Raw genomic sequence first — 61953 nt, forward strand, 5'->3', positions numbered from 1 at the left:
AAGTCAAACATAGAATCTAGATCCAACTCGATGATTAATCCTACTTCATGATGATGTAGATCTAGGCCCAGTTTTCTACTTCTTTCTCAAATCTGGTAAATAAATCCAATGAATGTAATTCCACTGAATGTGCATGTCACTAGAACTCTAAATCTATTTAATTTCATTTTCATTACATAGAGAGTCTACTGGGTTATGTTATCACATGTGACCCAAAACGATTGTGGTGTGAAGGACATAAACTGAAAATGTGTTTCATTGAATAATTGCATCAGAATATAGATCTAGATCTCTACATGTATTATGTAATTACATAGGGTGCATGATGAAAAAGATCTAGGTTTAATAGTACACCTGCTTATTTGTTTAGTAAACCTTTGCAAACATGGATCAGGCTAATCATTGCAGGGTATACTATAGGCCTAATAGTCAGTAGCTTTTTAAAAAATAAAATTACTAAATATACAAAACAAAACGCTACTTTAAATGAAAATAACAACATTGAATCACATCTGACTTTAAATCCTTATTGCCGGAAGAATGCCGTATTGAAATTCTAATGGTAAAAATGCATTCGATGACTAATTATTATGCTTAATATTGTGATGTTCGAAGATGCTCTCGATAGTATGTTGTTCCTGATCGTTTATCAAACCTTTAGACAAGCTTTAATTTAAGAGAGAAATGAATGGTATTTTTTTACTCAGTCTAGAATCTGTATAGTTGTACTAAAAAAAGTAGACCTTAACCCTATCGGGATCGTGGTTGCCAAAAGGCGACCGATCGCGAACCTCCCAAAAAGACCTCGGACTTTCTTTAGGGCCTTATTGAAAGAGTTGTATACTCCCTCTACTGTTCAAAGTTGTACAGGTACGTTCTATACACAATAGGCTTTTGAATGGTGCGAACTTTGACCCACCTTCCCATAGAATATTTTCGCACAATCGGTCGTTGAACTTGTCTTTTGGAGCTAGAATTCTCACAAATTTCTTCAAATAGAGGCCGTATCATGGCTAAAGCTAACTAGCTAACGATAGCTATATTAGCTAGATGCATGATATATCAGAGTACGTACGTACGCGAGTAGATGATCGAGTGCATGGCCATATGGAATATGTGCATTTGATACGAATAGTGTATACGTCTCGCTCTCAAGTTGCCCGGCAATCTTTAATTTTAACCACGTTAGTTTTATTTTCACCGTGAAAGAAGTACAGCTAGCTGTGGTGTATAGGTATATAGTCTACTGTCAATTGAGAACACCATGGACCCTGCCATGGAGAGCTTGATCACGGTCGGTGTCAGTGACACTGACAGTGAAAGGGACTTCATTACAAGTACTACTACGTCTGTTACGTGTACAACTCCAAGTCCAACAATTTTGACGTCTCCAACTAGTAGTAGTACTAGTACTAACGCTGAATGCATGGCTGAATGTAAAGGTGTCACTATCCCTGAAAGAGTACTGGTATGTTAACTCTCTCTGTCTTGACTCTTGTTTTGTTATTGCAGTTTTGTAATATAGGTCTAACTAGATCTAACGTGAGTTTAATTTAAAATAGAATGAGATCGAAATATCAATTCAGATATAGGCTGGATCTATAATTTTATTGTTAACTTTTTTTAGATCTAAAATTTGTAAAAATAACTTCAAATTAAGACCAATCATTTTCAACTTCAAGGACAAGGTCCAATCCCATTTTACATGGGACTTCCAAGTTCCATGCAAAAAAAACTGGTTTCATACTGTGTGTGTGATACATGTGTGTCTCACTGTATATTCTCTAGATAACCTAAAGCCAAGGCAAAAGCCAATACAAGTTAAAGTGATGTTCAGTAGATCTAGTCTGGTAGGGTAGACTAGAGGGCGCCCAAAGAAGAAAATTATTTTAGCTAGCAGGTACAAAAAAGTAGGAAACCTGCTCTATGAATATTGAAGCCGAATATTAATTTACAAAGATACTTTGCCATTTGAGGAAAATCTGTCAAAAATGGGTGATATAACAAGAAAAAAATATTCAAATTATCGTTCGAGAATCCTCAGACGACAATTCTGATTTGAAAATAGCAGAACTTTATTTACATGCTAAACGTATGTGCTGATTGGGCTATTTTGGGGTAATTTTAAATCATGTATATGTGAGGATTATGGTCATTTTACATTAGCAAACATAACATGTATTTTCTAATACATCGTTGAAAATTTGAATTGACTATCAAAGTATCCATACATGTATTTGGAGGAAATCTATAAATATATGAATCGATCATAATTATAATCGATTGTTCATTGATTCAACCCATTTTGTTCTCTAATACGCAAAAGCATTCTACAATATCAAAATCATAATTTTCTAAAATTGCTAAATAAGAGTTCTTGTAATTGTTTAGCATATCCTATCCATTGATTTCAATGCATTTAAATTGAATCTACTAATACTAGATCTACCTTGCAATTTAACCAAACAATGAATGAAACACTGTTCCTGATGCTGATAATGTACTTGATAACTAAAGTGCAGCATGCTTTCAGAAAAAAGAAGAAAAGTCTGCACTTGCTTGAATATTAACATGCTTTCATGTAAAATTATGCCAAGACTCAAGAGGCAAGATATGAAAAATGTAGATTCTAAACTAAGAGGGACTCTGAACTTTTTCATACCTTGTTGTTTTCATGAAGATGCAATTTGGAGAAAACTTTGAATGAGGCATAAACTTCAAACAGAAACAAACATAATCTATAATTGTGATTTTTATTTTACATTTCAGGCTGTCCTCCCCATTGGCATTACTTACCATGCTTGTTATGTTGAAATGGAATCCTTCAATGAGAATGAAGTTCATTTTCGTACAACTCTGTGGCTGAATCTGAGCACCAAAGAAGAATTTGAAGAATGGTTGCAAAGTTTTCAAGAGACTTCTCACGTGACTTGGCGGGTCAGGCGGACAGTTCCAACAGAGGGAGTTACAGTATTGTTCAAGGTATTCACTCTAACTTTGTTGATGTTTAATGTCCCTGAGACCCTGACCCCCACTAGGGACTGAACCCATGGTCCCTATGAGGGCAGTCCATGTGATCCCCAGCTTTTGTATATTTTTTTCTTGTTGCCCACTATCATGCCTGTTAAAGATCTAGTGTTTTTCAATTGCAGCCCAAAACTTGACACTGAAAAAATATAGGCCTAATAGTGATTAGGCTAAATGTTATAGATATAAAATATCCTACCTGTGTACATACCTTTTTATAACTTAATACCATAATGAAAAAATTATAAAGAAAATATGTAACTGGAAATAAACTTTATGGAATATAATTTCATAGAATTATAAAGAATGTTTTGTTTTAATTTCTAAGTATGTTGAACTTTATAAGAATCCACTATCTTCATCATTTTTATCATTACTACTATTATTATTATTATTATTATCAAAGGGATAGTTCAGTAGTGGATCCGAACTCAAAATTTTCTCCAAACCTCATTTTAACAGCAAATTTTATTGATAAACTGCTTATAAACACCAATTGAAACTATTTGGTAATGTATTTTACATATCGGACATTACAGTATGCCCTTCCATTATTCTTCCTTGCCGTGAAGACAAATGTTGGATATAGTGTCGCTGGTCTCTTCATAGTTCACTCGGAAACCAAAGAGGCAATACAACGTGGACTGACAACGCTGAAGGGATGGATGGAAGAGACCAATCTAGAATGGATGCCATCAACATTCATGACTGACTTTTGTGAGAGAGAGATGTCTGCAATTCAGGAGATATTTCCAGGTAATATTTTATGTTGACATGAAATCCGTGTGTGGTCATATTGATGCAGACAAGTGTCAAATTTCATATTGTTGATCATGAATTCGATGTGAAGATTACATCATGAAAACTGCTAAGGATATAAGACCCAAATTTCATAATTATATAATTATCAATGCATATAATTATCACAATAGCAAGTAATTAGATTATAGGTAAATAGAAGAGTTTCACACATCTCTAGTCACAGAAGTCAATTTAAAAAAAATTATTGCAAACTTCGGGTGTAACCCTTAACATAGTGATAATAGGTATCAATGTACGAAGAAGCTATGATTTGATTTCAGATACACATGTAAGTAGGTCAAATAGTAATAATAGGCTATCTGCTTGTGTGAGCTAGCTCGTTGTGGCCACTTGCCATTTCCTTGCCCTTTTTTCTGTTTTCTCTTCTCTTTTTTTGAGAAGCAAGTGAGGAAACAGGCAGGAAACAGCCACATACATGTAAGTTGCTATAAAATGCTGACAAATAAACATAAGGTTGCGACTAGGCACTTCGTAGCTTTAACTCTCTGTTATCACCTTTTTTCTAGCTACTTGAAAAAAACGAATTTGGGGAGAAACCATTTATTCATAGGAAATACACAGGAAAGGGAGGCAAAATAGTGCATTTTGTGCACTCTGCACAGTTTGTGGTTCACTGTGAAATGATTTCATCCAATACCTGTAGTGCAGTTGCACCAGGTGTAGCCATAGGAGAGACATTAAAGGGGAAGTTCACCCTGACAAAAAGTTTAATGTAAAAATAGCAGAAAAAATAATAAAAAATATTACCGAAGATTTGAGAAAAATTCATCAAATAATTAAAAAGTTATTAGAATTTCAATTATTTGATTTGTGACGTCACATGCGAGCAGCATTCCTACATAGCGAATGGTAAAAAATCTATGAAATGTCATTATCTCAAAAAATTGAAAATGGTTTTCACTGTAACTTTTGTACATCAATAGACAAATCATTTCACACCCGATCATGAAAAGAAAACAAAATGAAGTCATGAGGAACCATACAAAATTTGAAATTCATGCATTTTATATTACATGACACATGGGGCAGCTGCTCGTTTATGACGTCAAAAATCAAAAATTTGAACTCTAATAACTTTCTCACTCTTTAACGGATTTTCCTCAAACCTTCACCAATATTTTTTACTATTTTTTCTGCTATTTTTTTCAACAAAGTTTTCTTCAGGGTGAACTTCCCCTTTAACATTTGTCATGTCAGGGTGACAGCATTAGCATAGGAAGATCCCATTTTAAGGCTGGTAGGTCAAGATCATAATTGTCAACTTACATTTCATTGCAGGCTAGTGAAAGGGAATGATTTTCTCATTACTTCTTTTCAATAGCATCAAAACTTTTCATCTGCGATTTCCATCGAGAGCAATCTTGGACAAGGTGGATGAAAAAAACTGAGAATGGTGTAGGTCCATCCAGGGAGGCTGTCCTGACTTTGATGAGGAACTGTGCAAGATCTACAGATGAAACGCAACTTGAAATTGCTATTTCAAAGTTGAAGACTTGCCACCAGTGGACCCACAACCAGAAATTTCAGCGATGGATGAGCAAGACATGGCTACCCCAAGTGAAGGTACCTATACATGTATTACCCTAACTGTAGTGAGTACCTTATTTTCACTAAAAGAGAAAGTAGAATGATGCATCATTTGGCAAAACATACTAGTCAGTTAAACCCACTGCGTAATTGAAAGTGGATGAGAAAACCTGAATCTACTGCTCCTGATGAAGGAGACAAATGAGGGTTATCTTAATTCCAATTACATCTTGCATATGTTTTTTGAATGTAGAGTTAAAGTTTTTCAGTTTGTGTTAACATCAGTGTTTCATTTGTAATTATTACTGGTTTAATTTCTGTAATGGTATATTTGTTTTTGCTTCATCATGGGCCAATCATGACGTGCAGGTGTTTGTTATGTACTTTTCGGAAAAACCGCAGAGAAAGAGAATGTCAACCTTCGCCACTCCAGGGAAGGCGGAGATATTTAAGCACAAAGTACAAGACACCTTTGTTCGAGTATATGAAGCATTTATGAGGAAAGGTGTAGGTGAGTAAAAGGGATTATGATTGGATATATCTACATGTATTCTTCTTACAGGAAAAAGGAAACCCAGATGGAAGCTTTTCTTTTTTATATGAAAAACATAGGAGAAAGTTATGTCAAACCAATATGCTGAGAGTGCATTTTTTTTTGTCTTGATTGCCTTGCATTTTGCTGCCTTTCTCACCATGCGATGTGCCTTTCCTCCAACTTTTGTGTTCTTGATATAGAATATGAAGGTTGAATTGATGCACCTGTCTTATTTAACAAACCTGTCTGGAAACAGTAGTAGTATAAACTCTTATGCACATACAAAGTAAATGAGATGTAGAAAAATACTTTTACTAGCCCTAATCTGTGAAGCGCTTAGACACGTCGTTCCAATGTATTAACCCTATCTAGGCCGGGGGGGGGGGGGGCCTCCGAGGCCCCCCCTCAACGAATCCCGCGATATTTTCGCCGCGCGAAATTTTTTTACCGCGCCGCTCGCTGACTTTTTACTTTCAAGTCTTGCGCAACTTTTGAGACCAACTTTGTGTCACTCGGGTATGTGGTTCCGAAATTACGCAACATTATGTAAGTGCATGTCAGACCGAAAATTGCTCAAAAATGTGATTTCGTGTACAAAGTCAATGCAAATTGTGTTTTCAACCAAAATTCATAAATGTATGATTATTTTTAGTTTTGCTTGTCTAAATGTATTTATTTTATGCTTTTTATGATCATAGAAGAGTCCCCAACAAATTTCATTGAAAAAACAATGAAAAACAAAAGGTCGAAAAAACAAAGAAATACATAAGAAATTGCAAAAAACAATATAATACATAAGATAATGAATCGATATCACAATTTTTTTCATTTACACTTGCTAAGAACACCACAAAGAGTTTCTATACCAAAAATCAGTACATATGGAGCCTTATTTAGGGAGTTACAGGAAAAAGTATGATTTCGCATACTAATTACGCATAAATTAGCATAATCACTTAATAGTGTTTCGCATGAAATAAATTACTATATAATCTTGTAGATTATGTCCCAGGCAACCCCTGTGCCAATTTTCGGCGTGATCGCGCGGTCGACGGCCGAGATCTTAGGGGGGGCCTGGGAGGCCCCCCCCGGCCATATGAACTCCCAAAATACCCCGGCCTAGATAGGGTTAAGCGCTATATAAAAGCGGATTATTATTATTATAATCCAGATGTGGGGCTGGGGGGAGACACCCCCACAACATTTTCTGCGATCATATCACTGCATGACTGTGCTGCTTGCTGAATTTTTATTTTCAAGTCTTCGCATCATTTGAAAAAAAAATTGCACTGCCTTGGAACGTAGTTCAAAAATTAAGCAACCTTACCATAAAAAAGTGCTTGTCAGACCTAAAATTGCTCCAAACCTTGTTTTTGTGTAAAAAGTGTAGATTGATTCAATCACTATCCCCATCTCCCCCCTCGTCATAACCCCCCCCCACACACACACAAAAGAAGTTCTGTGTGGTTAAGATTGAAGCAATGTTCTGTCTTTTGAGTGTATATTCATTTTTTGTTGTTGTTGCTGAGGGGGTGTGTTTTGTTTATTTTACCTGATCCTGCCTAAATGATTTTAAAGGTTTTGCTTATGGAAGGAAAGTAACCTGAAACCTCCCCCTTCCTCTCCAATCCCCCCATTGTATATGATTGCTCTTAAACTTCCTTTTTTTAAAAAAATATTACACAAAGATGAGATAGAAGGTACAGAGGAGGGACATAGACAGGGAGGAGGACTTACCCTGTGGATTTGGTGAATGGTTAAGTTCGGGTAAGATTATATTTTTATGAAGGGGAGTACTAAACTATTTTTTTGAGAATGCTATGTTAATGATTTCATAGAAAACAACACTTTGGTGATTTGTAATAAGATCAAAGTTATGCCCCAATTTAGCTGGAGTAAATCTTTCTGAGGGGGTGTGTTTTGTTTATTTTACCTAAATGATTTTAAAGGATTTGCTTATGGAAGGAAAGTAAGCTGAAACCTCCCCCTTCCTCTCCAATCCCCCCATTGTATATGATTGCTCTTAAATTTCCTTTTTTTTAAAATATTACATAAAGATGAAGATGAACCCGATGTAGAGGCAAGGGGTGAGATGGAGGAAGGTGCAGAGGAGGGACCTATACCAGAGGAGATAGAAGGTGGATTTGGTGAATGTTCACGTTCGGGTAAGATTATATTTTTAAGAAGGGGAGTACTTAACTATATTTTGAGAATGCTATGTTAATGATTTCATAGAAAAAAACACTTTGGGGATTTGTAATAAGATCAAAGTTATGCCCCAATTTAGCTTGAGTAAATCTACTTTCATGGAAATATTAACAGTAAAGTTCATTAATAAGGAATTTTAATCCTGTAGTGCATGATTTTTTAATTAAATATTTGAGTGAAACTATAAGTCACTGATATCATCATATACCACAAATTTTTTTTGCCTTAATAAAAGAAAGATTAAATAAATACACTTAAGACTTTGTGTAACATGAAAATACACTAATATATTTGATTTTTTTTAAGGCTCATATTGATGATAACTGATGACCCATTTCATCATATAGGGTAATGCATTCACTAAAGAAGACTTTAGTAAAAACCTTAAACCAGACCCAGGCTTTTTTTGTTGTCCTTTGATGGGGGGGGGGGGGCAGGAGTGAAACAATCCCAACCCCCACCCCTCTCTCGAGATCTCGGCCATTGATCATGCGAGCGCATTGGAAATTGGTGTGCTATTGGTGTACTATTGGATGTAACCTACAAGGCTGCATGGTTCATTTTTCTGAGATCATCAGATTCTTTTATATGACATAATTTTTTTAATTCATGCATATTTCATACATTTTGCTCTAATTCACTATAAGCCCATAGAATGCTGATTTTTGTGTTTATATACTTGAGGTGATTGGTTCATCATAGACATTTGATAGATTTTGAAAATTTTTAAGGCTTGTAACAAATTATGAATAAGATGAACAAGGTTCCTTTATGTTTTATAGGTAAGGGTAGGACAAAGTATGCTGAATGATGAAAAAAGTTTGTTGTCATGGTTACCTACAAACAACTTATTAACATAGAAACAAATTACGGTTTAAAAATGAATTTCTTATGTACTTCTTTTATGGAACCTTTTATATTATGCTAAAATCAATTAATTTTCAGTTGATGAAAGTGAAAATAATCATTATATAGGTGGGAAAAATCAATTTACATTGACTTTATTCACAAGGCTCTACCAAACTGATCTGTAGTTAAAAGAACTACAGATGTCCCTTGACATTGAGGTGGGATCCAAACAAAATATACTTGGGAAGAGAGGCAAGAAGACTTAGAAGGAAGTTGGGCAGATCCGACATCATGTCATTCATGGGTGAAAGGCTCTGCCAAACTGGCCACAAGATCACCTATCAGAAGTGTAACAAGAATATGACATCCTTCATCTGCAAGGATTGCAGGCTACAACAATCTATATAGAAAGAGACGCAAAAGATCTTCAAGGAAGTCGGGCAGATGCCAGATCCGACATCATGTCATTCATGGTAGAAAGGCTCTGCCAAACTCGCCACAAGATCAACTGTCAGAGGTAATAACAAGAATATAGCATCCCTCATCTGCAAAGACTGTGTACATTTGTGCAGACTGTGATAGGTGTCTACATGCAAATCTCTTCTTCCATGACAGTCCTTCTCACCATTGTGGAAATGTTCCAGCAGAAAAGGATGAGGTGGATCATGACTCCTAAACCAACAACCAGTTGAAAATAGATGTACATCTACTTAGTTCAGGATAATTGCTGCCAACATAGAAGCAATGCAGGAGGTTCCTCTACGACCGGTTGATGTGCGTGGCATACGTTACTGCAACGTCTGTCCTATGGAACCTGGTCCGACAATATCCTCCTTCGCATATCCGTGGCAGTACTGAATTGTGTCAGCACGATCTCCGTTTGTTCCGCAGAGTGGACAGGTGTATGCTTAAAGGATCGGACACATAGTGATGCCATCCTCGGACTTCAACTTGTGGCTGGCGTAAACCATCTCGCTTTCCCAATTATTCTTACAGAAAATGCACCAGCTAGGCCGCCGTACCCGAGGCTCCAACTCTACCGTTGGTACTAGAGCATCGACCTGATCCTCTCATTACTTTCGACAGTTCAGTAATATCAACGTTCAGAGGGAGAAATCCGGAGTAAGGTGTATTAGCAGTCGACACGGGGAGGCCAGATATGACGTTGTTGTTGAGATCGCTGATAGCTGGATTCGTAATGACAGGAACATCGATCAAGACACCACTCCAAAACTGCAGCGTTGTAGATTGAAGAGGGATCAACGACCACTTCTCAACCTCACACCAGGCCAAGACCAGTAACCACTCAAGTGAAGAAAAGCTTGTTCAATTGGCAGAAGAGGAGCATAAAATAAGATTAGAATATATGAGGGTCGACCACAAATACAGGATGAAATCCTCAAAGTCCAAAAGAAAACAGAGGATGTTAGCTCAAGTTTTATGTTGAAATTAGTATAAATGAAGAATAAGTTTAATCATCTTAGTGTAAATAGTATGTTTGAGAGAGAGTGAAAGTACAGTAGACAATCAAGATACACTAAAAGGGGATGTTATGTAAAAAGTATTTAACTTACTTGTTCTCCAGAAACTTTTAAGATTATCTACATTTGCATGTGGGTATGTATAGCAATGTTTCAAAAAAACATTCAATTGCCTTACTTCGATTATATGATGACCTTTTTTTAAAACAAAGGATACGTTTCTTAAAAAATATATTAATGTTCTCTCCGAGTAATAAAAACACCACCCCAAAACTGCAGCGTCGTGGAGTGAAGAGGGGATCAACAATCAATTCCCAACCCAAAACCAGGCCCAGACTAGCACATACCCACTCAAGTGAAGAAAATCTTGTTGAATTGGCAGAAGAGGAGCATGAAATTAACACAGATAGGTAGGCTTTGATTGGTCCATTGATGATTCTGAGTGGAGGTCACAAGAGAAGCTCTCAAAGCAACTCCTGGGGCTCTCCAAAGGAAGAGTCCTGGTCCTTTACCTCCGATGGGTCAGTGGCTCTTGAGAGGGCAATGAGATGATCAATTTACATCATTTCAATTAATTTGGGGCCTGGTACAATATATGACCAGAGAAGTGTGACCAACATCAGGGGTATTCTGGGTTTTTCCCCGATAAATAGTGCATGATTACCTGACAGGCCATCTCTGCTCAATCACTGGACGCACTTTCGAAATCAACAAGAGGAAGGCAATGGATAATCCATGGCCAGATAAGTGGGACCAATGTCAGGGGTATTCTAGGTATTTCTCCCACAATTACTATTTATGTTGGTGTTATCTGTGCTTCATACCCAGATAAAGATGGAAGAGTTGGACTGAGAAGCTCTTATCAAAACGGCTAGAGACAATACCAGACAACTGGCACAAGAGATCACCTCAAATTCAAGTATCAAATCGTTTCTTCAGGATGATCTTGTTCGACTCAAAATTCGAACAACAAATGCCACCAAACTAGAGCAAACAACACTAATGGAATATCAGTATGATATTGATGGTGTTAGAGAGAATAATTAGATTATTAACAAAGTGGGTCTTCACTAAAAATGTTAGTTATGTCTCCTTTCATTTTTATACAGTTCTCAAGTCAATCAAATTGTTCACAGCCATGGCAAGAGACGCAAATTTACAGATGCAGAAAACGATGCAATTTCTCGCTCGCTTGAAGAGGACATAAGCAACAGATTGCCATCGAGAATCCAGTCGATTAAAAACTCATTACTGTTCAACACAGAAGCTGCAAGGGTACTACAAAGTAGGACACCCCAGCAAATAAGAGATCGGGTTCGTAACATGATAACACAAGCAAAAAAATAAACAAGATTCCTCCAATTACTGCCATTTCAATTAACCTTTTATTTGAGACTAAGAATAAATTCTTTGTAACTTATGATGCTATTTAATGAGTCCCCAGCACTGTTTATCATGGATTTGTAAATTAATACAAGTCATTTGACACTGATCGTGTTAAACAAAGGTAATTCTAATTGCTCGGGGAAAAACATTTTCCCGAACAATGTTAGTGGGGTTTTTAAAACTTTTTTATATGTGCTTGTGTGCGTGAAATTATCTTGAGATGGAGGGCGCCCTAACCACCGAGTGAGACACCATGTCTTCATGCTGAACTCTTTTAATTTTCACCTTTCCTAAAACTGATTTTACTCAATGGTGGTAAAAAGGCATGTTGATTCGTTGATTTAAGTTTTCAAGTCAATATTGATTCATAATGAGCTCCAAAAGGATGCAGGACACCCCTGAAAAGATGAAATATTCATCCGTCGCCAAGAAGGTTGTATACGATAGCGATGGGGCATCTTCAAGTGCGCTACCGCAAGGCACCGTCGGGTCTGACGGGCAACCTCCCCGCAGTGGTTCACCTTATTCGCTCAGAGATATGAGGAGCGAAGACTTCTCAAAGCGGATCTTGCAAAAGAGAAAAAACTAGATTACCTCAAGAGACTGAAATCGGAGGGAAAGAAGCCTTTCTTTTTATTCTCTGCAAGGATTGGTGTTCGTAACTCAGAAGGAAAACTATTCATTGTTGGCTGATTTCTCTTAACCGCTGCATTGAGTGGTTAACATACATGTACAAGGTTTGAAATTTAGCTTACAAAAATTTTGTTCTATTTTCCTTTTACTGAGGTTTTACTGAGGTATGCAGCTGGCACAGGGCCTACATCACAAGTTATACTCGATACTTGTGGTAGTTGTTGTTTTTTGTTATCTTTAATGCTTTCTTCACAATGTTTCCATGTTTATGGTATTTTAAATTTGTAAAACAGTAGCTCACAGTATGTCATATTTTACTTTTCTCATCCTATGTAGGTACAGGTCAACATAGATAATCTAGATAGTAGGAAGAGTAATGTCCTCTTGATATTGGTAAAGATAAAATAAGAGGAACAATTTAAAACAAGTTTCATAACAATTGGCTGTGAAATAAGCAAGTCTTGTTGTACTTTCTATGGGGATTGGCTGTGAAATAAGCAAGTCTTGTTGTACTTTCTATGGGGATCCTCAAATAGGCAAACATACTTTCAAATGGCTCATTTTGTGGACAACTCTCCATTTGTTTTGTACACAATTTTTCAGATTCGCATAATTATCTTTAAAAAATAATTACTGCCATATGACTGAGCATAACATATGTAAAGCAAAATATAATTCACACCACATATGTCACGGTAGGGAATAGATGGTGTGAAGAATGTAAAACAATGGGAAAAGTCTGAAAATATGTGTACAAAACAAATGGAGGGTTGTCCATAAAATCTGCATGTTTGCCAACTTGAGGATCCCATAGGAAGAAAAACAAGACTTCTCAAACTTTCATATTAACTTGCTTATTCAGCAACCGATTTTTTATGAAACTTGCTTAAATTGTTCCGCTCATTTTCTCTTTTTAATAAGATTGCTTCTCTTCTTGGGTTTTGGTTTCCTTTAACCATTCTCATGAAAATTGGATGGCACACTCTTCTTGGGCTAAAGATGAGCAGGACAAATTGCGTTGCCACAGGAATGGAATACATGTATAGCCCTGTAGATAAAATCCCACACTATTATTATGCCAATTTTCAAAGGTGTTGGTGAAATTGGCAGTTAATATATAAACGTACATGGCATGTTCTTGAACAGGGAGGGGACAGCCAATAGTGCCAGCAAGGTTACATGTAAGTGGTGAAATGTACTAATAACCTTGAACACACGATACCAGCATATAATGTCAATTTGTTTGCTGCCATATATTTTTTATTTGATTAAAAAAACACAAAGAAAGACTTTTGGGAATAGGATTTTTAAATCACGAGTCATGAATCATGAGTTTTCACGCCCTGGTCCTTCAGCCTCTCCACATTCTTATTCGCATGGCACAGCACAGTCAGAAACATATTTGGGTGTTCCACAAGAACCAGCTAACTATGAAGCCCCTAGCTACTATACTTTCCCTGGCCAGTAAATATAAAGATTTGTACTGTATTGGTAATCTGATGAAGGACATAAATGTCCCATTTGATTATTTTCCTATTTTATCGAAATAATCATTTTGATCAGTAGGACTTTAAGGGGGGGGGGGCAAACAATTGTTTGAATGCTTTAATCCGAACAGCAGTTTCCAGCAACTGGCCCCTACAAACATGTACCATGTAAGAGTCAATACCCAATTATAATGAAAGTGAATTTGTATCAAACCATTTGGTACATCTCGTATAGAACAATTATAAGAATAGGTTCAATGTCACCCAGTTTTACATAATTCTTTTCCTACACACAATATGTTTTACAATTCTTAATTTTTTTCCTTGTAATTAAAGGTCAAAATCATTAAAAGGACAAGGTGCCCATCAGCAATGGATCCAGAGACCTACAAGCTGGTGTTTGATGCATAGAGTAGTGGACATCGCGGGGCGACAAAGACTGCTAAGGAAGAAAACACGAAAAGGCACAGAGTGAGTAGATTTCTGCGAAAGTGGTCAGGTGTACGGATACAGAAGATTTTAATACAACCCAGTTACTAGAGACTTGGAAGATCGACTGGTTTTTCCCACTCATGATGCATACAGAATCATTGTCACAACAGATGAAAATGATGAGCTATCGGAAAGCTTCTATCGCGAAACTATATACAAATAGCGAATAGGCAGGAGTGCGATGGTGCGAGATTTCGCATGAGGTGAAAGAAAGATGCTCTATTCAACAAGGCGTTAGCCAAGTTGAATAGAGCGTTTCTTTCTTTCACCGAATGCGAAATCTTGCACCATTGCACGAATAAGAATATTCGCCATTTGTGTTGTACAACACCTCGATATCTAGCGAAAATATGAAAAAAAACAAGAGTTTTTCCCTCCAGTAATCTATGAAATGGGAGCAAAAATATTGAAAGCGAAAAGTAAAATCCCACAAGCCGGGCCCACAAGCGCACATGATCTTGGACAGCATTGCGCATTAGCCAGCGGGCTGCACGCGTATTATCATCTTATTCAATGAAATCGCATTGTGACGTCACCTAAGGCCGTGCAATGGTACATTTTGGATGGTACGTCTTGTGTGCAGCGGTACGAATGTGTGACATTCAGCCTCCCATTTGATAGCGTATAACAAGCTAAGTAGGCGTTGTACAACAGGAGATGGCGCACTCAAACTGACAAAGAGAATTCAAGAGGTGTTTGTTGGTCTCAATAAGAGCATGATCCAAAAGTGGTTGAACAAAAAAACCATCGGTCCAGAAGACCAAGCCCCAATTCCAAAACTGTGCACCACTCATTCCTGTAGGGGCGTGCAGTGTAATGGAAAGGAATCAAGTGGACTTGGTGGACAGGAGGAACGTTGGTGGAGAGGGTTATTACAATTACATATTGAGTGTGATTGATGTCTTTAGCAGGTACTTGTTCCTGAAGGCACTTAAATCAAAGACTTCCGAAGAGGTAGCTGGTGTTCTCGCAAATGTATATGAGGTATTTGGACCCCCCAAAATCTTACAAGCAGACAGAGGAACGGAATTTAAGGGAACTGTTCGGCTGCTGATGAGTCGACTTGGTGTAAAAATAATCCTCAGTGCACCTTACAAGCCAGAATCACAAGGGAAAGTAAGAATATCCAATAATTAGGTGATCTGTCAATCGACAGATCAACTATTAATTTCGTAAGAATTTTCTTTTATATTTATTTCTTAATTTTTATTTTTCAACCCTTTTCTTGTTACCATAAAATCTCCATATCTACATCATCAATTATCTTCAAAATATCATCAGATATGGGGACTTATCATGTCATGTGTATAAAGCAAGTTCAAGGTCAAAAGGTCATCATGACGTCATCTAGACGCCATTTTGTAAAATCCCATTATCAATCATATCTTCATTATCAATTATCAAAAATTAACAATATTTACATCACATTTACTTCAGGTCAAGGGTCAACTGCCCATGTCCAACAACAACGAAATCAAAATGCAAATGATTATAAACGGGAAAAAAATTTTTTTTTTGCCGAAGTGAATCATCTGCTGCTAAACATAAACCCAATATAAGACCGACTGAAGGTGAACTTTCTCAATAGTGACGTATACTTTTTCAACCTAAGTCTTGTTTGTTATTGTCACTTTAAGTTATCGTAATTGCCTCCATTTTATTGCGTATCATTACAGGTTGTATGCTAAAATCTTCAAGAAACAATATGGAGCAGCAACTGGTGAAGAGATGTATGCTGACCTTGAAAGGAAGAGCAGCACCAGTTATGAGCCAAAATTGAAGTGACACCTGACAATCAAACAATCGTTGCCATTTGCATTCCTCTTACGAAGAGGGTACATGAAACATAGTGGCGAGATCATTTTCGTTGATTCAAGCGGGAACTGTGACCGTCACAACAGTCGCATCTTTGTGGTTCTAACACACTCATCTGCTGGAGGCCTTCCACTTGGGATGCTCATAACTACGTCAGAATCAACGCCCACAATTCAAGCAGGATTTAGTCTCCTCCAGTCTATCCTACCAGAGAGAGCATTTTTTGGAAGGGGTGCAACGGGGCCGCAAGTTATCATGACAGACGACTGCAAGTCCCTCCGTCAAGGACTGCATGCAGCGTATCCCCAGTCATCGTTGATCCTGTGTGTTTTTCACCTTCTACAGGCCCTCTGGAGATGGTTGTGGGACACAAATAACCATATTAGCAAGCAGGATTGTCCACACCTACCTAACACCTTAAAGGAGCTTATTTATGTCAACAACTCCTTAGATCTAGAAAGCTGATTTCTACAGATTCAGGAAGATGAGGTAGTTGCAAGGTATCAAAAATTCAAGGAGCACTTAGCAGATATCTTCGCGAGGCGCAGTGCTTGGGCTCTTTGTCTTCACCAATCTGCAAAACTGCCTCTTCGAGGAAACATCACGAACAACTTCGTTGAGGGTGCCATGCAGGTAATCATGGAGGTGTTCAACCGACTCAAAGCCTTCAATGTTACCCAGTTGTTTCACTTCTTTGTTACCCGTTTGACTGCATACTATTATTATTATCATTATCAAGTCCTGTTTATACAGGGAATAGCCTGCATACTGTTCTCACAGGGGGCCCTGTTACAAGTGTAGATAAGCAAAGGAAACAAAAACAGAACAATACAACAAAAAGAAAATAGTCCTATAGACAAATATTGTGAGTTTTCAAAAAGACAAAATAAAAATCACTTTGATCCTAGGTGGACAAATTAATCAACATCTTGTAAAAGCAAAGTGAATGAAGGGGTTCAAACCTGGAAGATAAAATGACTTAAACTGCATGTAAGTAGCGAATATCTAAATTGTTAAGGTTTAGATTAGGACAAGAACCTTTTTATTATGAAATAAACCTAACATGATTGTATAAATCGATATAGCAATGGAAAATAATTTTCAGAGTGACGAAATTTACATTTGAGACCCATGGTTTTCTTGACAGTTAATTGAGGTAAACTTGAGCTGTGCGAATACTGAGATTGACAAATTTGAGCGGGGAGCGAGGTTGGATGGAAGGAAAAGGCGAGTTGAGATAGAAGGGGAGAGATTGCGAGAGGGAGGTCGAGAGAAAAAAGAGGGGGGGAGTGTGACACTAGAGAGAAGGGAACAGAGATTGAGATGGAGGGGGGGGAGTGAGGGCAATATTTGAATCCATTCATTCATTCATGTTTCATAAAGAAACAGAGATGGTGCGAGAGGCTGGGTAGGGGGAGAAAGATAGTATCCAAAAGTGGGGGGAGGGCAAAGAGAAAGAGTACTTGGCCATCATAGAAAAAGAAACACTGATATTCGCCGATGGGGGTGACGAGGACATTACGACGAGTCAATTCATCCCGCAATTCATGATTCATAAAGAAACAGAGAGCGTGTGACAGAGCATAGAGTCGAGCTATTACAGGGGAAGGGAGATTGCAAGAGAGAGGGGAGAGAGAAATCGTTCATTACTTTAATGTACAAATTGATGAAGCTATAGAACTATCGCGAAGTCCATGCGCCTGCGCACTTCATTTTTTAGCTCAACTCATGAATAATTCATGCACCATAGTGCTCCCATGTACGGAAAAAATATTTGCGTACCCGCGGGCTGGCATTATGAGACTACATGATCCGAATGTTGCATGCTGAGTGATCATACAGGTACTATATGAGTAATGAGATGGCGCTTTTCAAAGTGGCTCTGGCTTATTGGTTTTAAAGATTACGAAAGCATAAAATATCAATTTCCCCTGCCTTGAATGTTTAACATCATTTACACTCAAGATAAAAAAATATTTTCTATCTTACACATGTGTCTGACTGTCGCTATGGGAACAGTCAGATAAAAACAGTCAGCATCATTTCATAAATAACCTCCCATTATTAAACGCTTACCACAATGTTCACAGATGATCAAGTGACATGAGCCGATGCTGTAACACCTAATCATCTAGACACAGATGCAGCAATTGCCCTTCTAAAGGGTCTACTACACTTAACCCTCTCACTCTCAGATTCACCAATACCATATATTGCACACCAGTCTCACGGTTGGAGGAGGGTTAACGGATCGGGGTTCCTCAGCTTCCAGATGGCATAAATCCAGATGGAGGTCCATGACCAGGCGCCCATTTGGGGGTGAGGATGACATTGTCGTAGTCAAAGTCGGGATCGATGCTGAATGGCTGGACATCATCCAGAGGCACAGACACCTAACATAGAAGACAAGAAGAAATCAAAATGTTTTCATTTTAAATAAGGGTTTGGTACTGCAAAATCGTAAAATAGCTTTAAAACAAACATACTGAAGCATTTCGACATGCACTCATCGGAGTTTTGGTCATTTGCGCATGCTTGAGGCAGCCTTAATCCAGCTAACATATCTGATTCTGTGCCGCCAGAAGAAGTTTCTAAGAACCCTTGCGTTATTTTAGTTGCTTCGCTTCAATATACGGCTGGTAACAAGCCTAACTTGTTTACTTTAGAGTCAATCATGGCTCGTCCATTGTCTAGTTTTGGTTCTGTTAAATATATTGCTTTGCCCTCGCGTTTCGGTCATTCATGCGATGGTGAGTACATGTCGAAAAGCTTCAGTATGTCTGTTTTTAAAGCTATTTTACGTTTTTATTTTAGTATCATTTCACAGGCTTTCAAACTCATTCTCCTAACTTACTATCTCATTCCAACTTACCGAATGAAGTTACAAGGGGGGGGGCTGTTGTAGGCTACTGTAATCCTTGCATCTGATTGGCTGTTGCAAGCTACTGTAATCCTTGCATGTGATTGGCTGTTGCAAGCTACTGTAATCCTTGCATGTGATTGGCTGTTGCAAGCTACTGTAATCCTTGCATGTGATTGGCTGTTGCAAGCTACTGTAATCCTTGCATCTGATTGGCTGTTGCAAGCTACTGTAATCCTTGCATGTGATTGGCTGTTGCAAGCTACTGTAATCCTTGCATGTGATTGGCTGTTGCAAGCTACTGTAATCCTTGCATCTGATTGGCTGTTGCAAGCTACTGTAATCCTTGCATGTGATTGGCTGTTGTAGGCTACTGTAATCCTTGCATGTGATTGGCTGTTGCAAGCTACTGTAATCCTTGCATGTGATTGGCTGTTGCAAGCTACTGTAATCTTTGCATCTGATTGGCTGTTGTAGGCTACTGTAATCCTTGCATGTGATTGGCTATGAGAAACTTGGTCAGTGAAAATTCCTGACAAACTCTCCATGAAATGGATTAACTGGCATTCCCAAGAAGAATTTCAGTAGACTATGCAACCCAAATATAAACATCAGCATCAACACCAAACATCAGCATCAACACCAAACACCGGCATCAACATCAGCATCAACACCAAACATCGGCATCAACACCAAACATCAGCATCAACACCAAACATCAGCATCAACACCAAACACCGGCATCAACACCAAACATCAGCATCAACACCAAACATCAGCATCAACACCAAACATCAGCATCAACACCAAACACCGGCATCAACATCAGCATCAACACCAAACACTGGCATCAACATCAGCATCAACACCAAACACCGGCATCAACACGGACATCAGAATTGTATGAGCCTACAATCTTTTCAAAATATGTAGGGTGTGATAGGTCATGGTTTACAAAACATACAAATACATCCAATCACTTCATATACCATGGGTGGTGTTAGGTTTGGTGCTAAATATTGGTTTTCAACCAAATTTTACTTCAGCAAAGTACTAAAATTAAAGATAGGACTTGGAGGAAATCTTACTCGGTGTTGAGAACCCTATAAATGCCACTGTGACCATGTTCTGTAAACTCAGATTAGGTATTTGTCTTTTGAAGCTACAGGAAGGGAATTTAAAATTAACTACAAAAGTACCAACATCAGCCTCAACACAAACCCCAGCAACAAAATAAACACCAGCACTACCACCACCAATAATGTACACCAAAACCGATTCTAGCACTAACAGTATAACCAACACCAGCACCAACATCCACAAAAACACCAAATTCATAACTGCCTGGGTAGAATAAAACATTACCTTGGTACTCCCTTCAGCTACATCAGTTCCTATAGGTGGATCAGTGACTGTAGCACTTGGTAACTGAGTTATGTGTACAGTATGATAAGGACTGGATGATGTGTCTTCTGCAGCATCCACTTCACCAGGGTAGAGATCCAGTGCGGACAGTCTTCCCGTTGTTTCTGAAATCTCTGCAGTAGAAGAAAAAACAAGAAAAGTCCACATATTTAAGGGCTATATTGTGTCACTTGTTTGTCTATGGTTGCTATGCCAGGCAAACATTTATATATGATCAGAATACACTTACATGGATGCAAAGCTGCACCAAATAAGCAGACGGGGAAAAGAGGAAAAAAAGTTTTAGAAATGTAGGTTTAATTATTTAACCTAAGCAGGAAATACTTTAAATGATTTAATTAGATTCTGAATTTTGTAAATTGGAAAACTAGAATTTAAACTTTAAAGCTAAATGAAAGTACTTGCAGTAAACACTGATTTCACGATCTCGAAAGTCTGTGAAACCAGGCTTAATTGTAACTTTATCATCGAGGTTCTAGATCTGGTACACTTACATAAACTGATCTCAGTGAAATCTAAGCCGAAAAATGTTCACACTGAAGATTACCCACACAGATAAGCGCACGTGGGACAGTGCATTGTTATTGCTTTGAATATTGGGCCGACATTTGACTCGAATCCTGTGCTTATTTGCTAATTTCTCAGCAATTACACAATTTCTTCCAGAATCCTTTGGCACATAATTTTTTATTCATACAAACAGACACTTCTGTTATCATTTTATTGGATTCTATAAAAAGTATTTTTGAGATCATTACCACAACTGGCATTTATCTTTAATCAGCCTATTCTATTGAAATCATTATGGTGTTGACACAAGACTTCATAGAATTCAGGGTGTTGAAAAAAAGCCCAATATGAGACTTACAAATTTGAGCATTTCTTGTAATAATTATACTCAGCTGGTAAGCTACGAAATTGGATGTGACTTGCATTATGCCTTTTATAGCATTCAAATTTGTTTTTCCAACTTCCTTGCACATATACACATTTTATCACACGACAGTGGGTGCTCATCCTAGTACGTAAGCGGGTGAATGAAGTGCACCTTTACCACCTTTGATCTGATAATATATATTGACTGTTGCGCCCTCTATATTTTGTGCATTCACTAAACCATAACATAAGTGCTAGATTATTTCTACATAAACATGCAACACCTTTCTCACAACTGGGTGTTGTGGCGTGCGCCTGTAATCCAAGCTGAGGGGAAGTTACAAATTGATGCAGAGGTTCGAACCCTGGTCACGTCTTTTGGATGGTGACGTTAAATGTCGGTCCCAGACGTAAATAATCATGTCTGATTGATACACGTCTGACAAAACAAATACACACACACATCTTTACCACATGTATGGACAAATCTAGTCATAGTTATTTTACTATAGATGGTTCCCCCGGTCAAAAAATGCAATGAGCCAAAAATAGTGTACCAGTACTAGTATCTCTCTAGCTCTGTGATTGGACATGATAAGAGAGGGGAGGAGAAAAGCGGAATATTCAGACTTTTTTCTGATTGAAAAAACAGATATAAGATTACAGAGGGAAATCCGGAATTCCGTATAAAAACAGAAAAGTGGCATCCCTGTTATTATGACCCTTTTCCTTCATTTCTCATGTGATGTGACGAGTAATGATACAAATGGAAGAGAAATAAAAATATATGGCTCATTCTTGGAACAAGCTTTAACTATTGTTACTTTGATGTAAATAGTTTTAGCCAGATCTTCAAAGAGTAATGGTATTTTTAATACTATTCAATCTTGACAGAAAAGAAAATGATCCCTTATAAACTAGTCAGCAGGGACAGACCCTGATTGGAACATTGATCAACGGATGTGCCTCCACGCAAAGACTAGCACACACAAAACTTGCTGTTCCAATCAAGAGAGCCTTCGGTACACAAGGCATGAATAGGCTGCACATTCAGACCATTAACTCGAGTGAAGGGTTTGCCCAGCAGACTACTTATAAACAGCCAATGTTAATTCATCATCAAATATAACAACAAACCAACCTTGAACACTTGTCTCAGAAACACTATCTCCCTCATTTACTTTCTCCACCATCTCTGGAGTGACAGTGGGAGGGACACTTTTTGCTGCTTCCCTCTCTGCTTCTGTCTGTGTGTCAAACGAGGCCACGTAGTTGGTGCTGGAGTCATCGAAATTGATTTCTTCATCATCGCTGAGAAGCTCACTTTCACTGTCCGGTTCGTCTAGATAATTATCAACCTGAGACGCAAGAGAATCATGTAACAGCCCGGGCCCCATCTTACAAAGAGTTATGATGGATCCGATCAATCGCAACTATGGAAAGCCAGCAACGTCAACATCTAAAATACATGTTTGATCAAAATATTTTCTAGCAATTATGTATATTCATATATTGACCGTTTTCTTGACAAAAACTTCTCTTAGATTTCAAAGGACATGGTGGAAATTTCCTGAAGAAAAAATTATAACATTGATGGGTTTCCATATTCTTGAGATTGATCGGATCAATCATAATTCTTTGTAAGACAGGGCCCTGGTGTACCTATTGAAATGATGTGAAATCTTAATCAGAAGCCGTCTTACAGATGAGTTACGATTTATCCAATCAATTGTAACTCTATGGAAATCCATCAGTGTCGTGATTTTTTTTCTACGAAAAACTTGCACAATGTCCTCTGTATGCAAAGAGAAGCGCAGTGAATTTTCACGAAAACAATGAATGCATGAATATACATACATCATAGCTAGAAAATATTTTGAACAGGCATAATAAATTTTGACATTACTGGCCGTCCATAGTTACGATTGATTGGATCTCTGTAACTCTTTGTAAGACGGGGCCCTGGGCTCTTGTCACTAACTAATTTGCTTTCAGCCAATCAGACGCAAGGATTTCAGTAGCTTTTTTAACGAAATCATTGACAGAAATCTTTACAACACCCTTCCAAGATGAATGAATATGTTCAGATAAACAAGAATTAGGATACCAGCAGACAAGTATGTCAAATAAAATTGGCAGGAAAGTTAATCAACAACTTTTCCCTTGAAGCCAGGAATAAGATCTTTGTTTTTACCTTGGTGTATTTTGTGGACTTTCTCTGGACATCAGATGAAATGGGTTCCTTCTCATTAATGAAATCCTCTCCCAACTCCTAGGAAAAAAAAGAGAAACCGATTAAAATGTTATCACTACTATATTTTTTGACAATCTTAATATTCATCTAAGAAATCGATAGTATCATTTAACGTCTTTATGTGCTTCCAAATTGAATTGGATATTAACGCCCTGGCTGTAGCCAGCAAAGACTCAAAGGCCATCGCATACCTTACGATCGTTCTGCGACCCGATTTTGGAATAAAACGCAGAATTTGATGCTAATATCGAGACGTGGAATATCTTACTATGTAATCATCGTACAAATACCTACATTCACATATTTGTGACTATGCTATCCTTATTTTAATAAAAGCGAATTTAATATCGTCACAGTAATCGTATGATTGGCTAAAATTTAAAAATAATTTAGCCTTTACTTCAAAATAAAGTCTTGCAATCATCCAAAATTGTTATTCAAGTATACTTATATAATATTGACTGGCCTCGAGGGGAACATCAAATATATTGCCAGCAAAAGAATCACATTGGCCCGAGTGTTTAGACAAGGGCAATATGGGTCATTTAAGGGCAATATATTTGATGTTCCCCGAAGCCAGTCAATATTTTTATCATCCCAAATCAGATATCTAGAGCAAAAATCATGATAATGGGGATATTTCTTTTAAAAATAGAGTTCTATTGTGTCATGTTAATATCGGTCTAGGCTCTGCACTTTACCATTATGACGTACTTGCAAGCGCTCGGATCCAGCGTTGTCTTTATTATGACGTATATTGTTGGTGTCGGTATGAAGCGCATCCACAAATGCCCGGATGTGAGACCAGGGAAAATACAGAGGTATATTTTGCGTCGTCTCTGCATGCAAAGTAAATACGCGCATTGAGACAGAGGAAAATACAAACAATATACCTACCCTTCCCGATATTCAGAAAATGTAGGGCAATACGGTTTTGTAAATGACCAGCTCAGATGTCTGATACGGGTGATAATATCAGTTAATTTCAGCCTCTACATGTATATAAAAAGATACTATTTCCAGAAAATTAACAAAATGCGATTAGTTCCAAAATCGGATCGTAGACCAGTTGTAAGGTGTGTGGTGGCCTTAACTGCATTTGAGCATTTCAAGGAATAATTTCATACTAGGTTCCCATCTACCTCACATTTTTGTTTTTATTGTATATTTCCAATGCTTACTGCACTCTTTCCTCTTGCTTTGCAAAATTTAGCACGAATACCAATGAACAAACAAAACCTGCACATTTATTTCAAAGAATAGTGGATTTCTTGGCTCAAAATCAATTGTTTTCTACAACCACGCATAAGTGATTACCGGACGCATAGTAAATTTAACGGATGCATGGCTGGGCATGCGTCGGTAAGTACTTACGCATGATACCCATTCTATAACGTCTTTTAAACACCTTTACCTCAATCTCCAGCTCTTCAACTTGTTGAACACCCCTTCCTTGCTGATTTGGTGGAGTGGGTGATGAAGAAGACATCTGAAATATTTGGGAAGTCACCTGTGACCCTTCAGGGGTCGCAACTTGACCTTCGACCCTTTGATTTGACCTCCGGGCAGAAAACTGGTTCACGTCATCTGACAAGGGGAAAACGAAACACAATTAAGGATTACACAACACAACTATAACTATACCATACTACCATATAACTCTTTTGATTTCACATTTTAGAGTTTATACTGTACAGCTGTTACCATAACTGACATTTATGCCCGAAGACTTATTTTATAATTCAACATATCTGATTTTAATACTCATCAAATTCTTCCACAATTTTTTTTTCTGTTTTTATTGGTTTTCATAAAATAACTAACAAATAATGTAGGCTGACAATAAGTTCAAGTGTGACAAGGCTATTTAAACACATTAAGTTAAATCTTCTCAAATTAACTTAATAATCAGCCACACACATCCATCCTCACCCCATAATTACACTTGACAAGCTGAGCAAGCCTCATGTAAACACTCATAAGTTTGGATTTGATTAGGTAGAACATCAAGTGTAAACCTACCTGATGTTAAGACGTTTGGACTTGATTAGCTAGGGCTACATGTAACTCTATCAAAACCAATCAATGAACATTACAAATAAATAATATAGGATTTGTAAAGCGCATGTATCGCCTTGCTGACCAATCAGTCAAAATGTTGGTGTGTACTGTAGCTATGCCTAACTTATTAAATCCAAACTTGTGAACAGTCCGATTCAATCAAGTCCAGTCTCTAGGGATAATTAATAATAATAATATAGGGTATTTATATTGCGCACATATCCCCCATGCTAGGTGCTCAAGGCGCTCCTATATTACCCTGGCTAAGCTAGTCTACCAATTCTGGTGTGCAGGGCTTTTTGAGGAATTACATGTACTTCCTGTTGGTACCCATTCACCTCACCTGGGTTCCAGTGCAGCACACTGTGGATCAGTTTCTTGCTGAAGGAAAACAAGCCATGGCTACGATTCAAACTCACCACCCTCTGTTTGAAAGGCAAGAGTCAGAACCACTAGACCACGACGTGCCCAATGTTAACACCATGAAAGCACCCATTCACTATTCCTACATATGTACTCAATTAGCTGGGAAAGACAAGTGTATATTAACTTGTATTAAAATGATTGGTTAACATTGGTTTTTCTTTTAAACAATCTGAGCTAGAAGGTCAAACTTGTCACCTGTGTCTATGATATGTTACAAAAATGAAGCCCAGAAAAAATTGCGTTTGAAAATAATTATTTAGTGCTTCAAAAATTGAAATATAAAGTGACCGGAAACACAATCTTAATTTCGTCCCATTCACTTATGTGTACTATTTAGGCATCTATAAGACGCCTATTTACAAAATCGGGGTTTACCTAGAAGTTTTAGCTTTTCATTCTCAATAATTTTTTTTTCAGGGTTTATTAGTTCTAATACATGCACTTGTACACATGTTTCATCTTGCTTTGGGAATTTTTTAAATCGGCTGCTCACAAAGTTAAACAATACCTTTAACACTAAGCCTGAGTCGAATCGATTTTAAAATCGGTGTTCGATCGATGTCATCGAACACCGGTGCAGATTTTGCAAAATCGGTGCATCGAAAAAAAAAAAACGTCGGCCGGCCGATTCGTTTGGTTTACACAATCAATCATCAAAATATCAGTAATGTCCAACTTTACTACTACTTACTTGATTTCTATTGCCCCCAAAATGAAACCGAATGAGTAATTATGATGCTATTCACCATTAATTTGAAGTTTATTTCGATCATAGTTCGAGTCTTACTCGTCTGCTCGTGCCGAGATAATTTATGCACGATGAAATCATGAATGGAAGTCCGTGGCCATCGATCGTGCATGCGCAGTACTGTTCTTTAATCAAACCAGAAAATGGCCGGAAATTGACGCGATCAACGTAAAATAAATCTTGCTTTCATGAACAATATTAAAATCATGACCATAGAACATTATTTAATCGTAATATTTAACAATAATTTGCCTATGATAATCATTAATATGAATTTAGAGCTTGATGTGAAACTTATTTTAAACTTATATGTTGTCATCTGCAAATATCATTGTTGAAGATATTTTGGGAAGAATTCTGCTTTGGTCCCCGGCCTTTTTTGTGTGTTTTGTGATCATGGAAAATACAAACGAACTTTGCTCTGTCCTCTGCTTGTGCAACGCTCACCCGGCTAACGCCAGCGCATACCGTCAGTGCGTAGTGCATATGAAAGCGCATCGCATCGACGCAAAATCAAGACTAAATTTTCCCCGCCTTCAATATTCGATGCATCGATGTTCGATCGAATTAGAGCTGTCGAACACCGGTTTTCAAAATAATCGATATGACTCAGGCTTATTTAACACTATATAAGCTAACACTAATTCACTCTTCCTACAATTTAGACTCATTTGTTTGGATCCTTCAGTGTAAACTCACCTAGTGTGAACATCATGAAGCACTCATTAACCCGTTGACTACTGGATTCTGAGATTCTTGTAGGCATTGCACAGGGATCACTTGCTTCCAGTAGGCAATGGGTTAATTATTCCTAGAAACTGGACTTGATTGAATAGGACCGTTCAGGAGTGTGGATTTAATAAGCTAGACAAGGCTACACGCAAACATTTTTTCTTGGTGGCCCAATGGGTCAACCAAAATCATTAATTTCATAATTTTGGTGGCCCACAACGCAAATCTAGTGGCCTGAAATAATTGAAAACACTAAAATCTATCAAAAATTTGGTAGCCCAACTGGGCCACCAAGTGTTGGCTTTCAAAGAAAGTTGGTGGCCCAATTCCCATCTTAAAGTGCCCCAGGCCACTGCTAATGACCAGCCTTGAACTAGGACTAAGCATAAATGTAAAGTGTAAACTCACCCGGTGTTAACACTGTGAAAGCACTCATAAACTCTTCATAGGTCTGGACTCTATTAGCTAGCACCGTCTCTATAGCACTCTGGACGTGTTCCTCAGATAAGGTGTTGGTTCTGTTCTCTCTCTGTTGTTGACTGCTTTCCATTCTCGCTTGATTGACTTCATCTGCTTTCCTTCAAAGAGCTTTAAGAATGAACATTAAGAAATAAAGGTTTAAGCTTCAACTAGATTTCTAATATTTGATCAAACACATCAAAATAACTGACAAAGCCTTTGGTCTAAATTCACAAAGGTGATTTGGAAAACCTACGGTTTAATCCATGGTTTATGGAGATTTCTTGTATAAATTACGCTTAATTTAGCGCATATCGGGCGGGGGTATAAAAAATGTCCAATGCTTATGCACGTTTTTTGTCATAGTGCGCCAAATTGACAAAACGCCCGATACGCACTAAATTCAGCCCAATTTATACATGAAATAATAGGTACCAGCTATAGAAAAAGACATGCGTGCGTGTCTTGCTAGATTCAGATCAAGCTAGAGTAGGATGGCCACTTTTACGGTTTAACTACACAGGTGTAATCAGAAGTCTCTCAGTTCAAGGTTAGGGTAGAACTGTCCAAGAGCACATGGCCCACTTTATTCCTCTCTCCTTTCCAAAATCTTCTCATCAATTTAAATAGTCATTGACCAATCAGGTAACACTCTATCCACACTACAATGATACATAGAACAAATCAATGACCAATCAGCAAAGAGTGTGTAGTGTATCATATGGGTGTATGCATTGTATAGTGAGTGATTGTATTACCGACCGGCCTTGTATTACCGAACGCGTGCATCATATGAGTCAGAAAATAATGAAATACGCTCAAACCTTTGCAACATCCTTTCAAAGGGAACTTGAATAGAAAAATGATGAAAAATTATCAAAAACACAATCTTGAAGTCTTTATGATCATCAAAACAATAAAATACGGTCAAAATAGCTCATCAGTGACTTTGTTGTTTTCCCAACTTTTCCCATAGAAAACACACGTTCGGTAATACGATACCTTTTTCAAGTGACCAAAATATTTCACTTGCGAAGAGAGGTCCGATTGGAAGCTGATGTCGTAAAAAATGAAAAACAATTTCGGCAAAATTTCTACATATTTATATATTGTAGGTATTTGTGTATTTATGGTGAAAGTTTGGTGAATTTTATTGAAATAATGTGTTTGATATGATCAAATTCATGAAAAGTGTTCGGTAATACGATCCACTACCATACCCTGTATCAACATTTCGTAATACAAGTGCATTAATGAAACTATGTTAAGGCCTGGTCACACTGCCCGAGCGTTGTTGGAGCGGAAAGAAAAAATCATCACCGCTCGCTACCATTCACCATTTTCGATTTTGATTGGGGTTTTTTTTTCTTGATTTTTCCCCAAATTTGTGAGCGAAATTCGACCCTCTTTCCCTACTGCTCCACGAGCGCTCCAACAACGCTCGGGCGGTGTCACCAGGCCTTTAGATGAATAGACAGGGCAGTGTATCAATGTGACTGCATAGAGAAGTATTTAAACCAGGTCAACTCCATGTCTAAACAAAGAAGTGAAATTTACAAAGACTGAACAGATGTATTGAATTGCATCAAACATTCCAACTTGTTTACAGAAAGTTCTCTGACCTATAGAATACTAAACTGCATCTAACCTGTGTAAATACAAAGTTCTCTGACCTATGAAAATAAGGCTCTACACTAGCGCAAGCTGGCTGCGGGGGCAAGGAGCTTTTGACTAGTCTTGAGGATGCAATGTTTTTTGATATACTGACATATAGTAAATTTTCTGACTCATGATTTATGATTTTCATACAGATCGAGCATACTGATCTTATGATTTTCATTGCAGATCGAGCATACTGATCTTATGATTTTCATTACAGATCGAGCATACTGATCTTAAACAAATAGGATTAATGCCGAAAATTTGTTAAACAAATTACTGACATACTTCTTCGTCAATGATGAAGAAGTATATGTCAGTATATCAAAAAAACATCATTGCATCCTCAAGGCAATCTTTTGACACCCTTATCACATTACGTACCAACATGCACTATCTTGAAAAAGACATCCTTTTTACATGTTTTTAGTTGCGCATTGTATCCACTCGTCAATGTACAAAGTGCCCCCCCCCTCCCGGAGGCAAACTTTATCGTTACTATATCATAATGTCGCCTTGTTAATTCACTTTCCTTCAATATCTTTCAAAACAATTATTTCTTCGTTAAATCTTAATCTGTTAGAAAAAGTAAAGGAGGCAAAGAGAGAAAAGAAAAGTTCTTAGGAAATCGTGCAAGACCACCTCTCCTGCCCAGTCCAGGGTGACCAGATTTCACAAAATGAAATAAGGGACAATCGTCAAAGCAAGCTTCACGAGCGGATAGACCGAGCCGGGTCTTAATAAAAATAGATCATCAAAAAGGCTACAATGTAATAGACTTGTGAAAAAGTATAAAGAATTGAAAGGGAGGGTGAATGAAAGAATGAAAAACAGAATAGACGAAAAAAAGAGATAAATTGAGAAGAAAAAAAATAAAGGAGAAAATGAAAAAACATATAATTGGAAGAGATGAAGGAGAGAAAGAATAGGCGAAAGAAAAGAGATGAATTGAATTGAGAAGAAAGAAAAAATAAAGGGAGAAATGAAGGAAAAAATTCAAAAAATAAAAGAAAAATAGAATAGAAAAAAGAAAGATGAAAAAATAATAAAAGAGAGAAAAAAGGTTTCCATCATTCTTTGAAATGAATATAGGAAGAAAATAAACAAAAGGGAAGATTTATAAATTTGTGAAAGGAAAAAAGAAAGGATACAAACAACGAAAAGAAAAAGGAGAGGAAGGGAGAGGAAGCAAAGTTCAAGGAAAGAAGGAATAAAGGAAATAAAAAAGAAAGTAAAACAAAAGGAAAAGTAAGAGAAAGAAGGAAAGAAAGAAAAATGAACAGAGAGATAAAAGGATCAGGAAAAGAAAGAGGAAATAAAGAACAAAAATGGCAATCAGGAGGGATAGAAGGATGAAGAAAGAATGATAGAAAAGAAAGAAAGAGGACAATAGTTCAAGTTTCAAGCAAAAAAATCTAATCAAACAAAAATCCTAATATTTGTTGTTTTTTAATGTTTCTTTAAAATTGAATAAATGAAATGTTTTGGAAATGAATTAAATTTCAAAGTGAAACATTTTCAAAATTAATAATTAGATTTAGATGAAACATTGGGGCATCATACAACATCTCTCCCATCCCATTATAAGTTCGCACAGATCACAAGACTCAAAACGAAAATTGAAACAACTAGATCTAGGTATGAAACTCAATAACTTGTTCCTCCGATTACATCTCCATAATATCAGTAATCTGATAATCCATAATATGATTATGAATATTTCCCACCGATTTTGTGATTATTTTGGTGGAAAAACTGTTATCATGTGAGATTGTTTGCACTATTGAGAATCTGCTCCGATCCTACATGCCTAGCTAGTACTAGCCTGCCACACAGGCAGGAGTCCAGTTTTTGCAATGCATGAAGATAAGTAAATTACCGCACAACTTCCCCAAAACTTACAGTTCTCGATTTTATTGTAGTCTCTGCTTCATCATAATTATGTTGGTTATTTGATGAAAATTTGTCACTTTGTTTCGACTATATTTTGTTCAATATTCTGAAATACGGGACAAATAGGCGTCCCAGGAACTTTGTCGGGACGCTGGGACAAAGGAGCGAAAATACGGGATGATCCCGGGAAATACGGGACGTCTGGTCACCCTGGCCCAGTCTGTGAGTGTGAACATTTTGTCCAGTGCTAGTGGCAGTGAGCCTCTAGCTGGCCTGACCTGGGCCCTGCACGTGGTCACGAGGGGTCTTCGTGCACTACTGAGCTTTCTACCCGCCACGGGCCCGGGAGCTCAGCCGGGGCGCGATACACGATTCACTGCTGCCGTGCTGGGTCGCTTATCGATCGTGCAAAAGACAAAATATGCCTTATTCTCATCTCATAATTTCCTACGTTCCACTGAACTACAAAGTAAACTCATTTTCACCATCTTCATCAACATTACATGCTTACCAAGAATACAACCACAGATGTTTAAAATTACAAAATTTCCGCCCGCTCGAGCTCGAAGTTTCTACGTTTCTGCGTCTCCCATTTGATGCGGCCAAGGCCAAGAGCTGTTGCGCTGCGGCGCGGCGCGGCGGATGATGACAACAAGCTAGCTTTAACGTTACGAAGCTCGCTCAGCTTAGCCATGCGCCAAGGATCTGAAAGTTGCATCTGAGGTTGTTCATTGTAGTCAATGGAATCAATCGTAGATTGAAATGTTCTACGATCGTTGCTACGGGCCCCTGGCTACAATAGTCAATATAGTATTTCATTCGATGTACATGAATACGTTGAAATCATAGTTCCCATATCTCTGTGGTTAAAATATACTAAGGAGGGAGTCAGAGGAGCTAATGATAATAATAATCTGCTTTATAGCGCTTATGATTTATCAAAGAAATTAAACACCCAACGAATCAAATCTTTCTTTTCTTTTAATTCTTGATCGAGGCCAGACATACAAAATATTCTTCGATTAGAGATAATTTTAGTAAAATGGGGGTTGTTTCATCGTTTTCAATATATTGTGCAAGTTCCATCTGGGGCGACTACCGTGGATCTTTGGGAGAAATAATATGACTCCACTATTTCCGATCCCCCGGCTCTCTCTCCTCTCTTCCCCCCCCCCCCCCCTCCGCTCTCTGAGTCCCTCTTTCTATGCCTCCTCTTTTCTCTCTTCATTCCATCTCTTCAAGATCCTTCTTTTTCTTTACTTCTAGCTTTCTCTTCTTTTGCTTTCAATGTCTTCTTTCTAAGTCTACACTTTACATGTTTAAGTCCATATATTATATTGACATATAATGACATGGTTGGCTTATCAAGTTTTAGTATTATCATGGAGAATGGCCCCAAACTAATATTTTCAAACTTAGTGCATGTATGAATAATTCTTTTCCTCTTTTTTCTAATATTTACCCCAACTTTGTCTGTTATTATTATTTCACATTTCATTTTTTTTAATGTTAAATGTATGTACCTGTTACATCGAAATTGTACATTAAGTTTTATACTACTGCCCTGCATCTGCGTCATGAACTGGGCCTATCTTTTCATTATGTTTTGTATCGAATTTGCAAATCATTACCATTAAATCAATCGGATGCACACTTGACAGACTTATTATTACCCCGGTCATCGGATTCGATAAGTCATTCCCGTACACAATATGTGCACATCCTCCACTCCCTGGGGAGTATATCATCCCCGCCCATCATTAGTCTAATTCAGTATTTTTGTACGAGTATCCGATTAGCGCTTTTAAGATTGCATAGATCAGAGCCCCGTCCCGGGCACCGTCTTACAGTGTTACGATGATCCAATATCATAATCAGATTCAGATTCAGATTTTATTTCCAACAGAAATAACAAATATACAAATCATTTTCATACATTTTAACAAACATTTACAATACATTAATGATAATCATGATAAATAACATATAAAAAATACAAAATATTTTATAGAAAAAATTATAATAGTTAGGATAGAAGAAAAGTATCTGTGGAAATGGGGATGGGGGATTCACTCAAAAGCATACATGTAGCTTGTATAATCTATCAGTGTCATATTTTTTTACAGGATATTTGCAATATATCCTATGTAAACAAAGGAGAACACACCAAATTGTCAAGAAATCAATGAATTTATGGATAAACATTCATATCTAGATCTTTTTTTTAAACAAACCATGCATTTCATATGTTGACTTTGCCTTTCCATAGTTGCGATTGATTGGATCAATCGCAACTCTTTGGCCCTTGGGCCCGCGTCTTACAAACGATTGATCCAATCAATCGCGTAGTTCCATCAGTGTCATAATTTTTTTCTACAGGAAACTTGCAAAATGTCCTTTGTAAACACAGGAGAACATGCACTGAACTGTCAAGAAATTAACGAATTTATGGATATACATGTATATTTTGAAGAAAAAATTGAGCAAACATGCATTTACATGTTGACATTGCTGGCTTTTCATACTGCAATTAATTGATTCTGTTGCCGATTAATTGATCTAGTTGCCGATATATCCGAAAAACGGAGGAACTAAAACGAGCCTGAGAGAGATCGGATCAATCGCAAGTCTTTTTAAGACAGACACCGGGACAGGCCCCATCTCTTCGATCGTATCATCGTCGGGACCATCGTACATATATTTTTTGCCCGGGCTTTTTGGTACCCAAGCCAATATACCATATCCCATATCGTTCGAATATATATGTATAAACGGGGTATATAGATATTACCGAATGCTCGAAACACCGAAGCTGAGCTGTAAAACGTCTGGGGTAAAACGTATGATCCAATTTATGAGTGCATGATTCATCTTATTCATCTGAATGCAACCTATCTTCACAAAGCAAATTATCCAAGCATGGAGAGTCAATATAGAGTACACCAACGTGTCGTACAAATATTCGAAAACACAATACAACATTACTTGCATTTATCACAACGGAATATAACGCCTGTAAGGGCTATGGTAATACGCGAGCTTTGGCTGTAAGCTCAGGGGCGGATCCAGGATTTTGAAATAGGGGGGGCGCCAGCGGCGAGGGAGCGAAGCGACCGAGCGGGGGGAGGGTGTGGGAGGGGGGATACCCCCCTCCCACGGCAAGGACTTTTTCAAAAAATCATGTCCAAAAGTCGTATTTTGAGAGCACCTTTAGAAGAAAAATGCACACTTAAATCACTGTAACTTCATGAATAAAAGACACATACTGACTCATTTAGGAGCTGGTTTCCAGTCACAAACCGTATAAGTGGTCATTCAAAATATACATTTGGCAAAGGCTTTTCACTTGCTTGCATCGTGTGATTGAAACGTCAAATTTAAATGATACGAAACTGAGACTTGTAATCGATAAGTTCCGAATAATCCATTCTGTTTATTGTCATTTGTGTATTTACATTGTGTGTTTCAAACGAGAATTGTTTAGTCGTATGGCAACATGCATAAAATTTGGTTCTTTTTTCCCCAAAATGCACAGTAAATTGTTACAAACTACAGAAAAAAACGACATCATCTTCTGGTAATCAACCTTTTCCCTCGTATTATTTTCAAATCATCTTCAATAATCCAGTCATTCTGCACAACCTCAAAGTAATATAATGCTTCTTATGGGGATTCTCATCATTTTTATTGTTTACGTTCAAAGTCTCTCATCGCGTTGCCATCTTAACTTATGACCAGCCAGGATGAAATTGTATTTATATTTATTTTAACATAAGATAATTAATTTTTACGAAGCACTTGTTAAAACTATACCACAAATAATTAAATAAGGTCAATGATAAAATGCTAGAAAATACATGTAAGGAGCTTTGATATCCAGTCCATAATTGTATAAGTTATAACTATCAGTGGCAGAAAATGTAAAATAAACCGAGGCTCGTCTTCGGTATACAGAGTTCAGAGGGCATTTTGTAAGCTTTTCATTTATGAAATTACAACTTGTTTAGACCATGAATTCATATAGGCTTCCAATTTGATGTTTTTTCTACATGTTGAATCAATGTATACTAGCTTTCCAACCAACAAAGTAAATGTTGTAAACTGTATTGATTGCCTTCTGTTGGGCAAAGCTATTCCTGCCAACTTTGAGCTCAATCATGACTTTTATTTTTTAAGATGAAAATATGGAAAGTTTATTTATGCAAGACAAACGAAGAACAGACGAAATAGTGGAATTTAATTACTCACACTATAATATATAAGGGATATACTTTTAAAGCTCTGCACTATATCCGTTTGCTGCCTGTGCAAGTCTCGAGGTTCTGTGGGCATAGCCACAAAATATTATATACGTTTTTCGTAAGTGAAATACTTCAGTAAATAATTTGATAACGAATATCACACCCAAATGTATTTCTATGACATGCATGATTAATTCAAGGAAGTTTTGCCGTACAATGCATTATCACCTAAGCGCGATTGGAGGAATGTTATGAGAATGTCCCGCTTTAGATTTAATACCTATAGATTATCAAACATTAAAAATGGGGTAGGGGGGGGGGTTAATGTCACAATTTCTACTTTTTAACAATACACAATGTGTCCTCGGGACGTTTTTCCCCAGCACGAAAGTATTTTTATTCTACCCCCAACCCCCACACCCCCCCCCCCCCGTCACATAAAATCTGCGCTCCTAATTACGCTGACATAATAGCTGCCTATACACAGCAAACGCGGAGTGGGGTCGACTGGTGATTGAGAATATACAATTTTGCTCCTTGATAATTCGTTGGAATGATTGCTTCGGCGAAACTTAGTTGGGGCGCCCTGGATAATATGCCTCTGAATCTACCAGAAAGTGTAAAAGTTAGTTTACATTAAATACAAATATGTCTGACCTATACATTTCAGTGAAAACGTACATGACCAAGGCAGAATGATAATACTGCGCACGTGGCGCCCGATATAAGGCTTCATCTTTGAGTGAAGAATAATCTCGGGGATAGACATTATCATTCGCATCGTTGACACTTTCTCTCGCGATCTGTTACTTACAATTTACATGTATTTGTCATAAAGACGGACAAACGCATGTTACAAAAAACACAAAATTTCGGGAAAAAATGATATCCAATCCAACATCTTCACACTGGTCACTGCACTGCAACTCCCGATTACAAGTGGTGCAACTTTCCAACCAATCGACTTGCGCGCCCTGGAATTCCGGAATTTACATATTGCAATACAGTATGACAGAGGTGCATTTGTGCGAACACAAAGGCCATGAGCGTAAGTTAAAATATAGTTTTGACTAGATCTAGCCCTTGAAATTGACTACATTGTACCAATCCAGTAAATATAACCATCAAAAAAAAAAAAAAAAAAAAAATCCGGCGAAAATAGGGGGGGCGCGCGCCCGGGGCGCCCCCCTCTGGATCCGCCACTGAAGCTGATAGCTTTGGCTGTATAATAATAGAGCCTTCATTTTCCATGTTCGTTTAAAAATTAGGATTCACTTTCTATCCACCATAATAGGATGTGATGTCGATCCAGAGGGTTGGTGAGCTAATCAGTTCATGTAGATAGCGATTGAAGACTCCATCTTTGGTACTGTAGGTAAGTAAAGGTAGCTGTTGCAATATCGAATACATCTTGTAGTCTATGACTTTTTATTATCGTTGATACATTATTTGCGTGTGATATATGAAACTATAAACTCCTCTAGCTCACATATGCTGGTGATATCTGGTCAAGGATCGTGGAGGTCATGGTTTAGGTCGGGTTGGGGTATTTTTAGGATAGGTTCGGTTCTCTAAGTTTTGCTATACATGTATTTATACCTCCGTTCTCCAGCAGTTGTTATGGTTTCAATTCACCGTTTATAAAATTATGAGTCAGTCGAGTTATATGCGCCTACATGATCGAAGCACATGCTATATGACAGACATGCAGCGGGGTCATAATCATGTACATGTATTGTTGTGGTGAATGCCTGGGGCCTGAATATCAGGTCGTCCCGACTCCCATGTACATTCCTCCAAAATTACAAGTTCCAATTATTGCACAAGTATATTAAAATATCAGCAATAGTTAAGCCTATATGATATAAAAACTATAAATTGGTCCCAGGAATATAGGCTAGCATGCAGTATATATATATATATATATATATATATATTATCATTATTATATAGAGAGCAAATATACTGGCTTTCTTGAGATGATCCAGAAGAAGGGGAAATAACTGGAAGTCGAGTAGATAGATAGAACTAAATAGACTATTACCTGGATCCTGCTAGTTGTTAACAATGATACGACCAGGCGCAGACCCAGGGGGGGGGGGCACAGGGGCACGTGCCCCCACCTTTTGAGAAGCAAAATTAAACAAAAATGATTACCTTTGGGGGGGGCTTGTTAATTTTTTGTCGGGTACGAAATCTCCTTAATTTGTGGTTTGAAAACCTTTTTTTTTGCTTGTCTAAATTTTCCTCCGAAATTTTTTTGGCAAATCCTGGATCCGCCCCTGGAGGAGACCGAGTGTGATGGGTGAACCTGTCCAGATAGGGGTTTATACTCACTAGTACGTTCCTAGCGAGATGGTGCTTTTGGAAACGAAAAGAGTATGAAGACATGAGTGAGATGCGGGGCGTTTGCAGGGGGTATAGCAGTCCTTGGATTTCTGGTAGATGTGACATTTAAAATGGAGATATACTTTAGGCAAATGATCTACTATAAATTGTATACAAACACTTTTTTTATAGTCAAATTTCTCAGGACCAAAACGACCTTCAATTTTTTGTAGTGAAACCAAGGAAGAACAGCAGTATTTTGTAAATACAGCTGAATTGGGTGATCCTCCGTTATTTTATTATCTCTCTTGTATATTGTATATTTTTAAAAATCTGATTTCGGAAATAAAAACAAACAAAATTTCGTTATTTTTACTTTTGCTTGTCAAATTTACATCGTTAATTCACAGGGTCATATGCTGTATGAAGATGATTTAAGTTGTGATTCCACTTACCGTGCGGACATCTATAGTCTTGATTCGAATGCTTTACTTGGCGCAGCTCGATCTTCTCGGATTTAGTGGGGGGGGGGGTTAAGTTCAGTTATTGCACATTCCGGTAAATCATTTACAAATCTTACTAAAAGTAACTCGTAAAAGATGACAAAAATGAATCCAGTGCACACAAGATGATCCAATAAAACAAAGCAAAATTACTGCATGCTCCAAAATTATGACGAGGATCCTCCAAAATTAATACAATGAGATGATGTTGGAGAAAAGTGATTTGTTTGACAAAATGAGAACGTGCATGAAAGCAAAGAAGTGTAGTTTCCACGTAGAAAGTTCCTCAAAGAGTGGAGTTTTGTGCTGTATAATAGCTGGTGGCCAAGGTGGATTATAATGGGCTAAAAATAACGAGAATTCAATGTTTCCATGACGATGAGGGTGAATTACTGCATCCATGCAGGCCCCTCTCCCGAGAGGTGGGTGATGGTGCTAGAAAGATCTGGTGGTCAGAAACACAACAAGGTTAATGGTCAATGTATCATGAACCTGTTTACAGTTTGCAGAAGAAGCTGAAGGATGGCGTAAACAATGTTTGGTGCGTTATTGCTCCCAACCAATGAAACTTTCATTCAGCAGCGTTTTCCAAAAGGGGACAAATTTTCTGGAGTATACTTCGTCCACGAAAAAAATTGACAAGCAAAAAAAAACACAAGAGGATTTCTTACCAAAAAAAAAATGACAAGCCAAAAAAAAAAATTACATTACAAATTATTGAAATTTTGCTTCTCAAGGGGGGGTCTATCCCCTGCCCCCTCCCTCTTCCAGGTACGCTAGTGCTTTCATTCCTCAGATCATGATAGATGATACAAAAAAGTGTGCTGGTAGATTACATGGCAATGGACATGATGAAGTTGGAAGAAAAGATTGACAGTTCATAATGACTTCAGAGTTAAAGGTCTTTTCTGAAGAATATTATAAAATAAATGATGAAAGTTGAAAAAAGTCTAAAAATGAGCTACTACAATGACGACTTTCTCATAAACATGAGAGAAGTTTGTTGAAAAAAGGGAATGCGAAGCCAGTTGACGACTTAAGAAGTACATGAACAAAGAAATGTGTTGATATTCGTGTTGGATGATGAGGAAGACACCAGGACCACGTCACACAAAGGTTAGCGATAAATCGCTAATTTGAAAGGACAATGTCGATTGCTTCCAAGTCAGTCTATAATGAGCAAAACGCGCATGCAACAATGATTTTAATTGGTCATTGGTGTTTGTAGCGATTAATCGATAACTTTTGTGTTACGAATCCCATCAGAAGATGATTTTTTTTTCAATTTTGATTTCAGCCTTAAAGCCAGGGCCACGATGCAAACAGAAACCATGAAGTCAGTTTTATTTTGGACCACTCTCATAACGGTGATTTCAGGTTAGTAGTATAAATTTAATCGTGGTAATTAATACTATCATTATTACCGTAAATGAGGTCATCTTCTTCCTCCTCCTCCTTCTCCTCATCATCATCCTCATCATCATCATCATCATCATCATCATCCTCATCATTATCATCATCATCATCATCCTCATCATTATCATAATCATTATCACCATCATCACCATCATCCTCATCATCATCATCATCATCACCATCATCATCATCATCATCATCATTATCATTATCATCATCATCACCATCATCATCATCATCCTCATCATCACCATCATCATCATCATCATCATCATCACCATCATCATCATCATCATCATCATCATCACCATCATCATCATCCTCATCATCACCATCACCATCATCATCATCATAACATCATTCATCATCAGTATCATCATGATATTTTATCACAATCATCATTAATATCTTCATCGTGATTATTATAATTCATTATTATTATAATTAATATTATTGTTGCTGTCATTATAATTATTATTATTGTTGTTGTGAATCTATCATCACTGTATCATCTCTACATGGTATAGTACTTAGTAATTGTAGTCTAATGACTAAAAAAAAGATTTTTTAAAAAGTTTTATGCAACAGGAGGCCTGTTGCATAAAACTTTTTTACCTGAGAAAACTCTGGTAAAAACTGAAAACTAAGGTTTGTCTGATTTCTGCCATTGACTTTAACACAGGGCAAAAACTCCGGTAAAAACAACCTGAGTTTTCTCAGGTAAAAAGTTTTATGCAACAGGCCTAGGTGTTTTCGCTTATTAACAATATAATGACATTAGGAGTCAAGGAAAACCAGGGGCCTGTTTCATAAAGGACTTGCAACTGTTTTAACTTTGCCATTATGTCAACTACCATGGTAACAGGGCTCAGCAGCCAATCATATAATGTTTCCATGGTAGTTTCCGTAATGGCAAAGTTACAACAGTTGCAACTCCTTTATGAAACGGGCCCTAAAATTGCTTGATAACTGATTCTGAGAACGTTTTACATTGATAGAAATAATACAATAAAACCGCTTTGTTTTTTAAATAAAACACTGTTTACTGTATAAATATTGCAGTAGTTGTTTTTGCAGTTCTAAAAGTATTCATTCAAAATTAATTATTGAATAATCAAACTTTGTTTTGTTAAATAGATACAGAGTTGTGTAAAAAAAAAATAAAGTTTTTTTTTTCTGTGAATTCGCATTGCAATTAACAATCCCTACTCTTTAACCCTTCTGCAGCTGTATGTGGTATCAACTGTTACAACTGCGAAGGGGACGAGTGCAGAGATCCATTTGACCCGGAAGGAATATCAACCACATGCCCGGGGTCATCGTTTCTACCAAACAATTTCTGCAGGGTGAGTTCCACATCTCATACACAGTGAAAAAAATAGCACAATGTTTAACGGGGTACTCCAGGCTGACATTACTCTAACAACAACTTGTTTAATCTTTTGTGTAATTTTTAAAACTAAAACCAAACACTAACACAATTTGTTTAAAAAAATTAAACAATTGTTTTAAAAGTTTAAACAGTAGTTGTTACAGTGACGGACTTTAACAACGTGCTTAAATTTTTAAACAGCGCTTTTACAGTGTAATGTTTAACCACAAATTTTGTTAAATTATGAACTGATCAACTATTGGTTACAAAAATCCCGATTCAATTTTGCATGCAACTTTGTTTAACCAACAGGTGGTATGTTCATATTTTAAACAACTTACAGGTTAGTTAAAAATTCTGGGAAAGTGGACACACTTGATTTACTATTTTAAAAAGTATTGGCAACTAACCCAGAGATGAATGTGTGTCCGAATGTCCCTGTAATGATAGCAAGATTTGCAATCAACAAAAATAATGGTGATAATAATTTTGCGAATCTCAACCAATAATAGTTTCGGTCTGGTTATATCGACTAAGTCATTTTCTAATATGACCAATCCTTCTTAGAGTTAGAGTGCATTAAAGATGAATCAAGAAACATAGTATAGTTAATGGATCAAAAGAATTTCAATATTTTAGAAGATGATATCGTCTAGGGCCACCGGAAATTACTTAATCTTTACCTTCTTGATATTTCAAACCGAAAGCCTTCTTTTTTTTTAATGTTCCCAAAAGTGCGCTTAAAGTGTTCATGTAGATGTTTTGCTTCCAACACGAACGCTATACCTGTCGCCTTTTTGAATGATTCTCCAAACACTTAATGCATTTCTTGTTCATGTTACCTAACCTGTATACGTCAATTAGAATATTTCTTGGATACATGTGGAGCGTTGTGGCCCTGTGGATAAGTCTTCTGACTTTGAAAAAGAGGGTCGTGGGTTCGAATCCCAGCCATGGCGTAATTTCCTTCAGCAAGAAATTTATCCACACTGTGCGGCACTCGACCCAGGTGAGGTGAATGGGTACCCAGCAGGATTAATTCCTTGAATGCATGAGCGCTGACAGGCAGCTCGAGCTAAAGCCGGGGTAATAATAATAACAACGCGCCTCGGAATAGAATATTTCTAGAAAGATGGCGCTATATAAATGCTTATTATTATTATTATTACAAACAGCATAAAGAGTTTGAAGAAAAATTCAAAATGAGGCGGGTAAGCAAAAGAGCATAGCGACTGAATATCAGAAATCTCCATTCGTCTTACATGCAATTTTCTTTGAAGCAATAGTTGTTGGGTTTATGTTAATCAACCTAATATTTTGTTTTATTTTGTTTTATTGTACTGCTTTCTTTTTTTCTGCGATGACTTAACATTCGACATAAATATTTTTGATTCGGGTACACCATCGAAGATGGTGTTCGACGATAATATGTTGTTTTGGGCCTAATAATGTTTTGTGGGTCCATGCTTTCACAGGGGCTGCGGAGCGGTTTTCAAAGGGGGGGGGGGCTGAGCATGCAAAAAATCACAATCGTATTGTCATTTTTGCGTTTGTGTACATGGTTTTGGAAAAAAAAAGTCGGGGCTGAAGCCTCCAGCCCCCCCCCCCCCCGGTTCCGCGGCCCCTGTATAATTGACGATGGTGTTCGACGATAATTTGTTGTTTGGGGCATGATGTCCGCCCATGCTTTCATCCCAAGCCCACTTCTCTTCTCTTCTTGTCACTCAGAAAACTGTTACTGTCACTGGCACCACGGTGGTTCGGAGCTGTGGAACGAATGAACGAAACGAATGTACCCCAGGCTGCACCGAGAGTATGACCTGTACCTACTGCTGTGAATACAATCTCTGTAATAGAGCAATCACCATGACAATAAACTTTGTTGCTATGGGAGTGGCTTCGGTGACAGCTCTCATCCTAACAAGACAATAGAGGAACTATCTTGACGGTAAACATTCTTGCTATTGGAGTGGCATCGATGACAGCTCTTCTATAAGACAGTCAATAGAGGAATCACCATGACAACTGTGTTGCTATGGGAGTGGCTTCGGTGGAAGCTCTGCTCTTAACCGAGGAACCAACATGACTATATGGGATTTGTTGCCATGGCAGCTCTCCTAACCGGAGAAAAAAATGAATCACCATGACAATAAAGGTTTTTGCTATGGGAGTGGCCTTAATGACAACTCTCCTCTTAAGCAGACAGTAGAGGAACAATCTTGACAATAAACTTTGTTGCTATGGGAGTGGCTTCGGTGACTGCTTTCCTATAGAGGAACCACCTTGACAGAAAAAAACTTTGTTGCTGTGGGAGTGGCTTCGGACTGCGGTGACAGCAATAGATTAACAACCTTGAAAATAAACTTTGTTGCTATGGACTGGGAGTGGCTTCGGCGACAATTCTTGTCTTAAAATTATATAAGTTTAGGGGTAGGAAATAATAGAAGTTCAAAGCAGCAAATCCAATCAACCAAAAGGGAAATAAGAGAAACTGGAAGAAGACGCAAACTTCGACAAGATACCGAAGAAGTCTGGTAGTGCACTGCTATTTTGCCTCAGTAAAACTTGAGATCACAATAATAATTTACATATTCAAATCAAGTAAAGTCAACCAATCAAAATAAAAGAAATGGAAGGATTGAACTAAAATGTAAGAACCCAATTCATAAGATAAACCAATAGGAGTAAGGAGATGAAGATGTGTCTGGGTGATTATGGAAATGGAAACTGAAGAGACAGTTGAGGGATGGAGTGAGTGGAACACCTGAATGATAGAGGAAATGAAGATGACAAAAGAGAACGAGGAAAGGAATTCAGTGTACACTGCAAAAACTCTGGTGTTGATTTAACACCAGCCGGGCATCCATATATGTCCACACCAGAGAAGTTTTAAACAAACAACACCAATTTCTTTTTTGGTCTATAACACCAGTTAGGTGTTTATGCAACACCAATTAGTATTAAAACAGCATCGGTTTGATTCCAAACTAGTGTTGTTTCAATACTTCTCCTAAGTTGACATATATGGATTCTGGGATGGTGTTAAATCAACACCGGAGTTTTTGCAGTGTAGATGAAAACTGAATATAGATAAACCCATCAGACTGCAAGGGAAGTGCTAAAAAGAAATGCAAATGAACTCGAGTCTGGACGGAACAGAAATGTAAAACAGCTGAAGAACTTGAAACACACATTAAAGGAAATAGACAAAATAGGAAAATTACAATATAACCATCTTACATTACAATGGGTTGCATAGTAAAAAAAGAAGAAAAAAAGGTTTGCCGATGAAATGGTCCATATATACAATGTGGCTTACTATAATGATCCTTACATTAGTAGTTTAACAGTTTAACCAACACCCAGGGAGGGGGGCACTTCCATTCACGAGTGGATACCATGCGCGACCATATGGTCTCCAAAAGCACCCTAAACACGTATTTTCCATATTCTAAAAATGCACCCCTTAAGAAGTATTGGCTTGTGAAACCCTACCCTTAAGAAGTATTGGAAACAAAACGATTCTTTTGGCAAGTATTCACTGAATTGAATCCCTAAACAAGCACAGCGATATTTTAATTTTTATATGTCACGGATGTCGGTTTTTCCTTTACCTACATGTACAGCCCCTCCTACACCTCGCACAAATCGGAATCTAAACACGTAGTGTTGACTAGCTGTTGGGGCAAAAAGTTCATCCTTTCTAAAAACATTTAATTCTTATATACCCCCGCAAATTTGACCTTGAACACGTAGCTTTCATAGCAAAATAAATACCCTTTTTTCAATATTTTAGTGATTTTGACACCATTATTACGTTACGTACGTAACATGCCTTACCTTGAAAAGACATCATTTTTACGTGTTTTTTTGGTCGCGCATGGTATTCACTCGTCAATGTAAGTGCCCCCCCCGGAACCAACCATGTTTTATTTATTGAGAATTGAATATTATTCAAAACTGTACTGTTTTGTTAAAGATTTTGAGAACTTGTTTAAACCGTTTAAGCAACTAAGGTTTATTGTATAATAAAAACCGTTGTATGAATTCAAAAAAGTTGTGTTCAAGCGTATACCCGCCATAAAATGTGTTTCAGGGACTCCTAGACATAAAATTTGCATTGATTTGTATTCTTATTGACAAATGAATTTAACTTATGTGGAAATGGATGAAAATTATTGTAAAATATTGAATGAATGCATTGATGCTACTGAAATAAAATTTCCTTTTTTATCAGAAAGATCAAATGATTGTTCCTTTGCGTTCGTTTTCGTGTTGAAAGCGTATACGTTGGAAGTAATCAGTGGCCTCGGAAGCAGCGGAACGGGGAGGGGGGGGGGGGGTGAGTGAGATTCAGCCCCAACAAAATTTGAATAAACCTGATTTCATATAATAGATACAAAAGAATAAGTGAGGAGAAAGAACAAAAGAGCTTCACCCCCCATATTTTTCAAAACAGTGTACAAAAACGTAAATATTATGATATTAGATGATTGTGATTTTTTGCATGGTCAGCCCCCCGCCCTATCGAAACAATTCCCCGAAACTGGTGATTACGTCACTGAACGAACCGCGCCAGTAACGTAATTATCCACATCAAAAACCCGACCTGACCAAATAGTTTTCAGTCAACTAAAAGGTTGATTAAATTATTAACCGACCAACAACCGGTTAAAAAAACATGTAAAATGAATTGGGATTTTTAAAATGATGATGATGGTGATGGCAGTAGTATCAGAAGTAGTAGTAGTAGTAGTAGTAGCAACAACAACACCAATAATAATATTTAATCATAAAAATGATAATAAAAATGATAATAACAGGGGCGGATCCAGGATTTTGAAATAGGGGGGGGGGCGCCAGCGGCGAGGGAGCGAAGCGACCGAGCGGGGGAGGGGGATACCCCCCTCCCACGGCAAGGACTTTTTCAAAAAATCATGTCCAAAAGTCGTATTTTGAGAGCACCTTTAGAAGAAAAATGCACACTTAAATCACTGTAACTTCATGAATAAAAGACACATACTGACTCATTTAGGAGCTGGTTTCCAGTCACACACCGTATAAGCGGTCATTCAAAACATACATTTGGCAAAGGCTCTTCACTTGCTTGCATCGTGTGATTGAAACGTCAAATTTAAATGATACGAAACTGAGACTTGTAATCGATAAGTTCCGAATAATCCATTCTGTTTATTGTTATTTGTGTATTTACATTGTGTGTTTCAAACGAGAATTGTTTAGTCGTATGACAACATGCATAAAATTTGGTTCTTTTTTCCCCAAAATGCACAGTAAATTGTTACAAACTACAGAAAAAAACGACATCATCTTCTGGTAATCAACCTTTTCCCTCGTATTATTTTCAAATCATCTCCAATAATCCAGTCATTCTGCACAACCTCATTAACCTATATCAAACATTAAAAATGGGGTAAGGGGGGGGGGGTTAATGTCACAATTTCTACTTTTTAACAATACACAATGTGTCCTCGGGACGTTTTTCCCCAGCACGAAAGTATTTTTATTCTCCCCCCCAACGGTCCAACCGCGTAGCCAGGATTTCATTTTGGAGGGGGCGGTAAATGCACGCGAAGCGTGCCAACACTTACAGAGCGCGCTCCATAGGGGGTGGGTGCAGGGAGGGGGAGATTCCCCCTCCCGCGCGAAGCGCGAAGCTTTTAGTGTTTCATAAATTAAAATGAAAAGGAGCCGTTTCTCTCGTCTCTAGTACCTCCAATTCGGTTGACTATATTGCGATTTTGAACCTTGTTTTCAAAAGTGATTGTGAACGCACAAAAGAGGTATACAATGGATGAAATTAAAATGATAATAACTCCGCGCGAAGCGCGGAAGCTAAAGCGTTTTATCAATTTTTCTTGCCATAAAAAGGGTCCAGAGAAAAGGGTATTCTCAAAGATATATTGAATACTTTCTTTGGAAAGATCAGATTTGATTACAAACAATTGAGCAACAGTGCATATTTTTAACTCGCAAAACAGAGAAGATTGGTAGAGGAAGATATTCCTCCCCGCGCAGAGCAATGAAACCATGAAATTTCAAAGGGCTGACGTTTCATCAAATGTAGATATCTCTAATACCCAATCAGCTCTAATTCAATTGATTTTCTAAGATTATTGAACTTCATTACAAGGAAATTAGTGAGCAAAAAGTTGAAACTTCTGTGATTTATTGAAATTATCTATCTATATAAAAAAAGATGCCTAATTTTTTTTACTTATCCTGAAGCGCTTCATTTTGAATATGAAGAAACTTAAGTGTCATTCAAAATTTCAAACTGAGGGCGCAAAACAGGACAGGAGATGAATGTATACAGGGAAATGACATGAAGATTAATACAATTTGAGTAAAAAGTATTGTACTTTTTTTATTTAATACGACACGAATTTCATACCTTCCTCTTTTTAAATTAGGAACCTGTTTGCCCCAAAATTATGGTTGTTTAATAATGAGCTGAAAAGCGGGAGAAGTTGACTTTATGGAGGTGACGGCAGAAACTGATATTAAGATTTTACCCGCTCGGGGCCGACCAGACCAGAAGTTGCGCGATCAATTTAAAAAAAAGATAACTTCATATATTTACTTCGGCCTAACCTTATATACCCAAATTCATGCCCTAATGTATACAATTTTAACTTTAACTGGCAAGAAGCACATAGCTTAGGTGGAAAAACAGGGTTAGAGAAAAGGTGGGGGAAACAATGGAGAACTTCAATATTGTCATTTAACCGCGCGCAGCGCGGAAGCAAAATTCATATATAAATTTAGAGCAAGAAGAGTGAATTAAGGAGTTTCTCTTTTGAGAAAAAAATTAAGAATCAAAAGAAACAAAAAAAAACACAAAGCTACCTTTCTTTCCTTTCCTCCCTTCCCTTCTCCTTTTCTCCTCTCTTTTTTTTCCCTTCTTTTTTTCTTTTTGGGGACTTTTTTTTGGGGGGCGACCGCCCCCACCGCCCCCCTGGCTACGCGCCTGCGCCCAACCCCCACCCCCCGTCACATAAAATCTTCGCTCCTTACGCTGACATATAGCTGCCTATACACAGCAAACGCGGAGTGGGGTCGACTGGTGATTGAGAATATACAATTTTGCTCCTTTATAATTCGTTGGAATGATTGCTTCGGCGAAACTACTTAGTTGGGGCGCCCTGGATAATATGCCTCTGAATCTACCAGAAAGTGTAAAAGTTAGTTTACATTAAATACAAATATGTCTGACCTATACATTTCAGTGAAAACGTACATGACCAAGGCAGAATGATAATGCTGCGCACGTGGCGCCCGATATAGGGCTTCATCTTTGAGTGAAGAATAATCTCGGGGATAGACATTATCATTCGCATCGTTGACACTTTCTCTCGCGATCTGTTACTTACAATTTACATGTATTTGCCATAAAGACGGACAAACGCATGTTACAAAAAACACAAAATTTCGGGAAAAAATGATATCCAATCCAACATCTTCACACTCATGACACTGGTCACTGCACTGCAACTCCCGATTACAAGTGGTGCAACTTTCCAACCAATCGACTTGCGCGCCCTGGAATTCCGGAATTTACATATTGCAATACAGTATGACAGAGGTGCATTTGTGCGAACACAAAGGCCATGAGCGTAAGTTAAAATATAGTCATGATAGTTTTGACTAGATCTAGCCCTTGAAATTGACTACATTGTACCAATCCAGTAAATATAACCATCCAAAAAAAAAAAAAAAAATCCGGCGAAAATAGGGGGGGGGGGCGCGCGCCCGGGGCGCCCCCCTCTGGATCCGCCACTGAATAATAATGATGATAATTCTGAAGATGTTCGTCATCGCGGAGAATTCAAGAGTTGGTTAATCATTTGTCTCGCGAAACGGTTGAAACTGCTTTGCATTCTACTTTCTGATCAATTATCTCCTTTAATTAATGATGAATTTACAAATGGTCCCCTCCAAAACTTTTTCACACACGCTGAATTCAATACGTTTACTGCTAGCGAAAATCTTGATAACTCATTTTCGGGTATTCATGTAAATTTGCAGACGCAGCACAATCTGTATTCATTGAAATGGAAACAAAAAAGAAAAATATAGTTTTTGGCAGTGTTTATAGACCACCGAATACATCTTTCCAGAATTTCATTGTCTCTTTTGATACCGTTATTAATATAATTAATAAAGAAAATAAATTTGTCTTCCTCGCTGGAGACTTTAATATAAACTTACTCAATGCCAATTCTTGCCCTCAAGTTAGTGATTTTCTTGATGTACTTATGGTTAATTCCTTCTTTCCAGCTACACACTATCCTACTCGTATTACTATGAATTCAGCTACATTAATTGATAATATATTAACTAATAACAATAACATATAAACTATTAATAGTGGTATTATATTTTCTGATATCACCTTTCAATTTATTGCATTAATAGGTTACACTTAGTAATTCCGAAGGTTCTTTATTCCGATAACACGTATATTTGCCTATACCTCGATGTTCGTTGATCCGAAAACGTTAAAGGGTTCGTTAATCCGAACATTTGTGGTGTGACTGTTAAAGTGGTTGGTTAACATTGGTTTGACTTTTAAAAAATCTGAGCTAGAAGGTCACACTTGTCACCCGTATCTGTGATATGTTACAAAAATGAAGCCCATAAAAATTGCGTTAAAAAAATGATTATTTAGTGCTTCCAAAATTGAAATATAAAGTGACCGGAAACACCAAATTAATTTCATCCCATACACTTATGTGTACTATTTGGGCGTCTATTAGACGCCTATTTACAAAATTGGGGTTTGCCTTGTAGTTTTAGCTTTTCATTCTCAATAATGGTTGTTTTCAGGGTTTATTAGTTTTAATACATGCACTTGTACACATGTTTCATCTTGGTTTGAAAATTTTTAAATCGGCTGGTCACAAAGTTAAACAATACCTTTAATAGTAGGTTATCCTACACATTGCTCTCATCTGCATGAAAATTTCGAAAAGTATATGTGTCCTAGACAAGTTAAAAGTTTTTCCAGAAAAGATTCTCAAAATGATTTTATTCCATTATTTCACCGTTTTTTTGATATTGTAACATTGCCTGGAGTTCCTGTACTTCATGCTGTATGCAAAGTTTATACCGGCTACAAAAAAGAGCAGTGAACTTCATTACACATGCCAATTTTCTTGCCCATACCAAGCCGCTGTTTAGTCAGTTAAATTTGTTGAATGTTTATGATTTCTCTGAATATGAAATTGCAATTTTTATGTATTTATTACAAAAACTATATTCCAAACAATAGCTCAGAAATATTTTGTAATAACAGCCGATGTTCATTATTATCATACACGAGGATCTTCAGACTTCCACATATCCAAAACACGCACCTCTTTGGCAAAGAATTGTACTTTTTTTTTTACAAAGGACCCGTTGTCTGAAAAAAGTTTACCATTTTCTCATGTTAAAGCTAGTTCATCATTAAATGTTTTTAAAAAGAGATATAAAACCCAACTTTTCAGTGAATATCCAAATAATATATGATCAGGTTTTTTTAATAGTAATTATCGTTGATGTATATATTTATGTATATTGTCATTGTGTTATAATTTGTATTTCTCCCTTTAATATGTTCAATGTTTATATCTGGTATTTAGTATTTACTACATCATGTATTTTACAATATCATATATATACATTCGGTTTCCTGATTTTTGTTAAAGGTGGCAGCGCTAATAAGGCTTTCTCTTTCTAGTTGCCTCCTCATTCATTAATAAATATTGTTTCCCAGATTTTATCATTGTATTATTTGCAATTTTCCCATGTGCTTTGCTCTTTTGTTTATATGATGAATGGCGTAAATGCTATTAAATCTATAATTCTACAATCTAACCAATAATCCAGCATGCTCCGTAAATCATACTCTTTTGAGCCGTAAATAATTCCATACTTGACCATCACAAGAACTTGTGGAAATGCCTTATAGGCCATTCCACGCCAAAATATTACTACGTAATTTAATGTTACTTCACATGCCAAAGTGGCAACTTATACATATATATTCAAACAATGCTTATATAAAACAGTTACTTTAATCAAATATATTTTTAGAACTTATATTGCTTTAAAAATACCATAATGATTTTAAAAAAATTATTGCTTTTGATATGTATTTAATTTTTTTCAAATATAACTGACTCAAGAAAACAATTGTCGTTAATCATTTTAAAAATAAATTGTTCTACAAGATCGATTACATCATTTTTTACAAAATCCTGTCCAAAAATGTTATATCGTTTTCATTGCTCGAAAAAATAATATGTATTTTTAAAAGCAGTTATTTCTGCATTTATTCTTAAGTCAAAATTACAAATTTAAAAACAATTATCAAACATACATAATGATCAAGTTACAAAGGTGACAATTGTATAGTAGTTAAGTAGATATAGACATAATTCATGTAAACAAAACAAATAAATTTAAATACAGAGGCAAGCTATCGTAAGCTGAAAGCTTGAAATGACAGTAGCCAGGATTAATATATTAATATTTGAAGAGTAATATTAAACAATAAACGCTTGTTCTTATAGAAAGTGATGTTCATTTTAAATCTTTAATCTGCGCCACCGTCAGTGGAGGACCGTGACCCGAAGGAGACAATATATTGGAAGGGCACATCATTGTTCACAAAGAATACAGTGCCCCTCCAATCATTTGTCTCCTTCGGGCGTCATTAAACCAGAAAAAGGCGACTTTTCAATTTTGTTGATTGCATATGAAGGGATTTGTCACATGATATACCAACTCTCACGTCAGAGCAATAAGCCTGGCGGATGAATTATTTATTTATTTATTTATTCAGTTTTATTTAAAAACAGGGTAGTCCTTTCAGAGCCCAAAGGCCTGCTTTACAAAGGAGCCCCGTAGACATAGAAAGATTTACATAATAATGAAATACAATTTATATAAAGTAAAATACAGTACACAATCAAAATTACATGACATATCAATGATATCACATTAAATGAATCAAAACCAAAATTAAAAACCTAGATTGAAATCAAGACAGTTTAAAAGACGACGAACAAAATCATAGAAATAAAGGAAATTACTTTAAAAACGTGTGACTAAACTTAAACTAAGTAAAATCAATAAATAAGTTATAAAATTGACAATTTAAAAGACAATGAAAATTATTAATATAAAATGGCATAAAGAAGGTAGCATACAAGTACAAAAAAATTAAAAGGGTAAAATGAAACGAACAAAAATATACAAAAGTATCACAAATACAAATAAACCAAAAAGAAAAAAACTATCGGATGATCTAATACCACACGGTCTATTTTATCAGTTTGTCCAACTTCACATAGTCTAAACCCATTTCAATGATCTCTCATGAGTCTTACGGTGATCTCCGCAAAAATCTTTAGAGACTGCCGAAAGAACATTGAAAGACTATGAAGACCTTTGAAAGTTCACTGAAAGACCACTGAAATACAATTTTCCTGTAAGACTGTTTTGAACCGTTTCAAAAAGTTTTTTGGTCCATTAAGACCACGAAGACCACTGAGAGACCAGTAAGACAAGACATATGTCTTTCAGAGTTCTTTGAGGGGGCTTTCTGAGCCATTCCACAGAAATGAAAATTTCAGTGGTCTTGAAGACTGTTGTAAGACCTCACCAATTTTGAGTCTTTCAGTGGTGTTTCAATGGTCTCCGTTTTGTGGCATGCAGATAGAGGGAAGTACGGGAAAGAGATTGGACCAAATGAAATATAAACTTTTGGTCTGCCAAAATTCAATAAATAGACAGCTTCTTTCTATCATTACTTCGGCAAATGGTTATTAGTATTTTTCATTTGCACAATATATTCTAGTTTAGGAATGATCATCTATTAATATTTATTTATTTATATTTTACAGAGCAAATTTTCTGAGCAAAAGCCAGTTTTTGTTCCAAATGCCAGTTTTGAAAAAAAATCTGATACTTTTAATTAACCTTGTTCTGACGTTAACTTTCTTTTGATGTTTGGATATTTTTGGATGAAAACGGTTATCATTCACAAATAATCGATCACAAAAATATTCTAACTTTATTTTGTGTTTTGTATTATCACAAATAACCCAAAGATGACTATTTACTTCAAAATTTCAGGAAAAATAAGATTTAATACGAACAAATTGCTATGCATATATCTTTTCACTGCAGTTTTTTTCCAATGAATAATGATAATAATGATGATGAAAATTACAACATTAATCATGAATTTCCTAACTAATATAAAAGAGGGGGGGGGGGGGATGGTTGGGGCAGGGTTATGATTATCATTATTCGTAAACAAAATTCAGGTTTCCTGGAATTGTATACCAATTTTCTTAAATTTGTTTTTAAATCAAATTGAACATCTCTAGAATAAATCAAGCTCCTTTTGAAGGCCTGCCGACTGACTGTAAAGCAATAAACCAGTTCGTAGTTACTTCACGGACTATTTTGGTGAAATGACCTTTTATTTCTTTCATTATGATAGGCAGATTTCAAAGCTAGATATTACGTAATCTTGCCTTACATTTTAGGATGAAGAAATCGAATAGACCAGGGGGGCGTTTCATGAAAGGACTTGTCGGACGTTTTATTAGACAAGTCCCATTTTATCCGACAGTTACCATAGGAACAGTGCCTCTCAGCCCATCATAATCATGGAAAGATGTCAGATCTGACAACTTTTCGGATGAAAATATTGATGAAACGCTCCCCAGGTGACTAAAATAGCATACAAGTGAACACTTAATGAAGGTATTTGTTGCATTGCTACTTTGAATGCATATCATAGCATGTTGCACAATGTACTTGGAAAACTGTGAAATACCAGTCGTTCGAGGACGCATTGTTCTTTTTTGTGTGGATGTAAATGAAAACTGCAATTCAAAAGAAAATAATTGTGAATAATCAAGACATCAAAGTTGGTGCTTATCTCATGAGATTTTAAACCATCATGTCACTTTATTACAGATGACCTTCTTCTGATCATGCGTAGAATCTTTTGATCATGCGCAGAAAAGAACTACGAACTGGCTTATTTCTTCATGGGTGATTTGTTTTCACATGAAAGCTAGGAAGCAAGTTGTGGTGTCACCTTTTAGTTCCTGGTGAATAACAACCGTTCCAAAATCCCAATGCTTCCAAAACTCCAAAACAAATTTCCCGAGACTGTACCTAAAATTTCACGGAGCGAGATCGAAAATTTTATTAGCTACGTATCGAGGTTGAAAAAAATCTTTAGATGTACCATGAATATTAACAGTTGTTGTGTTTATAATTGGTATTTAAAGGTGTGGGCTATAAATGGGTGATTTTTGGTTTTACTTTGGGAACAGTTTTTTTGTGTGCTCCTTTTACCTTATCTCAACATGAAATGACAATATTTTTTGTCTCGGGTCCGAGAAAAAAGTGTGCCGGGCCAAAATCCAAAATGGCCGCCAAAACCACCCAAAATCACAGTTTTTGCCACAACTTCTTTATTTGGTGGTCTTTTTCTCTGGTTTTTGTGTCTATTCATATGTTTTAGGGGGCAGGCAATTTGTTTTTTCTATAATTAACACTTTTAAACCATTATTTGTAGAGTTAAAAGGTAATTATACCTAAATTTTTCAATTTTTATAGCCTTTTTTCAGACAAATGTAGGTTTTATTGTCCTGGGGTTCTTCGATATTAGATGGTACGAGGTCAACAATAGCAAGCAGCTTCATAGAGCTATATTGCTTTTATTCCTCTACTGTGGGTTTTGCAGATATTTTGAAATATATCTTATTAAATAAAAAAATGTTAATTATCCATAGGGGTAATACAGTTTACAATGTACTGTTACTTTACATACTTCACTGCATATTTCCATGCATTGACCACCATGACATATGACAAGGCCTGTATATAAACTATAGTGTCATAGAAATAAGCTCTTAAGGTTTAAAATTAGATTGTGAATTGTGAATTTGATTGCTTGTCAGCTGATGTACATGATGAAACCAGCAACGTGAATTGCACATAAAATATCACATATCATATACGTACATGTCATGTAGCCATATCTTCTTCATTTGGAGGCTTTTTTACCTGGTTGTGGTGTCTATTAAACTGGCTTATGTTTATGGGGTCAGGTAACTATATAATCATGGTAATGTTGATCAACAGCCAATCAGAACCAAGGATTCCATGTAAGTTACCATTAAGTTAACATTTATAATTGTAAAGTTTTATGCAACGGGACCCAGAATATCTACTGTGTAAATGCCATGATGTGGGGTTGATTACCTTTCTCCAGCCCCTGAATTAGCATTTTTGACAAAACATGTCCTCAGTTTCTGAGACAAAACATATCTTCAATTTCTAAGGCATCTAATTCTAAACCTAAGAGCTCATTTCTACATTTATAACACTATAGTTTATACATGCCTTGTCATGGTGGCCAATGCATTTATGTAGTGCAGTATGTACAGTACATTGTATACTGTATAGCCGCTATGGATAATTAACATTTTTTTTACATTATTTAAGATATATTTCACAAATATCCGTAAAGCCCTCGGTAGAGGAATAAAAGCGATATAGCTCTATGAAGCTGCTTGCTATTGTTGACCTTGTACCATCTAATATCGAAGAACCCCAGGACGATAAAATCTACTTTTTGGCTGAAAAAAGGCTATGAAAATTGAAAAATTTAGGTATTACCTTTTAACTCTACAAATAATGGTTTAAAAGTATTAATTATAGGAAAAACAAATTGCCTACCCCCAAATACATATGAATAGACATCAAAACCAAAGAAAAAGACCACCAAATAAAGAAGTTGTGGCAAAAACTGTGATTTTGGGTGGTTTTGGCGGCCATTTTGGATTTTGGCCCGGCACACTTTTTTCTCGGACCTACGACAAAAAATATTGTCATTTCATGTTGAGATACATTACAAGGAATAAAAAAAAACTGTTCCCATATTGAAATTACAAAAAAAGTATTTTTGACCCATGTATAGCCCACTCCTATTATAATTGGTATTTAAAGGGATGGTCCGGGCTGAAAATAATATATCGAAATAAATAGAGTTAATATTCCAAAGCAAAATGCTAAAAATTTCAACAAAATCAGATATCAAATAATGATGTTATTGAATTTTGAAGTTTATCATTTATTTTTGGTGAAAACAGTTATACTCATGCACATCGTCATGAATATTCTTCAGGTGTGATGATGATGATGTCACATTCCCGCTCTCCCTTTTCTTGTGTTATTACATGAATTCAGCAATTTTTAGAAAGTTATCAAATTGTACTGTATATTTTTTGACACACACACACATATATACATATACATATATATATATATATATATATATATATATATATATATATATATATATATATATATATATATATATATATATATATATATATATATATATATATATATATATATATATATATATATATATATATATATATATATTATATATAAACAAGTTTTGCCCTGTAAAATGTAGGGAAAATGATGGGCCAAAAATTCTTAACTAGATTATATTTTACTAATAAAATAAACTAATATTCATAATTATGCTTCTTTTCAACGTAGATGAAATATTTGCTTAAATTACGAACTTGGTAGACCAAAAGTTACTGACATTTGTTTGGTCTAATTTTCCCTCCCCCCTTGTAATTTTTTCTCCGGATACCACAGTATGTTTCAACTCTCAAAAGGCGGGAAATCGGGAAATTTGACTTTTTTTCCGGAAAATTTGGAGATGAGAAAAAAAGAAAATGCAGATAATTACATTCAAAGGGATGGTTTAGGCTGACTTGATAAATATCAAAATAAATAGAGTAAAATTGACAAAGCAAAATGTTGAAAATTTTATCAAAATCAGATCACAAATAACGAAGTAATTATGGACAGCAAATAAATGTGTAATCGATTATGTAGTCATAATACGCTCTTCAATTTTCTTTCCAATTATATCCACACACCAAATTTTGGTAAATAGTTTTAATACAATGTATTAATTTTTTTTACCTCACTTAATTAAAAAAAAACAGGAATCATTGCACTAAAAAATATGGTTGAATAATCTTCTCAGGCCGACATGTCATAAACTAGAATAAGTTTTACAAAGTAAATTATATAATTCTCTTATTCTTATATGAAAGAATCCCCGCGGTTATTCCGTATATCCCAAATTTTGGTGGGCCAGGAGCTATGGTCTCTATGGTCTTTTAATTGATGTGATAACAAATTGGAGGAAATGTGAAAGAAAATAGTCCAGGGGGGTGTTTCACAAAGACTTAAGTATGACTTAGAGTTTCACTTAAATGTCTGGTTGCGCGCAGGATAAAAGGCATGGCAGCATTGGTCAGATTGATCAATAAGATTGCGCGTTGCTTATAATGTACGCGTCGACATTTAAGTGCGACCTAAGTCATACTTAAATCTTTGTGAAACACCCCCTGGATAGAAAAGGCATAACCTTGTTTTTTATATACAAATATTTTTTAATGATTTCTTGTCAATTCGAGGGTGCTGATTACGATTCTGAATGATGCCACTCGTCTAACCTTGAGCATTTTCCGCAAGTTGGCAAAATCCAATATGGTCGCCAAAATATGCAAATTACCCAGGAAATTATAAAATTGCCAGCAGACTGGCTACAAAAATGTATATAATTGAAGGAGTTATATACTCTCTGAAATAATGTTTTTTAGAAAAAAAAATAATTTTCAAAATGGCCGCCATATACCCTATTACGTACAATATGAATAGGGAAAACTGTTATTCAAAAAAATGATCCCAAACTGCTAGTAATTGTGATGTATGGACGAAGTAATGAATGAAAATCATCAATGCTAACAGGATATGTCATATATTATGTCATGTATGTCAAAATTGTTGTATTTTATATTCAAAATAGCCGCCACTGGCCCAAATAGTACTATAGCAGAGGGGGCAAAACAAATTACAAGATTGAGCACTAAAATACATATTATTGAGATAAATGAGCCAATGGAGTATTGACTAAAAACAAAATCGTACACAAAATATATCATCTAATATGCCAAATATGTGATCATTTGTTTAAATATATTTCATCAATAAACTGCTTGGCTTTCAGTGTGATTAGCAGTCTAGCTGTACATACATGTCACCCCCCAAACACACACCTTGTTAAAGATAAATTTTATACCCCCGGCCCCCATGCTGCCACGGGCAATTGCTGCTATATAGTTGACTAAATTTGGGGATGGAAATATACGTCACTCTAACTGTACTCCAATAAGGCGTGTGAAGATTTGAAGCAGGCGCGCGGAAAGTAACTGGCAAAACGTTTCACCAGAAAATTGAAAACAAGTCTCTTAACTTTTTTTTACAAATTAGGCCAAATGGTATGTAGACGAAATGAATGTTAGACTCTCTGGAAATTAGACCGAGTGGAAATTAGCCCAAGTGGAAATTAGCCGAAATGGAAATTAGACCAACTGAATAATGGACCAAGTGAGGATTAGACCAACTGAACATTAGACCAACTGAACATTAGACCAACTGAACATTAGACCAACTGAACATTAGACCAACTGAACATTAGACCAACTGAACATTAGACCAACTGAACATTAGACCAACTGAACATTAGACCAACTGCAATGTAGACCAAATAAATAATGGACCAAGTGACGATTAGCCCAACTGGGTATTATACCAATTGGTTATTAGACCAAGTGGTCATTAGACTAATTAGCTATTAGACCAAGTGGTCATTAGACCCATAGAGAATTGGGCTAAGTGGGTTTAGCCCAAATGTTGCTAGCCCATGTGATGATTAGACGAAGTGGTATTAGACCAACCGGCAGTAAACCGCCTGGCTCACCATCGTTGATTCATTCTCGGATGCGTCCGATTTGCAGTGTAGTGATGTAGTCGTGCGTTCGTCTTTGTTTTGAAAGCGTATATTTTGTAATGGAACAGTGGCCGCGGAAGGGGCAGAACCGGTTGGGGGAGGGCTGAGTGAGCTTCAGCCCCCAACATTTTTTATCAAAATACAAAAACGTAAAAATTCTTATATTATATCACTGTGATTTCTTGCATGGTCAGCCCCCCTATCAAAACAATTCCTCGAAACTGGTAGTGATTACATCACTGTGAACGATCAGCGCCATTAACATTATACAGTATCTTTATCAAAACCCCGACTTGATCATATATACACAAAAAAAAAGTAATTCCCCCCTAAATCAAAGTGCTGTAACTTGTTAACGGAATTATTTTGAGATATGGTATTTCGTAGGTGGTTTATGCTACACTCATTAAGCAACTCCTGTGGGAAAATGAGATTGATTGGTTGAGTAATGCATGAGTAATTAAAGATTTTTAAAATTCACAAGAGTCGTATTTCAGATTGTGCAAATACAAACTTGGGCAAAGGTTGTTTTTAGGTAAATCTTACGGTGTTAATACTGTTTTACTATCCATCATTTAGCCACTCCACACACAATTTTGATATCGTCTGTTCATGGTTCAGTGAGCACAATGTTTTGCATGAGCCGCGGAACGGGGGAGCCCCCCCCCCCCCTCCCCCACTAATTTTCCAAAAATGTAAAAATTACCATATACGATAGTGTGAATAACGTAAACAAGAGCTAATCACATTCCACATGTTCACTGAAGCGTGAATCTTTAATTAAACGCCTATGAATCATTGAAGCATGTTAATTGGTCATGAATACAACGAAAAGGTTGAGAAAAGATCAATTTCAGTTTCCACAATGAAACAATACTTGCATATTGTTTTTAATAAATGTTCATTGAAAAGTGAAACGATGAATATTGTTGAAGATACTCTTCCCAAAAATAACTGTCATCATATTCTGTCATTTTTATTGAGAAAATTTGGACTTGTGATTATTCAACCGTGAAATTTAGCTAAAAATTTTTAGCGTCTTTTAGAAAGTACCTTTTACAAGCCTTCTGACTACTTTTCATGAGAATGTGGGATTAGTTCCAATAAAATTAAATCAAAGTCATGATATTTGGCCTGTGACTTTTGAAAAGTGACATGTTTGCCTTCTGACGGTGCTCACTGAAGTATGACGTAAAATACTTCCATGATATTTACTAGAGGGTAGCTTATAAATTTCCTACACGCTCATGTAAAAATGTTTTTTTTAACTCGCATTGGTTCGGAAGTTATTGATGTTTGTTTAGGGGGGGATTTACTTTTTTGTTGTGTATAGTTTTCAGCCAACTGGTTAAAAAACATGTAGAATGAATTGGGATTTTTCAAAATGATGATGATGGTGATAGAAGTAATAGTAGATGTAGAAGTAGAAGTACTAATAGTAGAAGTAATAGTAACAATATTGATAATAATAATGTTAATAATGATAATGATAATAATGTTTTGTAAAAAACGGTTATATGCACATCGTCTTGAATATTCATTAGGTGGGCTAATGACGTCATAACCCCACTTTCCTTTTTTATGTTATTACATGAAGTCATTATTGATTCATTTTTTATACACGTGTTGCGGCAACTAATAATTAATGCACTTAATCACTGCTGTCAAATCATTTTTTTCATTATTTCATACTTGTGTGAAAAATATGTATCCCTTAAAACGAAAAGTTGCAGCAATAGATGTATAATGTACTAAATCAATTGTTAATCCAATTTTTCTAGTTCTTGGAGGAAAAAATTGAATAAACCTAATTTCATATAATAAAATACAAAAGAACAAGTGGAGATGAGACATCATCAGCCCACCTAATGAATATTCATGACGACCGTTTTTACAAAATATTTAAAATTCAATAACTTTGTTATTTTTTATCCGATTTTGATGACATTTTAGGCATTATGCTAAGGAGAATTCTACTAGATTTATTAAGCTATGAATACTTTCAGTCCGGACCATCCATTTAATAACAAGAATGCTGAATACCTTCAACATTCGACACACATTGCTTTAATATGGCTTTGCATCACTGCCAGGCATGATGTATACAGTCAGAGATTTTTTAACTTTTAATTTGTTTCCTCCCTCGCAATTTCTAAATCGTTTTAAAAAGATCAATTTTGATGAAAATATGTTTTCGTGAATTTTGAACGCAAAGCCCTAAAACACGTTCGAAACGAACAGTTCAAGAACTTACTGCATGCGCAAAGGTCCGGTAAATGGGCGACAATTAACTAAATTCTACAGCATACATGATGAGGTTCACATCAAAGTTAGATTGAAACCATCATAATATGCACATTGCAAAATGCATAAAGCATGCTTTAGCTTTGTTTGACCCATGTAGACCAATTAAACAACATATTCGGGCTGTCGGACTGGTCCAGGTCTGAGAAACATACTTTAGTCCCCCCCCATATTTTTTCTTCCTCTGCGGCTTCTCGAGGCCCACCTGGGA

The 61953-nt window shown here is 36.6% G+C and overlaps 2 protein-coding genes, 1 long non-coding RNA gene and 1 pseudogene across 3 annotated transcripts; 2 read left to right on the forward strand and 2 right to left on the reverse strand.

The window, feature by feature from the left end:
- Positions 1-7453: 7453 nt before the first annotated feature.
- On the reverse strand, positions 7454-12518 carry LOC121421865 (annotated as a pseudogene).
- Positions 12519-15022: 2504 nt separating this feature from the next.
- LOC121421154 lies at positions 15023-16387 on the forward strand. Its single transcript, XR_005970945.1, has 2 exons — positions 15023-15563; positions 16124-16387. It is a non-coding gene; the product is annotated as an uncharacterized LOC121421154 (long non-coding RNA).
- Positions 16388-16497: 110 nt separating this feature from the next.
- Positions 16498-32549, reverse strand: LOC121421153 (intraflagellar transport-associated protein-like). Its single transcript, XM_041615814.1, has 7 exons — positions 32167-32549; positions 28053-28232; positions 25092-25264; positions 23618-23695; positions 22565-22781; positions 20488-20660; positions 16498-18655 (listed from the first exon to the last, which is right to left on the reverse strand). The coding sequence occupies exons 2-7, from the start codon at positions 28192-28194 to the stop codon at positions 18524-18526; spliced, it is 915 nt and encodes a 304-aa protein (XP_041471748.1). The 5' UTR covers positions 28195-28232; positions 32167-32549; the 3' UTR covers positions 16498-18523.
- A 4557-nt stretch (positions 32550-37106) lies between these two features.
- Positions 37107-45214, forward strand: LOC121421174. The gene is made up of 4 exons (XM_041615833.1): positions 37107-37271; positions 40025-40104; positions 41371-41489; positions 43244-45214. Exons 2-4 carry the CDS (start codon positions 40044-40046, stop codon positions 43445-43447), a joined length of 384 nt encoding a protein of 127 aa, XP_041471767.1. The 5' UTR covers positions 37107-37271; positions 40025-40043; the 3' UTR covers positions 43448-45214.
- Positions 45215-61953: the final 16739 nt, after the last annotated feature.

Source organism: Lytechinus variegatus, chromosome 9 (assembly GCF_018143015.1).
Source record: "Lytechinus variegatus isolate NC3 chromosome 9, Lvar_3.0, whole genome shotgun sequence".
NCBI classification, from domain to species: Eukaryota; Metazoa; Echinodermata; class Echinoidea; order Temnopleuroida; family Toxopneustidae; genus Lytechinus; species Lytechinus variegatus.

Coding starts and splice junctions, on each gene's coding strand:
- LOC121421153 (XM_041615814.1), bottom strand. CDS start 28,194: ATGGAAAGCAGTCAACAACAGAGAGAGAACAGAACCAACACCTTATCT. Junction 20,661..22,564: donor TTCTGAGACAAGTGTTCAAG/GTTGGTTTGTTG, acceptor CTTCTACTGCAG/AGATTTCAGAAACAACGGGA. Junction 18,656..20,487: donor TAGCTGAAGGGAGTACCAAG/GTAATGTTTTAT, acceptor CTTCTATGTTAG/GTGTCTGTGCCTCTGGATGA.
- LOC121421174 (XM_041615833.1), top strand. CDS start 40,044: ATGCAAACAGAAACCATGAAGTCAGTTTTATTTTGGACCACTCTCATA. Junction 40,105..41,370: donor TCTCATAACGGTGATTTCAG/GTTAGTAGTATA, acceptor ACCCTTCTGCAG/CTGTATGTGGTATCAACTGT. Junction 41,490..43,243: donor TACCAAACAATTTCTGCAGG/GTGAGTTCCACA, acceptor CTTGTCACTCAG/AAAACTGTTACTGTCACTGG.